General features: G+C 40.5%; 1 protein-coding gene across 2 annotated transcripts; it reads left to right on the top strand.

Moving 5' to 3' along the window:
* Nucleotides 1–31,839: 31,839 nt before the first annotated feature.
* On the top strand, nt 31,840–55,803 carry nap1l1 (nucleosome assembly protein 1-like 1). Of its 2 annotated transcripts, none has more exons than XM_062443722.1 (15): nt 31,840–31,933; nt 36,604–36,642; nt 37,443–37,531; nt 40,136–40,238; nt 43,366–43,507; nt 45,333–45,413; nt 45,687–45,815; nt 45,980–46,051; nt 46,149–46,288; nt 47,497–47,642; nt 47,745–47,764; nt 48,361–48,483; nt 48,711–48,743; nt 49,239–49,289; nt 53,846–55,803. In XM_062443722.1, the coding sequence occupies exons 2-15, from the start codon at nt 36,626–36,628 to the stop codon at nt 53,882–53,884; spliced, it is 1,185 nt and encodes a 394-aa protein (XP_062299706.1). In that variant the 5' UTR covers nt 31,840–31,933; nt 36,604–36,625; the 3' UTR covers nt 53,885–55,803. The 2 variants fall into 2 exon arrangements, with proteins under 2 accessions (XP_062299706.1, XP_062299705.1); XM_062443721.1 differs by having other exon boundaries at nt 45,333–45,425.
* Nucleotides 55,804–72,089: the final 16,286 nt, after the last annotated feature.

Here is a 72,089-nt window from a genome sequence, read left to right as displayed (position 1 = left end):
GAACTTTTTTCTTTCTGTGATAGATATAAAGATGGCACATTGTTCTAATGAATGATAGGGACTTCTTTTTTAATCTAATGCATCATTGATGAGTACACTTAAAAGGTCTTCATCCCTTTGCCTTCCTCACATTTTTGGAATCATGAATTTGTGATTACTGACTATGAAGGGTTAGTTTCCAAAGGACATAGGAAAAAACAAAGTGAACTTCAATATGTGCATGTAGTGTTTAATTTTTAAAATGAACACTGTGTGATTAACATGTGATCCAGTACTATACTAAGTCAACTCATATCAGCTGATTGGTATTATCCTCCCCTTCCACTCCCCCCTATCACAGTGTCTACTCTTCTCCTGCTCCTTCTCTTCATCCGAAACATTTAATTTGGTTCATCCTGATACCGAATGGGGCGGGATGTCACTGTTGCTAGGATACAACATCCTGACGACTGGCTAGCTTTGCTTCAAGGCTAGAGAGGAACGAGGGAGGAGGGAATGAGGAAGGATGCAGGGAGGGGCAGACGGATGGTGTTAAGCAGAAGGAGAGAAAAGGAAGATAAAGCTACAGGACAGGAAAAAGAGGAATGGAAAGAAAGTAGGGTAGAAGTAGATAGAGGGATGGCAAGGAGGAAAAAAACGAGAGAAGGGAGGCAGGTATGGAAACAGAAGGGGAATGAATGAAAACAGGGAGAGGGGAAAGAAAGGAGGGCACAGGGGAGGAAGGAAACAACAAAAAGAGGCATGAAGGGAGAGAGGGGAGGAAGAAGGCAGAGGACAAAATGATGAAGAGCAAATAGTAAAGCGTAAAGGAAAGAAGGAAGTAGGTAAGGATAGGAGATGGTCACACTGGAGGATAAGGCAACACCTCATGTTTTCATTAGGCTATATAATCTACTTTCCCCTGTGTGTTCATCCCTCCTTCTCAGGCTTCTGCACAGACTCCACCCCGTTGGCATCGTCCTGGCAACCGGCTGTCAGACTGATGTTGCCGGGCGTGACTCGACGGTAATGCTTTGCATCAGTGGACATGGAGCGCTGTGTTACACTGTATAAAAGGGGTCAGACAAAAATGCTGGCGTGGTACTTTTAGATAAGCATATGCTGTCTCTGATCAGTGGCTGTAACACACACACACACACACACACACACACACTTTTGTTCCATATGACTAAGTTGAGGATTTTTTCACCCAAGGGTTTTATTTATTTAATAGATAAGGCTTATTAATAATTACAGCAGTTGTACTGTAGTTTCTAGAAGTGCATGAACTGTTTTCAACGCCAAAATCCTAACAGGATTTAAAAAATAGATGTTACTAGGGTGGTAAAGAAGGTAAAGTACTCAAATTATATACTTTTAATTAATATTTTACATTAAGAACTCTATATATAGTGTGAAGAAAGCACAGTCAATCAATGATGGAGTGTTCGAGACATAAATAATAGACATGACATATAGTAGAAATGTATTTTGAGTGGGTGGTCCTGGAGAGTTTGACTTGATGTATTGAGTATATACTAGATGCATACTGGATTTATTGTAGGACTTTTTGTATTTCAGCACCACAGAGCTACCATATTTCTAATGTTTCAATGCACCTGGATTATCTTTTTGGGATTATTATTATTATTATTATTATTATTACAGTTACATTATTACAGTTTTTAGTACTAGTCTTCTACAATAGCTCTACATAAAATTGAACTAGCAACTAGTGAGAGGTCCAGTTAGTAGTGAATGGTTAAAGTGGACACCAGTACCAATAACCTGTTTCCATTAAGCTAATTAGCATCATAATTAACTGAAAAATGCTATTTCAAGCTAGTTTTAATGCTAACATGCGAGCTATTAATAATGCTAGTGGGTGGCTAAGTAAAGTCGGGGTATTACAAATTAGTTGTGTTAACAAGACTGTGATAGCTAGCAAGCAGACCACTTGCTAACTAACTATCAAGCTAAACAAGCAATAGATGTTAAACAGAAGCTAATTAGCATAATACATTAAATAAGCTGCAAAATACTATTTCAAGATAGTTTTAATGCTAACATGCTAGCTATTAAAAAAAGCTAGTCACTGGCTAAATTAAGTCAGGGTATTGCTAATTAGATGTGTTAACAAGACTGTCATAGCTGGCACATCACTTGCTAACTTTCAGTCAAAATATACAAGCAACAGATGTTTAACAAAAGCTAATTAGCTATTAGCATCATAGATTAAAAACTAAAAATGCTATTTCAAGCAAGTTTTATATAGTTGCTAATATTTTAGCTATTAATAATGCTAGTTGCTGGATAAATGTGTTGTGTGGTAAATGTGTTAACAAGACTGTGATAGGTAGCTAGCAGACCACTTGCTAACTAACTAGCAAGCTAAGCAAGTAACATGGACAGTTATATGATAATTGAGCAAAAACTGTTCAAAACTTAATTTATAGATTAAGTTTGGTAGTAAAACAGCTTTACCCTGAACAAGGTCACAGTTTTACAAAATGAAAGGTAGTAGCTACAAAAGTTGGTTTGTGTGTCATATAATGAGTAACTTTAATTTGGTGGAATATCACTATTATTAAAAGACTATTTATCAAAGCTCATAATTCAACAACCATTTTTCTGTCAAAAGTCAACAATGAAATCAACTATGCCTTTTTTTCAAACCTTTAGACAGTTTGAAAGCCTGTCCTCTACTTGAGAGGAGGACCCCCATTATGGCCGCCAGAGGGTGCGTTACGTCACCTGAAAGCCCTCTGCCTACTTTTGGCTGCCGTAGTGGTCGGTAGGCTTAAATGGGTTAACTGACATAAAATGAGGTAATCCGCAGTGCTTGCAGTGCAGTGGGGATGGTGAGGGTGCGCTGGGTGCTGGCTCAGCGTTGTGTTTATCCCCCTGTGGAATCGACAGAGCATAAAAGAACTGCTGCAGCGAGCCGCTCTCATTCACAGCCGGATTAGTGGAGCATTTAGTCGCCTTTTTTATTATGATTTTCTTTTTTTCTCTTTTTTCCCCTGCCTGCCTCTGTTAACGCAGACATGAACACACTATCGAGCGACCTAGCTGACACTCAGGGCAGCGCTGTCCGTATAACCAGCTCTTCTCTTCTGCTTCCTTACATCTGGGTCATAGATGAGAGAAGTGTGATGTGTAATTTAGGCAGTCCATAGTACCATCACCATCTTGCTCTGTGGATTCTTTGCTCTAGATTATTTTATGAGTTTGCTGTATGTTAGTGAGTTTTTGATCCATCAAATATTGTGGGAGCTTTAGTTCAATTAGGTGACGGTCACGATATTCTAACAAAGCAGGGATAGCTCTTTTCATGTCTGTCTCTCTGTCATCCTCTGCCTTTCATTTGAATGCTTGCCTTGGGTGGCAATGTTTTTTTTCCTCTGGTCCAGGTTGGCAGAGCTGCAGCTATTTTTAGAAAGAGGAATTGCTTTGGGGAACCCCTTAAAGTACAGCTGCCTGCCTCTCTGTCTCTCCCCTCTTTCCGACCACACAAACTCTCATACAAATACATGCACCACTGCTCAGGGTAATTCCTTCCTAGGTTTTATTTCTTGGTTTGTTTCATGCTTATGATATTTTTAAATTTGCAACAAACAGCCAGGATCCTGTGGAAATTTTAATTTTCTCATGAAAAAGCCTGAAAAATAGAATCAAGAATGGCTGCTGACAGCAGGCAACACAGTTAGTACAAGGTGAAGCAAGCAGACTCTGTGTATCTGTTTGGGGAAACGTGGATAGCCCGAGGAACCATCTGTTCACAAGCACAGATGATGTTTATCCTTTAAAAGTGACATTTTGACTTGACATTAGCTGAAACAGCTGATGAGGTAGAGAATCAGTGTGTCGCTCGTACGTTTGCACTTGGCATGAAGTTGCTGATGGACGTCCCGGAGCTGTTGTGCTGTGACATGAATGTCAGCTGCTCCCTCAATTAAGAAATGACTGCAAAATAGCAAGTGATGCAAATGAAATGCATGTAACTTTCATTCACATGCTGGTTTGTTAGAGGATCAAACAAAGATGACCAATGATTGACATACATTAAAATCTGGGAAAGGATGATAGTGTTTCTGCAAATGTGTGATGTAGTATTCATGGGATATTTGTATTTATTTGTTTATTTTTTACCACTAACTGTGTCAAAACTCAACAACCCATGTAGATAAGAAGAATGATCTTGTTCTTTGGCATGTCAGAGATCCCATGAACCCTTTGTGTGAACTTTCATTTGTCCTGTCCAACTATTACATGTCTGTCAACACAAAGTGTTTAAGGGTGTTGTTGGAATATTTGCTTTATCTGATAATTGGCAGCACAGAGAGATGAGTCGTTTTTCTCATTTCGGAATGAGACTACAGTCTATTTATTGGTTTGTTCTGTGTGACCTGACCCTGTAGGTTGTGAACTACATCTGCCAGTCTCCTCCTGATCCAGAAACATGAACAAAGACAAATTCTTCATATACATAGTCCCTCTCTGTTTCATTAATAGACTCCCGGGTCCTGTCTCAGGTTTCCCTCAGTTAGCCTTGCATCGCCATAAAAACAAAAGGCAATCTAACGATGCCGTAATGGGCGAGATCATCAACACAGCACAGTTTGTTCAGATAGAGTTTCACTACTGCAGCGTTTTTTAAATGAGGCCTTCAGGTTCATACGGCAATGTGCTGGACAGCAGGTCTGCATGTCCACAGGCAGGACGCTGTTTGTCTGACTTAATGACCATTGACCTCTGAACAATGACTGAAATGCTTGTAGAGGTGCATCTCTTTTACTGTCTCTCACTGTCTATTGTGTCCAGGTAAGTGCAAAAAAATGTTTTTCTGTGAATCTTCTCTTATGTTTTCTTGCTTTGTCTTCCTCACCTGTCGTCTCCTTGTTTCCATGAATCAGCTGACATAAAAATATTATAGATTGCGTCATGTTGAAGCGAGAGGTTTGTTTTCTGTGAAAGATATTTGCCAGGCCAGGATCCAATTTGAGTTCCCTAAATCAACCACCCTCAGCTCTAGTTGGAACAAAACTTTCCCAAGCTATGGCACCCAAAAATATTCTCAATATTCTCTTAAGAGATCAGGATTACCTGTTGGCGCTTATGAAAATAATTCGGGAAACACTGTATCAGCTACTAGATTTAAAGCATTGAATTAGACAATGGAAGGAAAAAAACGCTGTAAAGTTTTGTTCCTCCACAAGCCTCTAGAACAGTTTCAGCGTCCCTCAAAGTCTTTGGACTCCACTGAATGGATGAATGTGAAGATATCTTATCTTTTTCTTTTGCATCATATCATATCTTTTTATACTGAAATAATCAAGAAAGGTAGATAAAAAGCTATTTTGGATAACCTATGTGAGAATTCATACCAAGCATCCTTTGTAATGTTGATATTTTTCAATTTACTAATAAGCTCTTATGGGGCTGCATTGTTTTGTGTAAGTGATATATGTATTGATATGTCTATTAAAGCCAAGTAGAACCAGCTGACCCAGATAACTGAGATCAAGAAAAGTCTACAGCCACACCAGCATTTTGGAATGCTGTACTTAGGTGCACAAAGGTGCTTGAGCAAATACTAACATGATTGCTCATTGTTAACATGCTAATGTTTAGTAGGTATATATTCATCATCTTTGTTTAGCATGTTAACATGTTCATACTTGATGATAAGAACTAAACACAACATAGCTGAAGCTTTGACAACATTATACAATGACTCTGCAGGTATAAGGTCGTAATACAAAGTATTGGACAAAATGACTTCATAATGGTGCTAGATGTAAAGTCTCACAGAAGGTAGAGGTCATCTTGAGGGGAACATGAATGTGTGTATCAAATTTTATTGCAAGCCATCCGACAGTTATGACATTTCAATAAAACCACAAATGTCAACCTCACAGTGCTTTTAGAAGAAATGTCAGGGAATCAGCAAAGTCATTTAGATTCATCCTCTGGGCACCATGGATATCTGTACCCAATTTCATGACAATCCATCTGATAAAAAAATAAAGAGGAAATTAAAATAAAAACCAAAAATGTCAACTTCATGATGGCACTAACCTAAAAAAGTCAGGGAGTCATCAATATCAGTAGGATTTATATTCTGGGGACCACGAATGACTCCGTCCAGTAGTTGGGATGTTTCATTGGACCATAACCTGGTTGATCATGTTTACATACACTGCCCTTAAAAATTACTGCAGGTAAACAGCCTCTCTTTGTCTCTCTCCATTTATGGCCTGTCTTCTTGTTGGCAATCATCTAGCAGGCTGCATTAGTGGAGCAAGCTGCTATAAATAGAGGAATAACTTCCACATCACTGCAGAGAACTGATTCCTTTGTGTTTGAGTTGTCGACATCTTTTTGTCAGAAGCCTTCAGAGAGCTGTTCTAACTTATGACCTCAGATTTAAAGATCACATACTTGCCATACTTACCTTCCTGCACCTGCCTACACTAATGAACTCTCTGAATTGTCCTTCCTGTCCTCATGGCAGGCCAAAGGTTTCTCCCACTTACCCTCTGTGTAACACTCTTGCCTGACTCTCCTAACAGCTCTATTTGCATGTGCTGTCACTGAGAATGATGGCTGAAACAACAGAGGAGGAGAGGTGCTGGTGGTGCTGGTGGGGAAAGGAAGGGGGGGGGGGCAATCAAAGGAAGCCAGGCGATGACTCAGATATTTTGAAGCGCTGCCTCCTCTGGTTGCCAGCCTGCCTGTCTGTGTGGCCGACAATCTGCTGACTCTTCACCGCCTTATCAGACACCTCTGTTGGTCTCAGCTCGGTTTGGTTACGCTCTGTCCTGACCCAGACAAAGACGTGCTCTGAGGATTGGCAATCTGAACTGAATCTCTAACCGTACAGGAATATACTGTGCATGTGTTATCATACATCGAAAATATACAGCTCAGTCTGTCCTAGAAAAACATCTTAAGCTGGTGCATCTCAAGATGAAGACGGGCTGAAAGGCAAAAAAAGCCCTTGAACCATATACAGTGACAACGTAAAGCTACATTTAAAGGAATAGTAAGATATTTTCAGAAATGTTCTTATTTGTGTTCTTGTTGAGTGTTAGATGAGAAGATTGAAACTACTCATAGGCCTCTGTGTGGAGCTGAAGCCGGTGGGTGGTTAGCTCAGCTTTGCATAAAGGCTGGGAGCAAGAGAAACAGCCATCCAGCAATTCAAGTGATATCTCTCTTTAATCCGTGCACAAACAGAAAAGTAGAAAGACCAATCCGTCTGTGGTGGAGATTCATCTCATTGTTGAATGTCATGCTACGTGTGTATTAATGTTCGTGTTTGTGTAACATAGGAGGACTCATCGGTCTGCAGTTCTTGGCAGCAAGGGAAGTGAGTCCTACACAAAGCATGAAGCATAAATCAGCAGTTGGGCCAGTAACTCCAGCAGGCATGCCAGCTGTCTATTGTTTGATGGTACACTAAGCACTGCTAACACATTTGTAACACAAACTGTCTTAACTGAGTTACTTATCTTTTCCCAGGTGATTTGAGAGCCTGGTAGCTTTTAGACTCAGTTCATACCGCATTGTGATACTGTATTGGCCACCTGCCACTTATTCACAATTTTTCTTGTTACTCATTCTTGTTACTTCTGATGAGATTCTAATTCTTGGTGATATCAATATTCATCTGAATAAGGCTGGTGATCCTCTAAGTAAAGCCTTTCTGGCACTTGATACTTTTGGGTTCACTCAGTTTGTTCATGAGTTGACTCATTGCAATGGTAACACCCTTGATTTGGCTTTATCTAAAGGGTTAGCTGTTGGTGATCTGACTGCCAACCACATCCACTGTGTCAGATCATTTTCTCATCAAATTATAAGCATCATTAACCTGTCCTGTTAATGTTGGTACACATGTATTTAACACTCGTCACAGATGTTTTATGCTTTTCAGCCTCCCAGTAAAGGTTCCCGATTTCAGCCTGAACTGTTCCACATTATGAAATGCACATAATTGGGACAATTTGGCACATGGAACACTTTTATATTTTACATTTCTTCTGCGACTGTGATTATTGCATTTTCTTTTCCGATATAATTAGAAAACACTTTGGGGATTTCAGCATGGTATTGGGTGTGGATATAATGTATAGGCTTCATAACAAAATATTTATGATGTTAGTTCTTGGACTCCTGCAGACCCTGTGTCACCAAATTCATATTATACAAGGATTCACAGATAGTCCCTGTTATTAAAGTTTTTGAAACGTTCTCTCTTGAAACTTTGACTAAGCCTATGTCAGCAACCAACTACTTGTCAACTTGACCCCTATCCAGCAAAGAGCTCTGGCTTTTTCAGTGACCTACAGTGCTAGATTGGTTGTAGAATGTTAATTTATCACTTGCTGCTGGCATTGTACCCAAGTTTGACAATTGTGGTTAAACCTCTACTTAAGAAACTGTATCTTGATGCCCGGTCTCTCAATAACTGTTGACCAGTCTCTAATCTTCAATTCTTTTATGAAGTACGAGAGGGATGTTTCTCAACAGCTTTCAACTCATAAGATAAACTGATCTAATTTTCAATTGGCTTTCAGGGCCTGTCACTTCACTGAAACTACTCTAACCAGAGTGGAAAATGATCTTCTACTTGCTAAGGATTTAGATGTCTCCTCTGTGCTTCTATTACTGGATCTCAGTGCAGCCTTTGACACTATTGATCCCTGCATACTATTTGACAGACTAAATTGTAATTTTGGGTGCCCCTTGCCTAGCCCTCTCTTGGTTTTAAGTCCTACTTATCTGAAAGGACAGTGTGTCTGCTATAATAATATTATATTTAAATGGTCTGATATTGAATATGGAGTACCTCAGGGCTTGGTTCCTGGCACCCTGCTTTTCTCTCTTTATATTTAATTATACGTAGTCATGGAATCAAATTCCATTGCTTCATGGATGACACTCAACAGTATATGCCTATAAGGGCGTCTTCCTGATCTTCGTGCTTCTAGATTCAGATAAAACTGAGATGCTGGTTGTTGGCCATGCTAGACACAGTCACCAGTTTAATCAAGTAACAGTAACATTCATCAACTGTGTGAGTTCACAAAGTATGGCAGCCAAGAGTCTTGGAGCTACTTTTGATCCCAGCCTCTCTTTTGATAAGCACCTTAAAGAAATCACCAAGATTTTTTTCCACTCACATAACATTGTTAAAATTCAATCTTCCCAATCCATGGCTGATACAGAGACTCTAATACATGCATTTGTTACCTCCAGACTTGATTACTGCAATCTTCTGTTTTCAGGTCTGCCATTTGTTAGTACTAAAAGTCTTCAGATGGGTCAAAATGCTGCAGCTATAATCTTAAATAATACAAGAAAATTTGACCATATTACACAAGTTCTAGCCTCCATTCCTTGGCTTCCTATTCATGTTAGATCAGACTTTAAGGTGTTCCTGCTGACCTCAAGGATCCTGTGGTGGCAGGGTGGCAGGACCTTTTTCTATCGTACCCCATTTTTACGGAATAACCTCCCTGCTGACATCAGACAATTTGAGTGTTGACTCCTTTACATCTAAACTTAAATTCCTCTTTTTGCCTTAAACAACAATTAGTTCCCATCATTTGAGTACTTCATGACTTCATACTGTATGGCAAGTTGGTTTCTGTCTCAATTAATTTACAAAGCGCTGTCATGGTGACGAAATCATTGGTTATTTCAACTGTTCTGAAAACTATTATATCTCTTTAACCTTCTGTTTGTTTGTTCCAAAAGCACAGGATAGTCTGAGCTATGTATCCCTCACTCCCCTCTTCCTTTCTCTCCCTATTTTCTCCTCCTGTCATCTCTTGTCTCTCAGGCATCTCTTTCTGGACCAGCACTGATCCAGGAACCGCCCTGCTTCCCTGGCTGTTGGTGCCATTTCCTGAGGTTTTGGATCTGGTTTCCCATCCTGCAGGAGTTCAGCCTCACCTCATGTCTCTCTCTCTCTGAATGATGTCTTTATCCTTTTCTCTCTCCTGTGTGAATAATGTCTTTTCTTGTTTCTTCTCCCGTGTATGTGAATGGTGTGATGTGAGTCTCCCCTGTGTGCATGTGTAGTCTGTCCTCTTGCCAGGTCTCCATGGTGATGAAGGTCACATGGCTCAGGTCCTATTCTGTTCTGGTGGCACCGGGACACTGCTCAGCGTCTTCATCACATTCTTTATATATATTAAAAATCCATTATAATTGTGCTATCCTGTTCAGTGCTATATTCTGTAATTTATGTGTTTATTGCACATCTGTCGGTTCTTGGAGAGGGATCCATCCTCTGTTACTCTTCCTGAGGTTTCTTCCTTTTTTCCCCTGTTAAAGAGGTTTTTGGGATTTATTTTCTTATTCATATCAAGGGTCTACAGACAGAAGATGCTGTATTGGTGCACAGACTGTAAAGCCCCCTGAGGTAAATTTGTGATTTGTGAGCTCCATAAATAAAATTGACTACCTGGAGTCTTCTCATCGTGAGGTTGCCAGATAACTAACAGAGATGTTCAACAGAAGTGGTGAGCAGACGTTCTTCATCAAGAAATAATTACACTATGAATCTTCCTCTAAAACCACAAATTCTCAATTTTACACAGATACATTGTGAAGAGATGTTGGTAGTATTTATGAACTTTGTTCAAAGCTATAGGTCCACATTTAAAGCCAATTGTCAATTACCAGTTTTATAGTATCCATTTAATTTCTACTAGCTACAACTGTAAGATGCTGGTTATGCATTGATGCATCAGTATTACCTATATAGTTACATGATCTATAAACATACATCAATCAGGAATTACTTTTATGCAGAATGAGTACTTTTTCTTTGGATACTTTAAGTATATTTTACTGATAATACTTGTACACTTTTATAAAAGATTGTAGGATGCAGGATGTTTGCATGTAATGGAGTGTTTTTACACCATTGTACTTGTACTTGAACACTTCATCCACCACTGCAGTACATGTAGGAGGCATCTCCCGTGTGTAAATCTCAAGCAGACTGTTGCTGAAGAAGAGAAACGCGCTCAATTAACTTTCCTTTTATTAAAATGTGCACTGCTGTTAGAAGTGACTCAAAATAATCAAAATTTTGCTATCGCACTCTCAGCCATCAGCTTAGTTCTTTGGCATAAATGATCAAAACACTTGAAAAGTGAGAGAAGAAAATAAATGTGAGCTGTACATGTGAGAATAAAAAGACTTTCTAAAAACAGTCCATGATAAAAGCACGAAAAAGAAATCAAAATGACAATGACACAAAGGACAATGAAATCACAGAGATTAAATGAATTTCACATTCACTGATGTGTCACCCCTCTATCTATAGCAGCACTGATGTAGCCTGTCTGCTACTAGACAAAATGACAGGTCATACAGCCGCTATAGAACTAACATATGAGTGAATATGTGTACCCCTCTCTTTTTATACCAAAAATAACTGGATAAAAACAGAAATGTCTTTTATGTCATCGATAGATAAACAGATGTGATGTAAGATGTCAAAGTCTCCATCACTGTCGGAGCCACTCTGTAAACTAACAATCAATGGCGGAATGACTCAGTGAGAGTGGATAAGTCCGTGTGGGAGGAAAGGTTACAAAAAGATGCCACTGACAGCTTTTGGACCGGGGAAGCTTTTCATTACTGAACCTCCAGATGCTTCTGTGGTCCTGTAGAGCACAGTGGACAGATACAGCAGTGCCAATGTCAGGATTAAAGGAACTGAAGATTATTTCGATTGAATTTTGCCTTTTTTAGACAGCTGATGGTGGAGAGTATCAGGAAATATAAGTAGATAGAGAGGTTCCAGATTGCACTAAAATGCAGGAAATTGGCACCTCATGAAAGAAGTGATTAAAGGAAAGGTCAGCTTCCCCTTAGACGAGCACATGGACCCTAAAACCATCAATGTCTTTCCATTTGATGGTTGGTTCTCCTTCTACATTCAACACAGCATCTATGTTGGGTTGGCTATTTATCTTAAAGGTGGGAGAAAAGGCAGCAGCAGCTCTTCGCGAAATGGATATAAAATAACATTGTTTTGGAATAGCAGGGGCTATTTTTAATACAGTGGGCGATGTGTGCACGGCTAAAAATCTCTGCATGGCACATAAATGCGTGGGTAATCAGCTGAAAGAGTTCTGGAAACCTGGATATTTCCATGATATTGATTTAATGATGTTCTTAAATTGTACAGCCAATGTGCATGTACAGAAGATATTCCACTACAAACAGATTTTGAATGCTAAAATATGTGATTTAAAGTCATATGCACTATATGTTATGTGTATGCATAATGTATGATTTTAGCCCATTTCCTCCAAAAAGAAGGTTTTTAGGCTAATTTCATACAGTAGTTAGTTACAGTTGCAATAACAAAGCCAGTTGATTGAATTTTCTCTCATTTGCAGCCAGAGTTGCAAATGTATGGCAATGTCCGTCGGTTGGTCAAACAGTCTGTTGGTTCACTTATTAGGTCAAGAGTTAAATACCTTGACAACTATTGCATTCATGTTCTGCATGTTCTGAGAAATTGTAATAACATTGGTGACCCTGTCATTTTTTATACAGCAATTTCAATCTGTCCAATATTTGTGATTATGGCCAAATACTTGCTGAACTCATCTTCCATTAGCCTCAGTTGTACATTTGTGTTTAGTACTAATTAGCATTATAGCAAGTGTTAGCATGATAACGCGCCAAACTAAGAGAGAAAATAGTAGCCTAAATGTTATCTGCTACTGTGCGTGTATGAACATTGTCATTGTGCGCATGTTAGCATAACAAACACTACCATATCACACACAGCCATTTTTATACGTACTTTAATGCACAAAAACAAACTTTGAAGCCTAATTTTTATCCATCTTACAGTTTGGTTTTCCTAACCAGACATGAAGCTGGCTAGTAGTTTTTCTGGGTCGAGGAGTGATGGACGATAGGGCTGTGTATCGGTACTCGATACCTTTAAGGTATTGACCAAAGTAAATTGATAGCCTACCAAGTAGTATCTAAATATCTCCCATCAAACGATACCTGCAATTGATCCTTTTTGCACTAAGAGTTAGAAAATATGACTATTTGTATGGACTTGCTCACAGCCAATCAACGCAAGCGTTCTTCGATTTAATGCAACATGTGGTTGGCCCACTGCCACAGCAGCTACAACCCTTTTATTCACATGATGGGTATTGAATGAAGTACTCAATTGGTATCAGTATCAGTTGGTACTTGGATTGGTACTGGTATCATAATTTTTTTAACAATCCCCAGCCCCAATGGACAGGACATCGTGAGTATTTCTGTGCTGCTATTTATTCTTTGCATATGAACAGAATGTAGGTACCGATCACTCTCACCACTGTCAGCTCAGATATTACACACTATAAAAGATCACCAAGTTATTTTAACGCTAGATTGCTTGTGAGTGCACTATTTCAAGTTATAAGAGCAGTTTAGTTACAGGAGAAGTTAAACCCTGAGTCACCGTAAGCCTGTTAAACGACTCTAGTGTTTTCATAAATTTGCACTTTTTTTGAAGTGTACACGTCAGTCAGTGCACATAGTGTTGCCTCATTAAACCCTTAATATCTTCCTGTTCATACCAATCATCACAGTGATGAATGTCCTCTCAGGTGTTATTAGTGGTGAGCAGCTGTGTGAAGGCAGTGACTCATTTTTCCCACTTTGACACTAGACTGAGATCTACATCACCGCTCGTTTTACATAACTTTTTTGTACATTATGCGTTTTTGTCAGTTTTTACTGATTCAAAAACTACCTGCACTCTTCTATTTGATGTTTTAGGCAGTTTCATGTACTATGCCCAGCTTGATGAACTATCAGACTGTCTGCAGGTTTGCAGTATTCAGCAGAGAGACTGTCTGTAGCGTGAGAGTGCTCGGAAGGCCAGCGCCAGCCAAATGCGTGTCTGCCACCAGCCACTGACAATGACCTCGCTTGGCCCAAACCAGCCGATGTAGCGCTTTTCATTGAACCTAAGGATTAGAAGCCAGTTGTCCCTCTCAGAGGCCTTCTCAGAGGCCCATCCTGCTCTCCCTGTGGGTTATGACTCACAAAACGACATTCACACAATCAATGGAAAAGTCAGACACAGGTACAATATTGCATGCTCAGTTAATTTGAGTTCAGCGCCATACTGTAATTGTCCTGTGGGAAAAGTTTTAACAAGACTTAGAGTCTACAGCCGTACTAGCTGCTCTGTGAGGCTATAGGCCACTTTCACCTTCATACTGTTAAGAATCTAATTACATGCTGCTGAATGGGAAAACCGTTTGTTAGTGTCCAAGCTGTGATTCCAAGTCATAGGTACTGGGAGTTTCTGATGTTGACAATATCTTCCACCTGGTGAACAGAACTTGTCTCAACAAACTTCTAGCAAACTATTAAAACTAACAAAATTCAGCTACCGTAATTTAAAAGGAGCTGTGTACTGTTTGTTGAACCGACTCCTCAAAATATGTAACGCCACAATTCTAATGCAGGCTAGTTAAATGATGTGACTACAAGACAAACAGATGGCTAACCATTTTGGAATGATGTGTGAACAATCCCAAACTGTAGATTTTCCTGTTCTTCTAATATACTCACATGCTGATGTTAAGCAAGTATAATGTTGGTTATGATTAGCAGCTAGCTTAATGTTTGCCATGTTTGCCACGCCTTTGTGTCAGATATTTGTATGTTTCTCATATTATCATCAACCATATTGTATTAGTCACTTGGTGAACAGAACTTTAAGTGTCAACAAAATCATTTTGATCTTGTTCTTCCCTGTTTGTGCTAAATGCTACTTCAGTATGCTAATATGTTTATGTTTAGCAGCAAAGTATAACATCTATCATGTTCACCAAATTAGCAACTTAGTATGCGGATATTAGCTAATTAGCACTAAACACAAAGTACAGCTGGGGCTATTGGAAATGTCATTAGCTTCTCAGGTATTTAATCATAAACCAAGGTTTTGGACAAATTAACATTTTGACTTTATGATGCTGCTAGTGGAAAAAATTAAGGGATTTCCTAAATTATTTGGATTCATCCTCATGCATCATCATGATCATCATCGGTTGGATTCATCATCCTCTATGGACAGGCCAACCAATGTAGCCTGTCATTTTCCAAGCTTTCTGTCAGATTTTTGAATGCTTCCTCATCAACCCTATGATGACATAATCCATGTATTAGCCATATCCTACTTAAAAAGCCCTGTTGTTGTAGTCATTGTCTAACAGGTTATGAAGGGATTCATGTGCTTGTGAAGCTGCTTATAGATGAGCCTTGGCACTCCACCGTTCACGGCTAATGGATTCACGAGTGGCTCGGTAAATAGGCCATGGCACACGAGCGGGCCGATGGCGGCAGCCAGTCTATGAATAATTCATGAGGTAAATTCAAAAATGACTTCTGGCTTTAAAGAGGCTTCACTGAAACTCTGCTTTTGGAGAAACTCAGAAGCAGACCCTTCAAGGTTTTTACAAAAGCTGAAATATTTTTGTTCAGCATGTTCTTCAAAGCACTTCTGTCCTTAAAGCAGGTTGTGAAAATTGCCTCCCTGCTTTGTGTCGTCAACAAATTATTCTTGGCTTAATTTAACTCTTGTTCTTTATTTACACTGATGCATGCTTTAGGGACTGACAGTCATCTAGAGACTGAACCTCTAGAGCTTTTTTAATCCTCTCTGAACATTTGTGACTCAACAGTTCTTTCCATTTTGTGCATCACATTTAATTACATTTATTTATAGATGCCTTGTCATTTTTAGTGATCTGAAGTAGTTGTGTAATATTTTCATCATGTCCTGTAGGCTGTGTTTACACTGCAGATGCAAATATCTCATCTCTGATTATATGCCCCCACATGTGACACAGATCTGATGTCTGGACAACAAACAGCTGCACACATGTTCAATTCCTAATTTTCAACTTCTTAATAGCAACTCTTTTTCTTTTGGCTGCTCCCATTACAGTAGGGTTGGCCACAGTGGATTATCAGTTTCCATGTCTTCTTGTCCTCTGCATCTTCCTTTTTCTCCTTCTTTGCCATATCCATAAACCTCATCTTTGGCCTTCCTTTTCCCCTCTTGCTTTGCAGCTCCATCTTCAGCATCCTTCTCCCAATATAACCAGCATCTCTCCTCTCGCACACTTCCAAACCATCTCAATCTCACCTCTCTCGCCTTGTCTTCAACTTGAGCTCTCCCTCTGATACACTCATTCCTAATCCCGCTCGTCCTCGTCACTCCCAACGAAAATCTCTGCATCTTCAACTCCGCCACCTCCAGCTCCTACTCCCGCCTTTTCGTCAATGCCGCAACCTCCAAACCATACAACACTACCCTCTTGTAAACATTTCAAATACTAACTCTCTAAACAGCTTTTTAATATTTTCATCCTCCCCAACACAGATTAGTGTCAGCGGAGTAGGGAGTGATGCTGGGTAAAGTGCGAGAGGGGGCCAGTTATTCGGCTGCCCGGCGAGTGTGGCGACACATTGCAGTGACAGTGGTGAATAGGATTACAGAGCAGCTTGACGGCACAAACCGGAGCTCTGGAAGAGAGGTTTTTTTATTTCACTGTAGAGCTATTTTTAAGCACTGTAAAAAACCTGCCTGCAGAGAGATAGAGAGAGAATGAGAGAGAGAAAGAGGAGAGATTTTTAATGTTAATAGAAACGCCGTCATTTTTGTAGTGATGTCGGTAACAGATTGTACCCCCTGTTTTTTTTCTCTTACTTAGTCCTTTTCCTGTCCATTGCCAGTATGTGATGTCTCTGTGTGCATCATAAGCCTGTCTGTCCTTCTCAGTAAGTCAAATAATGCCTGTGTTCATCCCTCCAAAGCTTTGCTAATGTAGCCATGTTCCTATGGCGTCCTGGAACACAGCAGCTACATCAATTTTAGGAGAAAAAAAACAGATCTGATGTTCGATAGCATTTAAAACACAAAACAGAAAATCTGATCAGTGTCAATTTTGTTAGCGGAGAACTTACAATGTTATCCTTTAATGACATTTTAACATGTGATTAAGGTTACAATTTGTATTGTATTGGATAGGGTTTTTTTTAACATTTTTTTTGAAAGTGACACCAATGACAGAAGTTTCCAATCATGTTTAATTAATTAATTTTTAATTAATTGATTTTTCATGTTGTGGAGGCACTGTTACGAGCTGTAAACATTCACATATCACCTGACATTAATATGAGTATTGTTAAGATGTTCTTTATTTTGGGTACTACAGTAACTGGGACCTGACTACGGTATTTCATTCTCTTTCATCTATCTACACGGATGGAATGACAATAAATCCTTGAATAATTTGCCTACTTACACATCCAGCAGATATGGAGCAACATTGGCCATCGTGTCTCAGAAATCTGATGATTGTAAGTCTGATATTCATTCACATTTTAGCTCTGGTTTAGTTTTCAACATTAGCCACAGCTGGCCATGGCTCAGGAGGTAGAGCGGTCATCCACTAATCGGAAGATTGTTGAATAGAGTCCCAGCTACTCCAGCTACTCAATGTATCGATGTGTCCTTGGGGAAGGTACTTAACCCCCAATTGCTCCCGATGGATGTGAATGAATGTGCATGAATGTTAGTCTCCTCTTGATGAGAAGGTATGCACCCTGCGTGGTAACTCCTGCCATCAGGGTGTGAATCAGTGAATGTGACATGTAGTGTAAAAGCGCTTTGAGTGGTCAAAAAGACAAAAAAAAACGCTGTATAAGCTAATATGCTCTGTGAGCTGTAAAACTAGGTGATAATTTACTGTGAGTTCATCACAACCTGCAACACTTTCAACATCACACATATTCATTTTCATCCATTGATGGAAAATTGTTGCTTTAAGATCCACTTACAATCTTTTCCCAGACCTTTAAACTGCATCTCATTGTCTTTATTTATGGATGGAGTTTGCTCAGTTCATTTTTGACGATTACAGACCACAATACTTTATATCTACCATGTTTTATTCTTTTGTCAATAAGTCACACATTATTCTACAGTTACTTCAGTAAAATGAATAGTGTAGGAAAATAATGCAGGAAGCTGTCAAATGCAGAAATAAAGGCATTTATTTACTGTAGTCATCCCTCATGCCCCTTGATGACTTGCAAAACATATATTTTTTAATAACCGCTGCCTCCCAGCCTCCCAGTGTTGTCATTACAGTATCTATCCACCAAAACGTCACTGTAATTTGTCTCTCTTGGGCCACCATATCTTTCAAATATGTTCAATTATGACATTCTTTCAAATATATGAATCTTTATTTCATCACTTTTTATCACACTCTGATTTCTTGTATAAACCTCCAATTCTGGTGCAGCTTTCATTTAGCGAGAAGGACTATTTTTCCTCTGTGGTGTCATTATCGAGGCGAATTCGATGTGATGTGAGGTTTCCGTCTGACAGCTATAATGTGTGTCCTGCTAGAGAGGACTGGATGTGCAAGTGCCACATCATCCAGGACGAACACGAGGCTGTGACGCAACATCAAAATAACATCCAGAAGATCATCACTGGAGGAAGAAGATTTGGTGGAGGAGTTTAACAGTCACTGTAACCCCCCCCCCCCACCCCACCCCCGTCTCCGGATACCATTACCCCTTCTTCTTCCCCTCTGACCTGCACCCTGCTGTCAGCCTCCCAAGCCTTATTCACTGCTTGTTACACAACAGGGGTTTGTGCCATGTGCTACCAGGCTAGTTAAGTATTTATCAAGCCTCTTGTGTAAGCCTGGGATGGCAGGCGGCTGCCAGTTGCCTCTCCCTCTTCCCTCTTTCTCTCCTGCCAAGCTTGATCTATTTTTCCTCCTATTTAGTGTGTGTGTGCTCATGGGATACCCAAATCCATCCTTCCACTCCAGCAGTTGTCTACCCCCGTGTGTGTATACGTGTGTGTGTATGCGCTTCAAATGTAATATTTTGCGATAATGCTCAGTTCTGATGCAGCATCATAACCTGCTGTTCTCCCCTGAGTGATGTAGCAATCTCCTCCTTTTTTTTTTTTTTTTTTTGGAAAAAGAGAACAGGGATGCAAACCCAGCTGTGCATCACACTGGGACAAACAGGGCCCGAGACAGAAAATCAAACATCCAGTGACTGAGCTCCTCCACCGCCACATGTCACCGTCTCGCGCTTTTCAGTGGTGGTTTGTCACCAAAATCCGGTCTGGCAGATCAAACTGAAAATCCCCATTGTGCTTTGTGGTGGCAGACAGAGAGAGCGCGGGACAGGATCCAGTCTGTCAGGAGACCGGCGGATTACACCCATCACAGTCTTGTCAGCAGGGCCATTTGCAGGAGGGCAGAGCAAGTGAGTGAAAAGGTGCGGCTCGAGAATTCTCCAGTACGAGCTGTCGGGATGTGAGAGGACAAATATTGTCTTGGAGGACAAATTCTGGAAGGAAATAATTATATTCTGAAGATGTTGGTTACAGTGAAGAGTCCTGGTATCCCTCGTCAGCTAATGATGCATACAAATACATGTAAAATCCAAGGTCGGACTTTGACCTGGACCCTCTATAAACTATTTAATGAAGCAGAACACAACACCATAAAATGTGCTCAAACACACTTATACAGATGTTTTTTGCTCATTTCACTCACTGTAAAATCATTTAGCTTCAATAAAGAATTAGAGAAGGCTGATTGATCTACAGAATATTAGATGTAACTTTTAGAGGTGAATGTGTAGTCCTTCCCTTTGCATTCTCATTAGGTCGGGTTCATGCCCCGTCACTTGTCGCTCATCTTAACGAGCTGGAATCATTTCGCAACGTGAGTCCACAAAGCAGAAACTACCTCTGTGTTACTTTTCAAACCCTTGCTGTCACTGTACATGAATTATGCAGCAAGCATATTAAACTAACTGCTAATTCATAGAACGATGCATGAAATAGAAATCCATAACACAATATTATATAATTATAATGTGTATTTATATAATTTTGTATTCTTATTTACACTGTGACAGATCAGAAGCTATGGTAACTGTGCTTTGAAATAGTCAAGTGGAAAAATTACAGTCTGAAAAATACCATGACATACTGTACTCAGAAACTACTGTTTAACTAAATTGATACACAACCAACTAAAATAGTATCAACAAAATATTAATGCTAAATAACTGGTATTTACTGCGGTTCAATTTGCAGTGTATTACGTTGTACAGGTATTAGTATTTTTAATGTTACGCTCTTTCCGCTGATTACATTAATGTGATATTAGAATTCCAACTGGACAGTATAGCAGTAAATACAGCATCAAGCTTACTTTAATTTTAGTGTATCCTGTGAATCCTACTATAATAAAGTTGTGTGACAAAATACTTTAAAAGGGCAGTACATAGAATTTAGTGGCATCTAGCAGAACAGACTTCATGGAAATGGGATATGATATTCATAAGTATATTTGAATTAGTGTATAATCACCTGAAAGTATTAATTGTTGTGTTTTTGTTACTTTAGAATGAGCTCTTTATATTTATTTAGGGAGTGGGTCCTCTTCCACGGAACCCGCCATGTTGCACCACCATGTTTCTACAGTAGCCCAGAACGGACAAACAAAACACTGGTTCTAGAGAGGGACTTTCGTGGTTTTCACGAGTTCTGTGGCCACTGTAGGTTCTCCTACACGCTTGGAAGGGAAGATGGTGGAGGGTACTCAGTAAATTGCAATCTGCAACCTCACAGCTAGATGCCACTAAATCCTACAAACTGCACCTTTAAGTACTTTATTTAGTTAGCAGATTACAATTTTGAATGAATTCAGACCAGAAAACAAAGCTAAATAACACTATCCTGCTAACGAAACCTAGCCTCTAGCTCTTTTCACTGGACTGTGACCCTCCTCTCTGGCTGTTGTGCTACATGCAGAACTATTTGAATAATTTGGATGCTTCTATTTTTTTGTACTTTGATTTTTTCTTTGAGCTTCCCCCCCTTCCCCTTTAAATCTTTAGTTGTTATTTATGTAAAGAGAAATATTCAGAATTGAATGTTGAACACACTGACACACACTGATCATTGATGTATAATATACCCTATTTATATTTTTCAGGATGATTGCATGTCATTGCACCTTTAATCAAATGGTACCTCTGTGTTCATAGATCAGTAAGTTAACAGATGATTTCTCCAGTAACGAAAGACGCCTTCTTTTTTCTGTTCTTTTTGAGGTCGTTTGTCTTCTTTTTAAAGCATTCCTTAACTACAGGGATGCTGCTACCATTGATGGTAAAAACTGACTCAGTGAGACAAGACATCACTCTCCCTCCTCATCACCTCCTGCTGTGCTCACTCAGCCAGCGGAGGTTTGCCGTCACCCTTGTAATAATCAATTTTTTCCGGGGGAAGGAGAGGAGGGAGAGCGCCATGGAGCTTTCATTTAATCGTCCACGGAAGGGTTAAAGGAAGCTGCCATTAATATTTAAATTTGGCACCTCTGTTGGCCATCTCTCCTTACAGCTGCTAAGAAGATGTCGAGTCACATCTTTGCAGTTGATGACAGTGTTGTCATCAGTTTCATCCTGCAGAGCCAAAGAGCAGAACCTACTGAAACTGATAATTATGACCTCAAGATGTTGCTTCTGTAGGTGCAGGAGTGGATTGCATAGTCCTTAGTCATGCTCTTTCACCTTGAAGGTCATATTTCCTCATTCAGTTTCTTACCATGAATAATAATATTTTCTGCTAGAGTTGGAACACTTTTGGTTATATCACAGTGCAGATTTCTATATTTATTTTTATATATTTATATTCTCATGGGTTTAAAGTGGTTTGGCCTTAGTTGGAAAAATGTCATGTTAGCCATGTTTTCTTTAACTATTACATAAAGTACCTTGAAATTTTGTACATCCATGTTCCCCAGAGGATACTCCTACTAACTTTGGCACTCTCTTCACTTTTCCTCTTGGGCCAATTTGAGGTTGACATTTGTGGCTTTGAGTGAAATGTGAACTATTTGATGGATTGCCATTACATTTGGTGCACAAATTCATCTCCCCCTTAGGACGGATTGTACTTTTATGATTCCTTGATTTTCCATTTAGTGCAGTTGTCAAGTCAAAGTTAAATTTGTCCAAAACCTAGTCGTAAAACTAATGACAATCCCATCAGCCAGAATACTTTGTGTTTAGTTAGCATGCTAACATGCTAAACTAAGATGGTGAACACAGTGAACACTCTCTCTTAAACATCAACATGTTAACATTGTCATTGTGAGTATCTTAGCATGTTGACATTGACATTCAGCTTAAAGTACTACTGTGCCTGTAAGTACAGCCTCGCAAAGCTACTAGCATTGCTGTAAACTCTTAGCCAAGTAGAGCATTTAACTCATTAAATAATGCTGAGATTGTGGCTTATTTAGTCATTATGATTTAATGTTATTGAGAACAACTTACGGTATGAAATTATGTTTTCAGGTACTTTAAAAATATACAAACTGCATAATTTGTGCTTCGTAGAGAGGATGAAGGATGAATATTGTCTCAGGTAAGGGAAATCAGATCTGAATCTGTTAACAGATTGTAAACAGATGGTGCAATACTGTGTCAAGAATTAGCACAGCTAAATATTACAAATGAGAAACAACACACACATACACACTTGAAGGATGCTAGCTATTGATTGGCCAGCCTGTGAGTCCGGTGTGACAGCAGTGCTTATCAGTGTGCAATAACATCACTCCGTGCTTACCACACTAATAACTCTGCATCCAAGTGTTATGTCTACTCGTGAACGGAAAATTGCCGAGGTGGAATATTCACCCCCACACCCTCTGAAGTTGAATGCCTTGCCTGGGCGCTCAAGAGTCACAACTAAGGTCCCATTTGCATTTGATGGTCTCATTAAACAGCCCATTAGAGAGCCTGGCTTTGCGGACGGGTGGCTCTGTGTGGCAATTTGCAGTTTGATGGCTACGGGATGCGTTTCTGCGTCGCTCTGCCAGGTGTCCTTGAGAAGTGTGTGGCATTTCTCAACCTAATACAGGCTCCGCAGTTAGTTTTTGGAAACATTATTTGATCTCAGGTGCATTATTCTTATTATTAGTCTTGACACAATGGCAAATTCCTGCTCTGATAATGATGCGTTTCAATGATGATGAATGATGCAGATACACAACTGTCTTAACCCAGGCTCTGGATTATTTACTATAATATGTTGATGCTGAGAAAGAGAAATTAGCTTCTTGATTACCACTTCTATGGAGGTCAGAAGTTGAGGTTAGCCAAATCAAACCAATAGATACAGGCGGGTGATTGATACTTGCAATGCTTGCTTACTGAGATACAGGTGAATGGATTTATGAGTAAGAAAATGATATGAATTATTTGCTTTGGCATTCAAAGTCACCATATCTCAAACCAAATGAACACCTATGGGAGGGTTTGGAGTGATGTGTTAATCAGTGTTTCCTTCTCCATCATTAAAGCAGCAAGTGAGGAAATATCCTGTTTTGGTGGCTCATGGTGGTGTTGAATTTGTCACTGATTTGTACATGTATTATTGCCACACTACAGTATGTCAGCACTAATGAGTCAAACTCAAATAGGTCCCATATTAAAGTCATGTTCCAGCTAATGAAAGAAAGGTGGGCTGTGACTCTCTTTTAACAGATAACAATACAGTATGAAATGTGGGCTCATAGGACTTGGTTTTACAATCTTGTATTGTAATTGGCAATCATTACTCGAGTGGGAAGTAGAGGTAAACACTTCATCACTTCTGTAGACATCCTCCTTCCTGGGTGTTTCGTTGATAGGCCTACACAGTAACAGAACAAGATCAAGAGGATAAGTCAAGTCTGGGTTTCCTCTCTCAGTGATTCAGTTTTGTTTATGAGGACTGTAAATGATAACCAACAGCAACAGAACTTCAGGAGGATCAATCTATCCCTCAATATCTCCATGGCTTAGAGCGGATATCGCCTGCTGCACTGCAACAGATGGGTTCCACGTTCTGCCTTCTGCTACTCTTGGAGCTCCCGCCAACATTGTGGCATCCCAAGTGTCTGTCAGTGTCATGTCCAGCCTTTTGTTCCCATTTGGTTTCTTCGGTAAGGCTAGTTATAGACAGTTCCAGAACCACATTCCTATAAAAGCCAATATTGCTATGGCATCTTGATGTATGTACTCTCTACCTTCTTGACTTTGGTGATGGAAACCCCATAGATCATCAGAGGCCACATCAGTCGGTTAGCAATCCAAACTGCAGACAAAACAAAGTTTCAACTTACCTAGAGATATTCCTTTTATGACTTCTCCATTCTATTGCTTACTCTGGGCTGAGTCCTTAATGTTTACATTTGTACCACCATCCTAAACTCTTGACTGGCATCTCTGATACCATTAGTGTTCTGTCAATGTGGAATCGCTGGTCTGTGGGCTTTCCTTTGATAATATAGATGGTCCTTGACTTGCTGGGCTTTTTTCCCCAGGACTCACTGCAATGGATGTGTTCAGAGTGGTCATGTCATCCACAGAGGGATGTATGAGAGGTAATCATTGTCCAGACTGCAGGCGTTCTCCTCCTACCACCCATTTGGATCCTCTGAAGATCAGTTTCATGGCCATGGTGAAGGTTAGTGGGAAGATGGTGCATCTTGCCATTGTTCCTATTACCAGGTATTGCCAAGATGTGGTGTACACTGATGTCGTGAGGCAAAACTGCAGATCTTGAACTGGACAGTTTTGTGATGGTCACTGGAGCACAGACCAACTCATGAGGAGAAGGCTGTCATGAGGATAATACACGGGTTCAATTGCAACATGATGAGATTGGTGTTTTATTCTTCCTTGGGTGCCTTGCTCCAAACCTTTCTACCCTGTGTTAATAAATCAGGTTGATCACCCTCCTCCAGCTTCTTTTCTACTATTCCTTGAACTAACTTGATGAGACCTGCATCAACTGTCTCCACTCTTTTGCTGCAGGACACTGGTCACTTAACATGTGGCCTGTATCCTGTACATCTTCTTCTTTATTACATGGAGAAGAAATCACAAAGGTGACATTATGAAATAAAACTTGACATGAAATAAAAGTGCGAAAGGGGAAGATACCAAACTCTGTTACAATGAAAATAAAGGTGATGAAAGGGCATTTTATAAGAATGGGTTAAGTTGTGATAATTTTACAAACTACTTCACAAATTATTGGTTCCTTTATATATTTTGCATAATCTATTCCTTTGTTTATTTATGTGAATATATACTATATATTTTAAATTAATTTAATATTGACCTTTTTGGGTTCCATAGTGATCTGTTTGGGTGAATTTCGACTGCAATAGATTTCTATGATGACTCATTTACATTGCTGAAAAAAATATAAAGACACAAAAATAGAGACTTCATAAAGCACTCAGTAATCAACATCATATATAACTGTATTATTGGTATATTCCAACAAATTTCATTTGTGTGCTCCTCCAAAGATGAGGCTTATTATTACCATTATTTAATCATCGAATATCCAATCTTTGCATATTTTTGCGCATCTCATAACATAATGTTTATGTGAATTTTTTTTCCAATAACACAGGCTCAGGCTTTTTCATCTGTAAAATGTTCTATATTTCAGAGTCTGACACAAAGGGTGGATACTATCTGCGTCATCTATGCAGAGGCAGAGAAATAGCTAATGTATGCAATGCTTGTAACACAATGCTTTTAACAAGCTTGTAAATACTGTAAGAAACATGAAACATAATGAATGCCGTTGTGTAAAATTAATGAACATAGTGCCACAAACTCATCACGTGTTACTGTGGTGTATGTGCAGAACACCAGTGAGATGGGGGGAGGTGTGAGAAAATGCATTCAGACTTAGAGAGACTTTTCCAGTGTGTGTCATCATGTCAGATACCCTGCATTCAATGAGGAGATCTTGTCTGATAACAAAGTGGCACCCCCCTTTTTCTGGGTCAGCGCTTTCCACTAGAGTCGAGAGCTGCTGATTCATCGGCAGGGGGGCAAAGTTCAAAAAAGAGTCAAAGTGCACATCACAGACAGATTTTTTTAAGGCTAAATAAATACTCTTTCCCTCAGACCTAATGAACAAAACATAAAGAATTTCAGCGATGTTTCTGAATCCCAAAAGTCATTATACCCTGCTTACTAGAGAATAACATCACTATTTGTTCACGCTGTCAACACTGTATTCTTTATTTGATGCATAATTAGCTACAAAAGCTTGCAGGCGTGTCTCCCCTCGGTTGCTGAGTGTCCCTCCTCTGTTAATAATGCAGAGGGATGGTGAAACTTTAATTTTCAACTTGAATGCATTTGCAGTAGCTATCTGGTGTGCATTTCCCCTCCTCACACAGTCAGGTCACTGTCACTGTGTGCAAACAAAGCGGTACTATTTATACACTTAAAACTTGATAGCGCTTGTGAATCACCATGAACAATGTGATAGTGGATCCTAGACTGAGAAGCTCCAACTGAAATACTATGCTCAGGGAGGGCTGTGACATTTCAGATAACATTTAGAGTCCTGCCTGCTTAATATGAGCAAGGGTGTGTTTCCAAACCCAGTCCACTTAGCAAATTCAAATTTATATCCCAATTACATCAAAACAAATGCTCTCTTAATATGCCTGACTTGCTCTTTTGTCAGCTAACTCACTGCTTTGCTTTCCAGCATGGCTCCTGTCAGACATTTAGGCCCACACAGTCACCTTGAAGTTAAAAATGCTGCTTGGTTACTATGGACTCTGGTTTGATGCATCACGTTGTAGGTCCACAGAGAGCAGCTCAGTTCTGTTTTTATAGATATTCTGTTGGTGTTGCCCTGTTTTTTCATGACATTTTGTTGAATTGCCTGGCATGATCATTGTCCCCAACGGACCGTATATATTAGAGTTTTGCAGTGCTAGCAACATGGCTGTAGGGATTTTAATGTCAGTTGTTTGATCAGTTAATCCGCCACGTTGGTCCACACTAAAATTTTGGATGGATTGGACTTTTCATCAGATCAAAAATCTTTAATTGTATAATATTTACTTTTATGTACTGTACAAATCCCTACAAAACTAATGACATTCACATCAGCCTCAGCTGTACACTACTCACGTGTCAACTTAGTCGTGTTTAAAACCGCAGTGGCTGATAGGAATAGTGTCTTTTGTTATGACAATTCATCGTCAGGGAGACATGAATATATACACCAGATTTCATGGCAGTCCATTCATTTGTTGTTGAGACATTTCATTAAAAACCACAAATGTGAACCTCATTGTGCTAGAGAAAATCAGTAGGGTTCATCCTTTGGGGACCAATAGCTGCTGAGATATTTCAGTCTGGACCACAGTGGTGGATCCACTAACAGAACAACATTACCATCCCCAAACCATGAGGGCTAAAAATATTTATTTTATATCATAAATGTGTTATGCCAGTATAATTTTAACTTTCCAAAGTACTCAAACATGACTAAAAAGCCACCCGCTAAAGAAAAAAAGAAGAGGCAGCAGCCATCTGTGGACAAAAACATTTCAGTTCACATTAACTCAGCAATTAGAGCAGCACTTTAAGGGCCTTGCAGAACAAGGCAGCATCTCACACAGCACACTCAAACCACTGCAAATGTGTTTTTTTTATGTCTATGGAAAAAAGCTTGGATCCAAAAATAATGCAAGTTTTTCAGTTGACTTCCAGATCCTGTAATATCACTGTAAAATCTATATCTGGAATCTATTCTCAACATGTGCCAGTCTCTTGTAATGTAATTTTACAGTGTTTATCTCTGCACCTAAATCAAATCACTTATACTTTGGCGTGAGGCCAATTTGTCTGGGAGATATTATGAGAAATTCATTGTGGGTTTCTCTTATACCCTGCTAGGAATGACACAAAACCTCTGACAGAAGTAAAATCATATATAATACATAAACAGGTTTTGCTGCAGGTGTGTTGGCCACTAACACCTGTAGCACTCACTTAACTACTATGCTCACTGACAGCAGTGTTCAGCCTGAGGAGAAGGTTTCTCATTTACTGTTTTCCAGCTGGGGAATTCAGACCAAGGAAAAGTTTTCAACAGCAGCACAGAACACAAACCCGGCTTGACATTTCAAGGGTAGCGTGTACCGCGCCTCTGCATGCACCCCGCTTCTCATTCCAGACTCTTTTGTCTCTTATCTTCTGACACTGACCCGCCCGTCTTCTGTTTGGGGCACACGTTACATCAACTATACGAAATGCTCTCAGGATCCGGTTCAATTTAAAAATTCCTGCCGACTGACATGCTGAGCTGCCCGGGCTCCATTAATGCAAAGTCAGTGGTGAGGATTTTGTTCAGAGTGGGAGCTCGCCGTTATTTGAAACGCCGGACTCCAAAATGAGTCCACAACTTGAAAAATGAACTGACACATGCTCTCACAAAATGATTGCTGGTGTAAAAACAAAGGGAATAAGAGGATACTGCAAAAAGTTACGCTTTTGCTCACAAAATACATTTTTGTTACATTATCTTCTGCTTTACATTCAACAATTTTCTCATCCTCATTTTCTCAGTTTTCTCATATAGAATTCATTATGGCCAGAAATGTATATAGAAACGGTTCCTTTGCTTGCTAAAAATGTGAGTAAAGAAAGACTTAACTTTTTTGCAACTTTTTTTAATGCAAAAAAGTTTTTTTTTAGGGTAAAGAAGTTAAAATGTAATATTTGAAATTATTCATCAACATAAAGTAAAAAGGAACATTTTCTATAATAAGTGGTTGTAAATTTCAGGTCTGTTAATGTGCACCTATATGTAACCGCACCCAGCAGGGATGCCACAGTGTACAGATATACACCCTGCACTACACTCCTGCTTCACTGCAGTAAAGCGAGAAGTTAAACCACTGGAGGTCAGCAGATGTAGAGTTACTACTCTGTAATTCCGAGAGATTATCTGCAACTAAAACAATGTCCACATTATTGTGACATATTTTTGCTTTCTATTTTAAATTGACAATATAAAGAGTGCTGCTTTTTCTGTACTTCTATGATGGCTGTCACTGCTCATTCTGACTATCCTCTATAGTACAGTATTTGTCTCATAGCCAACTATTGACTGTGTACATCATCCAGTGGAAAATATTTCTTGAGACAACTGCAGGTGATTTATAGCAGCAATTGTTCTCAACCCATATATGACTCTAAAAGAAAAGAAATACCCCCTTAAAACTCACTAAAAAAATACCTTGGAATAGGAAATCCAAAGAGATATCTTTTCTTCCTCTGATGGTTGAGATGTTGGGAATATCATAAAGTGATATTATCCATCTTCAGTAAAAGACATTGTGAAAAAAATCATCATTTTATGCTGTATTGACATGACATCCAATTTTTCTGTTTCTTATTACTATTCAATGTAAATGTATTTTTGAAGCAAAATTAGTTCATGTTAGCCAACTTGACCTTGACCAGTCTTCCCAGTGAAGTTGCTCACCAGCCACCACTTTCACACTGTGGTTATACTGTACTGTATCTGACAGCTCTCAGGCTGAACTGCATGGTGTGACACATCGTGGGTCTAGAAAAAAAACCCATCCCTGAACATCTCCAGTCATCTTTTCCTACTGTCTACTCCTGCGCTACTGGCTGGCATGACTCAGGGAAATTTTCACTTATGAGTTTCTGACATGGACAGCAACACGTGGGAAGGCTTCCTCTTTTGGGATATAGCGTTGGATGACAGTTCTGACCTTTGGGCCAGTGCCAGATATCTCTCAGAGAGAGTTGACGCCGAGCAGTGTGTCTGGTGTTAGTAACGCTCAGGCTGGTGCTGCCTGATGTATGAATCACACTAAAATCCACAGTTTTGGCCTCTGGCATCCTGAGCAAAAAGAGTGTGTATGAGTCTATCTGTGTTTTGAGATACCACATCGCTGAGAGTTTTATCTACCATGTATGTGATGGAGTTTTCTACATTTAATTACAAATGCCTGGGGAATTTTTCTGTCATATAATCTTGGTGGGATGCTGAACACAGAACATAGTCCTACTGATCAAGAGTAATAGTCTAAGGGTGCGATCACAACCGAGCATGTTCACAGCAGTCCATTCACTCTCTGGAACATTTACTTCTTTAGATTTCTTAGCTTTGACAGGTGTGAAAAATGCTATTTTAACTCCGGTGGGACCGAGCGACGGCTGCGACTCAGCTGAAAATGATATTTTGGAGAGGATTTCATTTTCGACAACTGCAGGTCATGACTGCAAAAAACACAAGTGTTCATGGGTGTCAGGAGAAGGATGTTGATGACTGATAGCCAGCAGGTTCTCATGCTGTGAAATAAAGACTGACACTCTAACACCATAGAGGGTACAATAAATCCCAAAGTGCAGACATGCCTATATTTCTAAAATTATAGGGCTCCATCGCCATAAAATTACTTCTGTAATGAGGCTACTTGTGATTTTGATATATAAAAGTCTCAGTTCTGATGTAATTGGGCCAAACAACTAGAACAAATGAAAGAAGACAGTGAGCTGTAGGTGTGATCACGCCCAAGTAAACCACCAGGTAGGCTGTCAACAGGTGGCACAGCATTAAAGCAAGTGGCAATTCAATAATTCTTGTGTCGTGTCTATCATCAGCATGAGAGGTAGAGCAGCTTCTCTCATCCCTGCTTGCCATGCAATATAGAGAGTGCAGAATATACCCTGGATGACCTTTAACTTCTTAAATCCCATGGTCTGCTCTTACAATCTCTCATGTTGCATAAACAAGCGAGCGCTGTTCATTACGATGAATGTCATCCAGGGAAATGAAATCCAATGTTGCACAAAGATATCTTGAGATTTTTATGTGCAGTTGTGCAGCTACAAAAATTTGAATATTTCATTTATTGTCATTGTTATATCCGTCTGCAGATGAAGGCGACACGATGTGACTGAAAGCTCTGAAAAATTAATGGATGTTGTGCTATTTTTGTTCAAACTGCTGTTTCCCAGCGTCAGTGTCTGTGATAATGCTTCACACACAGTATACTGTAAGTGGACACAGTGATTCACAGTATTCACATTTTGGAAGTAAATGCTGCATCTGATTTCCAAGTTACTTAACCTGAAGTTTAAAGGGAGTTGCTTCTAATGACCAAAGATGATGATGACGACATTGATAATGATTATGAAGATGTTCATGATGAATTTCTGATGAATATTGTGAAGATTGTGGTGTAAATGACACGGCTCTTGCAGATGAATGTGAGGATGAGGATGATGGCTATACCCAGGAGGGTCACAGTGCTGATGAAGAGGATAATGATGATCTCCTGTTCCAGCTGTTGATGATGAAGAAGATGTATAACACTATATGCTACTGCTTGAGGGAGATTCTGCTGGTGTTGTAGTTGCAATGGTGAGAGAATCATGATGAATATGATGCTGAGGAAGATAGTTGTGAATGAAAATGGAGAGGAAGAGGCTGATGAAGAAAAAATATGATGATAAGGGGGTTGGAGGAAGAGGTAGAACATGATACACATAAGAAACAGCTTTGATTTATCATCTTAACTCTTATTATGATTATTTTCTTAATGTGATTTATACTGTAACACTTTTAGTATAAATTACATGTATTATTATTATATTATTATTAAGTAGGAATGAGGTGGTGAAGAGGAGTGCCACACAGATGTGAAGGAGAAGATGAAGATGATGGGTGATGATGAGGATAATCCCTCATCCCCTGCTCCCCCTAGGGGGACCCTCTCCGCCGCCCCTCCCATAAGCAGCGTTGCCCCGGTGACTGCCGGTTTACGTGATGACGTCGGATGTATATGAGCGCAGGCGGCGGGATCTCTCTCCCTTTTACCGCCATCGGAGCGGAGTCTCTTTCTTCCCCAGGACCGCGACACTGCGCAGCGCCGCCTAACACAGTCCAGCCTCCGGCCAGAGAGCGAAGGTAAGAGACGGAGGGGGGGAAGAGGACATGGCATGGGAACGGCTTTGTCGGCGCCGGCGCCCCCCGAACTTGCTTGTCGTTTACCGAAGTTAAATAGATATTCTACAGCTGTGTTAAACCGTGGCAGAAGGAGACGGCTCTGCTTTGCTAATGCTAGTCAAGTCAGACAGCGGCAGCAGCCATTGAGAAGGGCTCCACCATGATGTGTGTGTGTGTGTGTTAACGTTAAACGAGATAAGAAATAAATAACAAAACAGCGGTTATATATGTGTTCCCGTTTGCCTCGCTGTGCTGTGACAACCACTGCATTCACAGAAACGACAAACCACCGGATAATTCATGTAATTGTCGGCGTTTTTCGACATTTGTTGACACGTGTCTTGTATCTTGTATTTTTTTGGACTTGACCTTATTTTTTTTGGAGGATGTTACAAGGGTGGGGAACTGTGGACGTAACAGTAGAAGGATACAGCACACGGTGGTCGGGTTAACCGGATAGCCGGCGGTATTGTGTGATGGAGCCTGCTTTTAAACGTGGTACCGGAGCGTTGGCACTCACTTCCTATCCGGCCCACATTTTGTACCCACGGCCCCGTGTCTGCTGCTGGAGCTGTTCCTCCCACTCTGCTCAGCCCAAGTAGTGCGCACGAAGCTAGCAACACATAAGCTAGTGCACTGACAAGACCGGGCAAGGCCGGCTAAAGTTAGCCTGTTTAGTAGCAGAGAGGGGAGTCAGACTGTTTTGTGAAGGATGCGGCCCGGTTATCCTTTCAACAGGTTGGCCGGCTCGCTTGGCCCACATGAAGTTGAAAAATGTGCTTGAGGGTGAGAGCCGGCAGACGCGGCTTTTTTTCTTATGTGAGTCATTGATGGTCTGCTACACTTGAGCATGCAACACGTGGTCGCAGGGCAGGATTAGGATGGAGGAAGAAAAAAAGCTTGTTCACAGGAAGGACTTTGGTCAGTGTGCTTGACCACTTCTTACATTGATGCTGTGAGATAGCTGACATTTTTTTTTGACATTTGAGGTTTTTGTCACATACTCTTAATTGCTCTAACAGCCTATTGTGTGTGCACATGGCTGCTACATTCCTTACTCTGTATGACCCATGAATGCTGTTGTGGTTTGCCAAATGTCTCATATCGTGAGTCATCACTTGGAACAGATCAGAGGTGGATATTTTCCTCAGGAGAAGATGATGCTTAAGATTGCTATTGTTTTAAATACAATTCATTGGACACATATATGGATATAAATGGTGTTAAAATAGACATACTGTGTTCACATCCTAAGGTAAGGATGTGGGATTGACAATAATAAATGATGGCATAGTTGCTTAAATATGTAAAGGCGTCCCCACACTAATGCATGTCTAACTGCTCTACAGGCATCAGTGACATACACTGGTAATGCTTGTCCACATGGCATTGTCCACCTGCAACTATTTCTGTCCATTAGAAAGAAACTACTGAGCCTGACTTGAACTGCCCTGTCATCATATGTACCGCTGCTAAGAGCTTTTCCACTGTACTCTGCCATCAATAATTTGGTATTAAAGGGAATGCAAGATGTCTGGGGTGTTGGGTGTCATCTTACCTTACATATGTAAAGACATATTGATAGAAGACATGTGCTATTATTAATCCTTCCAGCTTGTGCAACTTATTCAATGAAGCCATTGTTAAGAAGATAAAGGCATTAGAAGCCGTCGCCTCATTAACAGGGACAGAAGTTAACAATCACCACACAGACTGGTGTCCTCATCCATCATCACCCAATATGAAGGAGGACATGATTTGATGTGTCACATGTTTTTTCTGAGCTCAGTGGCTGCATTAAGTGTAGTTGAAGCTGTATTAGCTGAATGTAGGCCAGCTAATGTATAGAGTCAAGTCACTCTTTATCTTAAACAACCTCAAGGACGCCTCACGGTTTAGATACAAGCTATTATCCCTCTGATTTTTTTTCTTCTTCCAATCATCTGAGACCTTGAGCCGCCGTCGCCGTCGAATAATAAGGGACTGATTTACTCCTGTGATGGCAGGTGAATGCAGTTAACAACTTGACATGGTGGAAAGGCAGCAGGAGGGTGGCAGTCAAACACCAGGATTAGCCACTTTAGCCTCAGTCTGTACATTCAGATATTTATGCTGGCAATTGTGGACAGACCAGACTTTCAGGTAGTGCCAGGTTTCAGGCGACCTAAGGGGGAGGGGAAGGAAAAAAGAAAGTAAAACGGTCTTAAGACACATATGTTATGACAACATCCAATTCCCATTTGTGTTCCTTTCAGATACCATAGTATGTCTTGACATAGGCTGTCAGTTGGTAGCTTGGATTGTCTAATAGTGGCTAATTGTCCCATCCGCCTATAAAACACATGAAAAGCTATAGCACTTTCAAACAAAAAAGGTGGCAAGTCAAAAATGTAAATTCAAATAAGCTTTATTGGCATTGCAGCTCAAAACTCTATATTGCCAAAACAGTACAGAAGATCATTAATATTGACAGATGATTATAAATAAATATACAGTATGCAAATATCAACAAACATTTCATAAATGCTGACATGCACTTGCCAGTACATCATGGGCGAGGTGGTGTTATTTCTTGGTAGTAGGCAATATGAGCTTAAGGAATGTCTGATTGTGCTGCTGCCTGCAGGAGGTCAAATGGGTACAGAGGGACAGATGCTCCTTCAGCACAGCTTCGTCTTCTTCATGGACACTGCCGTCATGGTTCGCCTTGTTCTCAGTCCAGGGCTTGGTTTTAGTTTTTTGGTTGGCGCTCTGTTGCTGGGCCAATGTGGAGAGGGCGCTTCACAGGCGGGGTTTGCTGAGGCAGCGAGAAGACCAAAACACTTTCTTTTTTTAAATTAGGATGACCCTGTGCATAAGTTCAGCATCGATCGCCTGGCGTTTGACGGAAGCTGCTGATATTTTTAAAATAGGGTCGTCTTATAGCCATAACTTTCACAGATCCTCAGTGGGTCTTGTCCTGATGCAGCAGCACCAGCATTAAAAATCTCCTCCACCTTAAATGAACTGCACACATGTCTCTTACATATGACAAGCAGACCCCCCCCCCCCCCCCCCCGTAATACACCACCAACACTAGACTTCGGGTCTCGAGTTACAGCCTCCTTTAAGCGATTGTGAATTTTGACACCGGCGTCACTTCCAGGTCATGATCCATCATATGGATACCGACCATGGATGCAGGTCTTGCGGCAATCCATCTTTCTCAAGGGGGTAGAGAGAGGGGTGGGTGGCCTCCAAATCCTTGCGTGATTGTTTTCATAAAAAAATGCAGGAAGTAGTTTCAAAGCATGTTAAACTGAAGTTACCACAATACACAAAACCTAATAAATCATTCAGAATACACCTTTTTATTTTATTTTTGGGGGAGTTATTAGAGCGTGGAGTTTAAAAGAGCTGAATCAAAAACTAAACATCACGTGTTGTGGAGAGACCTGATGTGATTCCGCTCTGCCACACGGAGCTTAATCTCAGTTTTTGGCAAGCGATGTCAGCCAGAACGTCACTTTTCGGGTCACCTGCAAAGGATTGGCAAACAGCTCAAAACACTTACCCACTTCTTCTTCGTTGTGAAATGCCTAATCTCACAGAGCTTTCCTCAAAAGGAGGGAAAAAAGGGAACAATGACACTGAACTATTTTCTGCTGTATCACCATTATTCACAAAGATAATAGTGAAATATATATAAAGTGAAAAATGATTGTTCAGGCCTGAATCGTTCAGTGAGGGGACATGTCTGCATGGTAACTGAGTTGGGCTTTGTTGTAGCAAAACTAAACTCATGCTGCTATTTTATAGCTAGTAGCAACTTTTAGTGTAGTAGTACTATTAGATACTTTCGTGGCAGGTAAACAGGTGCAGCATATGTAAAAATAAGAGCTTAAAAATTAAATGACGTGCTAATATTTGTCAGTATAACAGCACCGTGTGTCGCAACAATCTCCAAGTATCTTGTATAGCTGTGAGTTGGGGCTTTAAAAAAAAAAGAAAAGGTTCAGCTTTGATCTTTCATTGGATTCAAGATGTCAGTGAAGTGTTGTGTTGACTGGTGCGTAGCAGGGCTCCTTTTTTTTAATATGTATTTTTTTATGCATTTCCTCTAAGATGGGTATTGAGGGGGGTTGGGGTAGTGCACACACAGCAGTATTTTGCAGGACTGGGATTACCTGTAACGCTTTTTTTAATTTTATTCCCATCAAAACAGTTGGGGGGGACAAGGGAGCTTCTTCTTTTTAAGCCTATGTAAAAATCTAGGTTACGTAATGGAAATCATGTAAAGTATCTGTTTGTTTTGGTAAAATCAGAGGATTTGCCGGCACAGAACGAAGGCGGGGTGGGGAGATGGATCAGCTCATATCAAAATGTAAATTAAAGTCTACTACAATCAGCTGCTGTAAGAGGCTACAGGCTACAGCACTGGCTGGTTTTTAACTGATGTTTTATTATACGTCGCTAATGGTAACATCATCCCTGTAGTGCTCTTTAAGTAGCTCGAAATTAACATCAAGAGTTAGTCGCTAATGTTGTTTTGACCCAGATCTAATGACACTCAAATGTTAGTTAAAAAATGAATGAGTTTGTGTCCTCCAGTGTTTCTAAACTGACTATTTCTGCTCTCTCTTTTTTCTTAGCATCACTTGAGACTCAGCTAAGATGGCAGACATTGACAAGTAAGTATACCCTCTAACAGTTACTACCTAACCACTTTCTCCTCTTTTGGTCTTATGTTGTGGTCCCTGAAGCTCTTTGATGGTTAAAAGGCAGACACATGCTATGACATCACTGTTCCGGGGCGTGTCCAGAGGTACCACATGATTTAAAAAAGTTGAAGTCAAAGCAGCAGATGCTCCTCAATGAGCCTTCATGGGAACAAAAAGTTGTTTACAACGTCCAGAGCTGTCTGGGATGCCACGCCCAAGGCTCAGGTTGCAACATCAGGCTGATCAAACACACACATCCTTAAAACATCAGATCCAATGATAGCTGTGTTCTAGCACTGGTCACATCACACACACACACACACACATATTCTCCCACTGTTAACCATTGATTTGCCGCAGACTGACAGGAGAAAGAGACACTGTGCTGGTGAAGCCGTGTTGTTTTCAGCACCGCATCTTAAAGCCAGGGTGTCATGTTTCAGTGCTTAGAACAACATCACGGGGCAAGAAAGACTCCTGTTTTTATAGCTCCATTTGCATCCCTTGGTTTAAGCAGTAGAGAATTCTATTATATCATCCGGGAGCTAAATGCCTCATACCCTCAGTTTTACCATCAAATGTGCTCTCGGGCAAGCCGCTGCCGTCACTTGTTTTTCATTATCGTGCCGACAGATGCAACTTCACATTATGTAACTTAAGGTGTCAGAGCTTTCCATAAGCGCCAAACAGCTGCCTACTCATTTAAATCCAGGCAGCTACTCTATTATATTAATTTCGGATTTCTAATAACGTCCGTCCCCCTCCTGCAGCAAGGACCAGGCTGAGATGGACCCGGCAGATATGGAGGACGTGGAGGAAGTGGAAGAAGAGGAGACGGGAGAAGACGAAAACAGCAAAGGTATGCCACAGATCATACAAGTAAAGTTTTAGTTTATTTTAGTAGTATAACAGTCGGAACTCGTTGTGCCTCTGCTTGTTTTGTTTTTTTAGTTATTTGCATGATTTTTGACTTGTAGTTAAGGGCTGGCGGGCACTAATCCATTTTATATTTGGGATGTCGATGCTGTTTATGCGTCCGTTTTGACGCTCGGTAAATGATTCAGACAACTTCCTCATGTATTAGTCTCCTCCAGGCTCATTGTGGATGGATATAGACGGCTGTTTGGACGGCTGTTTTCTATTTATAGCAAGTTTGATCAGACTTCTTTGAAAGGCAGACTTAATAGAAGGCTCATTCAGAGATGAAACGATTCAGACTCATTCAAGACTAAAAACAAAGCTCATAACTAAGAGGTGCTGTGAAAAGTCTGACACCAACCAGAAACGATTAATTCTTTATATTAACAGAAAATGTGCTGTGTCATGATATGTAATGTTATCTGGATATGAAATTACCTGTATCAATATTATAGACTTATCACACAGCTCATATCACAGAGTGGGTGCACACTCAGCTGTTTTTGTCTCAGCCACACGTCTTGTTTCATTGCAGCTAATGTAAGGCTAACTATCAGAGGCTATTAACCTAGTTCTCTATACTGTATTATGACTGGCAGCTGCTGAAGCCACAGGATGGCAAAGTCATATATTCTTGAACCCCCGTAGTGTATGTAAACATGTCTGCTGTGTCCGATGGATGCAGAAACATAGCAGTAAACACTTCCACAGCAACAACAGCTCCAGCCAGGCAGAGCGGCTCGGCCCTTTTCAAAAGCAGGAGCAATAAATACATAATGTACAGTGTCACATCAGCTCTCCTCTCTGACTGCAGAGCATTACCCTAAACCGGTCAGGCCTCCAGAGGGACTGGCTGTACACACAAACTGCCAGTGGATCAAGGGGAATGAGAGAGAGAGAGGGGAAAAAAGCACTGCGAGCTTAATGCAAAAGTAGCTCAGGAGAAATGCCACCGTGACCTTTCAGAGGCTCTGTGTTTTGTGTGTTAACATGATTACTCTGTCATGGTGATACTGAAGTCTCGCTCTATGCAGCCAACAAAAAAAGTTGAGCTGCAGTGGCTTGTGTACATCAGGTGCATGAATAAAGGGATATTCCACCTAAAATGTGGACCTTCTGTGTGTCTGTAAGCTTAAAGGTCACTGACATAAAGTTTGATGTGTAATAGCAGGAAGATCACAGGTGGAAGTCAGAACATTAACAGCGGTTCTGTTGCATTCAAGTGTCTGGGGTTTCTGTTGGTGAATTGCAACACCATTGAACCAACAGGCTTATGTAGCAAGTGTGCAGTTAAGAGAGAGCAAGTTAGCAGTTACATTGTAGCAGTGCAGTGTGCATTTTTACATTTTAGGCTATTTTTCAGTGACTAAATAAATGCTACAACTACTCAAGACCCAAGCTATGTTTCTCTTCTTGTCACCCAGCTAAAGTAGAGAGGGTTAGTCCTCAAGTTAGTGACAACTTTGGTCCAGGCTCACTCAACGTGGACCAGCTGCTCTCATTTTAGTGACAAGCTGCTCCTCCGATGATTTTGCTGCGTTTGGGACGTTTCATTGCGTCAACCCTTCAGCCGGTGGGTGTGTAACCTACAGCCAATAACAGCGAGCAGAATGTGAGGTCAGGACTCTGCTCCTATCTGCTCTCTGTCTCTTTGTCATGAATGTACAAAGAGCAGCAGGTCTGTGTGTCTGTCTGATAGAGGGCACAGGATGAAGCTGTGCATTGAGACACAATCCAGCACCTTCTTGCAGGGTTGTAGCGGAGGTGTGGGCCTGTTCATTTGCGCTTTAGAAATTAACGGCCATGGAACAATCAGAAAATAAGGTTTTATTTATTTAATTCATGGCTTTGTTCTTACCGGCACTGCTTGTTCTCTCTCTCTGCTCTCAGCTCGCTCTGGTCGAGCCAGGCAGGAGGGACCAACTTTAAAAATGCTTTGTGTTTACAATCACTCGCTGACAAATCCTGCACAGTACACCTTTTTTAGTCATTCTCATATGTAGTTTGGATAAGGTGAAAGATGGTGTCATAGTCAGCAGGTACAAAATGGCTTAATCTGACTAGACTCCATTAATTCACTCACCAAAACGAAGCATTCTGTATCAAAGCAAGCAGCACCTGGCCTGTGTTCTGTGAATTAAGACGAGCACCGGTGTATTTATTTGACTGGATGCTGAGTCTTGGACAGCTGATCTATTTTAGCTGGTAACACATTACAAGCTAAAAAAGCCCCCAATGTGCCAACAGAGAAAAGTGACTCCCAATCTCTTTAATCTTCTCACCTGCCAGCAGTGATCTGACTGAGCTCTGATAGGCGCAAGCTATGTGTCGGACACTGGGATTGTACCATCTGTCACCTGTCTGGTTGCACTAAAGCACAGTGCAACCATGAAAAAAGGTTATACAGTTGGTGATTACTGTCACAAACATGAATCGTTTACTTAAGCTTTAATTTTAGGGTCAATTCTCATCAAAAAATGAGCCAAAAAAGAAAATCCCTCTGATGCTCCTGACTTGACTTCATTGTTTGTGTGTTTGTCTTCAGCTCGTCAGCTGACGGTGCAGATGATGCAGAACCCACAGATCCTGGCTGCGCTGCAAGAGAGGCTCGACGGTCTCAACGGCTCTCCGTCAGGGTACATGGAGAGGTGAGAGATGTCATAACTTCATCTTAAAAACATGAATTCTGCTCCATGTACCCAGCTTACAGATTTTCAACGTCTTGCTGATGGACAGTAAAGCAGGAAAGATGCTTTTATAGTAGTGGACTTGCTGCATCTTTTAAAAAAAGAAACATAATATACAGAAACAAACAAAACATAAGTGTACATAAGGGAAAAAAGAAATAAAGGAAGGCTTGCTGTATTTTGCTTTAACTTTATTTGAATAGCACATTTCATGCCTGTTAATGTAACAAAGTGCTTTACATAGTAAAACCAAAAAATTACCAAAAAAAACGGAAAGTAAGTAAACACCAGAGGTAGGATAAAAATGTAAAAATTCAGAATACCCAAATAAAGTAAAAGATTAATAAAATGTAAAAGAAATAAAGTCACTCTAAAATAAAGTGGATAAAATCAGAAATGAGAGGAGGGCTATTAAAAGGGGCAAGAAAGTAATTTGTTTTTTGATGAGTTTTCCATTAAAAAATGTAGTAACAATGATATCTAATCAGATGTAGGGTCAATAATAAAGATAATTGATACGTTTATAGTATAAAATGTGCTCAGCAACATTTTCAAAACAACACTGTCGATGCAGCTGTTGCGTACTTGCATGCAAATGAGTTTTCAAAGCGGTGACTCCCTCTTCAATTGTGATGCCTTTATGTAAATCAAGTTCACATGAAGGTTAGTGACGCTTCACTTCAGCAGCAGTAAAACTCAAACCATGTGAAGCTGGAATCTGGAGGTGAGGGTACAACAAATGAAGCCTCACACAGTCGTCTGCTGTCACCATTCACTCACAACACCGCCTGTTCACATGAGAATAATGTCAAGTGTCAGCCAACGCCAGGTTAATAATTAACCATCTCAAAGAGGAAGAACTGGCGCAGCTTCACAGGCATCACTTTGATACACAGCCATTATCGAGCTCAAATTTGATAGGCTCCCATTGACTATTAATACTCATAGGATAAGAAGCAAGTGATCCTTAATGTCTTCATAACTGCAGCAGACTGGATCACAAAGACATCTGCCAAAAACTTGTTGAGCAATTATAAATACTAGTTTAAAATAACAACTAATTGCTTCTGCAAAGTGTTAAACTGACCTCAAAGCGGAGGTGCACTGAATTGCTGCAAGTGTAGTAGAGTGTCTTGGCCGCAGGCTCGCACCACCCACCGCTCCTCCTCTCCTCAGCAAAAAACCATCAGCAAGCAGTTCTTTGATCAGCTCGTCAAGCGTCTGGCAGCCAACAAAACTCGCCACTTTACAGCATCCAAGTGCTGAGGGGACCAAACATGTATTCCCCTGCCAGGATAGTGCAGGCGTGCTTTTTTTGATTTATTTTTTGATTTTTATTTACCACACTGCAGAGATAGTCGACACTGTGCAGCCCCTCTCTGCAGCTCTCTGTTGCCGGGGATCTCAAAAATGACTGCTGGAGAATTAGTCGGTCAATGTTCAAGGATTCAACCTCACCAAGACAGTCTGATTTATAAATATCTGCAGAAAATGTGCAGTGTTGAAACTGGTGGTTTGTTTAAAACTCAATTATAGCAAGAAACCAACAAAAATATCTCATGTAATTCATTTAACCTTTATTAACTCTATTTAGCATGTGTGCTCTGTGTGGATTGGACCATAGAAAGACATTCAGTTTAACTCCAACCAAGATAGAAGTGACACTAAAAACATTGAAAGCAGCAGCTAAATGAACAGATTATGGTTGAAGGGTTAAAGACATTAGAACAGTAATAAGTGAATAGAAGTTAATACATAGGTATTTGAAAAATATATGAAGAATAGTATCCTATGGAGGACTTCAAAGACAGCAAAATAAATCCCAGTTTCTGATCTATTGTGTATTGGTTCCAAGTTTTATGTAGAGAAATAGGATGCATTTTCCTCCCAAGCATTTTCTAAAATTAGGATTGTTTTAAACACAATCTCATGAATCAGTTTGTGAAGCATTCCGTTGTAAGATAATGTTTATAGCTTAATGCTTGCATAATATGTGTTAGGGTTATGTGCTATGACAGTGGGTGGGTGTTTGTGTGTTTTTATATATATATGAGTAGACTTTTTTTCTATTTTTGTCATCATGAAAATAACAGTTTACAGCAATATTTAGGGTCTATCTTTTACGTAGATTACACTGATAAATTACTCTTTTTGGCTTTCTACTCACAAAACTTCTATTACACTTACAGCAGTGTAATGAGTTAAGTTGTCAGTAACTCTTAAGCTCTGCCTGTTCTGTGAAAGAGCAGAGAAGACAGAAGCAGCAAAATGGCGACTATAAATGACAGCAACACACAGCAGACACTCTTTATTTATGTTATGTTATTTTTTATTGTTTGCCAATTTGATGTGCTCTCGTTTAATTTCAGCTCCGTGTGAGAGCACCAACTATCTTTTGTAATGGAGTTAAAATGTGCTACATCAGGATATGAAATGATGTGTGTTGAGATGAGATTTTGGACATGTCACCCAGCACTCTTTACTAACTGATGCCTACATTCTGCTCATTAATGCATCACAAATCAGAGCTTAGATACCTGCATGTATATGATGCTGCCATAGACTGACACGGCTGTTTAATGAGATAATTGTCCTTTTTTTAGGTGGGTGGGTGCAGTAGGTTTAGCTCTTATTTTAGGAATGTATTTCAAAATGACAAAATGTCTGACATGGCATTTTTTGAGTGATGTGTTTATGCAGCCGCTGCATCACTCATAACAGCAACCAGCAGGCAGGCCATGAATCACTCCAGCACATAAACCCTGTGTACAAATAAAGCCCCATTTCTTCCCTCCGCTGTTTTAAATAAGCAGATCTCAATAAAAAGCTGTTCTCGGCATACTTAGAGTTAGTTGGAAGTGTGCAGTTAGAAGTTTGAAGGCCACCCTGACTTACAGGGGATCCTCTGGGGAGAGTACGACTCTCTCTGCTACCATTTTCACTCCAGTAAGTGCAGGAGGTCCTGTGTATGTGGGAGGCAGAAAGAAACAATTAGATGTTAAGAGAATTATCTATGCTTGAATGACATTGTATGAAAAGTCAGCGCATGTAACTGCAACATCTCGTCTCTCTCATTTGTTTGTCACAGTTTACCAAAGGTTGTAAAGAGACGTGTGAACGCCCTGAAGAACCTGCAGGTGAAATGCGCCCACATCGAGGCCAAATTCTACGAAGAAGTACACGAACTGGAGAGAAAGTACGCCGCCCTCTACCAGCCCCTCTTCGACAAAGTACGTCATTTAATTACACACGTTGTTTATTGTGTCTTAGAGTACTGATGGGTGTATTCCTGCAGCTTTGCTCTACTTTACTTTAATGGAAGCACATTTCTGTATTACAGACTGGAGTCGGGTTCTGTGTACATTTTGCACACGTTTTTTTTTTGTTTTTTTTTTAAACAAATCTTACAGAAAAACATGTCAAAAGAATTCTAAACTGTTATGATAGATACATATTTTGATTAGTAGCATCATCTGTCAGCAGTAGGAAAACTGTGGCCTGTGGGCCCAAATCTGGCCCTCCCAACAAAAAATGTCCCTTTCTTCTTAGATTGCATCAAATCTTTTCCACGACTCATCATAAATCTACAGTAGATAGTAATATAAACACTAAGACTAAATCTACTAACACTAATAATGTACTACTTATCTAAATTAATATTTACACTTTTACAGGTATAACATCATTTTTCCTTTCTGACCAGATCAGATTTTTGTCAATGACAATACTTTGATTGGTGGTTTTTGGTTTGGTGTGTGTGATTTTATTATTGGGAAGCTACAACATCTGCCCTCACATACAACCTTAAAACAGTTTAATACAAATGCATATTAATACATTTTTTCACTGAGCCTCTACAGCGTCAGCCCCCATATAAACAGTATAGAAAAAAATCTGGCCCCTTGTTGAGGTAAATTGCTGCCCCGTTATCTATGTTCAGAGTTGGGAGGAGTGTGTCCATGTGAGGAGCAGCTGGACAAGGAAACATGATGCAGATGATTAATGTACTGTCAGATATGTGAGGTGGTTGACGCATTCAGCCATCTAACCCTCAGCATCTGTAGCCATGAGGAGGCTGCTGGGTTTATGCTGAAGTATGCTGCTGTTTTGTCCAGTCACACTCACACACACACCAATACTGTCTTTTGATCCTGATCTTTAAAAGCAGACTCAGGATTTAAGGCACTGTGATCCAGTTTAAAACTAAAAAAAAACTGCAGATTTTTATGGCTGTTAAATGTCAAGATAAATGCTGCCAGCACTTTTAAATCTTATTCATACATGAATGTAGAAATCTTTTGATTCTTTAATAGGAATCTTCTCCTTACATGTTGTTTTCCCCCTGTGATATCAATGCTAACTCCAGAGAGGCTTTTAGCCAGACTGATGCGAGGGATTCCACTAGCATTAATAGTGAAGGATGGTTATCAATGTATAAAATGACACTAATGAACACAAATTATGCTTAAATATTTTCAGTGTCCTAATTAGAGGGGTAGTGAGTGATTCCTTTTTTTTTTTTTTTTAGGAACGTCCTCTGAAGGTTACACCAATAGATCCACTGAATTTAGATAGTCTTAACCCAGAGGCCTCTTTTAATAATACTCAGTGAAGCAGCTGGTCATTGATCCTGATTAGAATCAAACAGCCTCTGAATTATAACACATGATAAAAGCTGATAGCTGGTAGGACCACTTTCACACTCATGACGCAGCAGAATGGAGCACGTTAACCTGGCTTTTAATCTCCGGCCAGTTTTGTCGCGTGGAGTCAAATTTACCGGCTGTTGTACATCAGCAGTCGTCCCCCGCATGTTTCCCCGGGTCACTAATGCAGCATTAAATCCTCCTATTGTTTGCATGTAAACAGCTTTACCATAAATAGCCAACGTTTCCCACTTTATGCCCTTTCAGTGAAAATCAGCGGGCAGAAACATTAAAACAACTCACACTTGATTTAACAAATTAGTGTTTAACAGCGTGGGTTTAATTGTCTTTTTATTACACTGGATCCAAAGGTGTAAACTCCTTTTTTTTCCCCTTCTGTCGTTCACAGAGAAGCGACATAGTGAAAGCAGCTTACGAGCCCACAGACGAGGAATGTGAATGGAAGGCAGATGAGGAGGAAGAGCTGACAGTAAGTAAGCAGGTACAGGTGACGTTATACACCTGCATGCCTCCCCGTCTTTACCATTTTTTCAGTTCTCTTCTGCTTTTATTTATTTAGTTTTACGCATGTAGCTTTATGTCCTGGAAAAAAAGAAGTTGCAGTTCCCAAAATGGCAACGCTGCATGTAAGCTTAAAATCAAGAGCGAAGGATTAAAGTTTGTCATTGCTACCACTGATTTCAGATGGAAAACACCAGATGGAATCAGTGTAGTGATCTAAAGCAAATGTCTGTCTCCCCAGGACGAAATGAAGGAGAAGGCCAAGTTAGAGGAGGAGAAGAAGGACGAGGAGAAGGAGGACCCCAAAGGCATCCCTGAGTTCTGGTTAACGGTTTTCAAAAACGTGGACCTGCTCAGCGACATGCTGCAGGTACGTTCATCCACACACAGAAAATAGGTCACAGACTGAAGAAGATCCCAGCGATTAATAATCAGACTTTGGCTCCACCTGCTGGCTGAGTTATGTAAAGACACAGATTTGTTTTGTACCTTCAGAAAGAATTTAATCACACTGTTTCTGTTTCTTCTCCTCAGGAACACGATGAACCCATCCTTAAACATTTACAAGATATCAAAGTGAAATTCTCAGATCCAGGACAGCCAATGGTGAGTCAGCATGAGACCGGTGTTTATATGGTAGAAACCTGTGTTATTTAAAAAAAAAATGTATAATCATCTTCTATTTTTGGTGTGTCGTCTCCAGAGCTTCACGTTAGAGTTCCACTTTGAGCCCAACGACTTCTTCACAAACACAGTGTTGACGAAAACCTACAAGATGAGGTCAGAGCCCGACGACACCGACCCCTTCTCCTTCGACGGACCAGAGATCATGTGCTGCACAGGGTGAGTCCAGCACCTCATGATTAGAAATGAATAGCAGTGGTACAACTTGTCAGGATGTCTGGAAGGGATGAAGTGAGATCTAGATTTAAAGCTTTGTAGTTCAAATCCTTTGTGGTTTCATACTACTAAGTACAGTATTTTGGGGCCTTAAAGTGTGTAAGAAAGATGTCTGTCAATAATTAGCAGAATAATTCCCCTTAAATACTGAAAACTGATCCACTTAAAGCAGAAAATGACAGTTCCAGTTAGTGTGAACCACCTTGATAAATACATAAGGTTTCCTGTGGCTTAATCACTATAAAAGCCATCCTGGTGTTGGGTTAGCACCAACAGTAACTTAATTGAGTCTTAAGATGTAAAGACAGCAAACAGTGAGGCTGTTATCTACAAGATGAAATTAAGCTGGATTACATGCTGCATCGTTTCCTGCCAGTCACTTTGTGCGTTTGAGTGTGAAGGCAGTTTGAATGCAGAGCAGGAATGGCTAACAATGCAAACTAACTATATACACACATCATTACTGAATGTAAATACATGAAGGGACTGTTAAAGGAAAAACTGGCAAGTGTAAAAACGAATCAAAAGATTTCTAAAGATTTTCATGAAAGCAAAACTTGTTAAATTCAGTCTCATTTTCACTGATTTGCTTTCCATTGGTTCCAATTAATATCTAAAAAGAAGAGAATATTCAGGTGCATTCAGTGTTTGTGTGGAAGGGCGTGTGACTGATGTACATGCTGAGACTCATGCAGTTTAGAGGGGGAGAGTGTAACCCATGTTTTTATGTAGCTAAAATGTACAGATATCCTCTAAACGCCTCACATGCAAACTTTTGGTAGGCGCTACAATTTACAAGTTTTTCTTTAAACATCCCACAATACAGACTATCAGTAGATGCTACAATTTACTGATATTCTTTAAATGCCTCACATGTGGACTATGGGGAGACGCTATAATTTACTGATGCCTCACATGTAAAGTAATGTTAGATGCTATAACTTACCAATTTTCTTTTTAAGCCCCCTTACATGCAGACTGTTGGTAGATGCTACAATTTACTTATATTCTTTAAACGCCTCACATGCAGACTACTGGTATATCCTACAATTTAAGTAGAGCGTGTGTATGAGAAACACTGTCATTGTTCATTTAGTGTCCAGGATCCACACTGTCATTAAGATTTTGACATTTGAAATGTTTCACCACAGCTGCCCGATCGAATGGACGAAGGGCAAGAACGTCACGTTGAAAACAATCAAGAAGAAACAGAAGCACAAGGGCCGCGGCACAGTCAGGACGGTCACCAAAACAGTCCCCAACGACTCCTTCTTCAATTTCTTCACACCACCAGAGGGTGAGGACACAAGTGAAAGTTCAGTTTAACGCAGCCTGTTGTTTCCATTTAAATAAGTGATGAAATAAATGATTCAACTGTCTATTCTTCTCCCCTCTACAGTCCCAGAAAATGGAGAGCTGGTGAGTCACTGTTCTTGACATTTTGTGTGTTCGTTTGTTGTCTTTATCAACTGATGAGTCAGCGAAATCATCACATCTGTTGAGCATGATTTGTTCTATATTTTGTGTCTCTGTCTTCATGTTGGGACCAAAGGATAAAAGCTCAGGCTATAAAGTTTTTATTCGTCTAATTTGAAATCAAACAAGCTGTGTCATAACTTTTTAGTGCTCTGTCTCTGTGGGAATCTTAAGTGTCCATTTTCCAAAGCAGCCAACCACATTTTCCCCCACTGTGTGAGAAGCAACCTGCAGAGAATGGAAACATGGTGGAGATTTGGTGTCGTTTATGTTACTGTTTGCATAACTGCATTAAAAAAGCAACAAAAAATATATATAACTGCTTAACCTTCATAATCCAACTCTTTAAACTAAATGGAATAAAGTAATATAAATGAGAATACTAAGCTACACTTTAATAACAGACTGAATTCCCTGTAGTTAATGTATGAAATCACAGCTAAAGTTGCCATAGAAACCTGATAACTTGCAGCTTTATTAGACCATTAAAACTTGCATGAATAAACTGACTGTCCTGGACTGTTTCTGTCCCTCTTCAGGATGAGGACTCGGAGGCGGTCCTGGCTGCCGACTTTGAAATCGGCCACTTCATCCGCGAGCGTATCGTACCTCGGGCTGTGCTCTACTTCACAGGAGAGGCCATCGAGGACGACGACGACGACGTGAGTAACAAACATCTCAACTCATCTCTTATACATCAGCATGGACGTGTAAACTTTTTTCTAGTTGACACACTTGTGTTACTATAGTACAAACTGGCTTTTTTATAAAGACATGAAACCATTTATTTTGAAGTCACATATTTTTAACTTGAAATGTTTGACGGCTTTAAATCTATTTTTGGTTGACCTCTGTCCTCCTGTCTAATGCTCACGTTTGTGTTTTGCAGTACGATGAAGAGGGAGAGGAGGCAGATGATGAGGTAAGACTGTCGGGGCCACACACACACACACACACACCATGTTAAGAAGCAGATGTTAACCACCATTTTTAAAAGAAGCTTGGGTTATTGTGCTGTGATTTAGATCAGGACTGTCCAAACTATTCCATAAAGGGTTCATGTGGCTGCAGGTTTTCATTCCAACCAATCGGGAGCACACCAGGCTCGACTCATTTAATCAGCTGATGTCAGTCGTCAGACAATGGATTGGTCGAATCGTGTGCTCTTAATTGGTTGGAGCAAAAACCTGCACCATTGTGGAATAGTTTGGATTTGCCTGGATTAGAGCCAATATTATCAGTGAGCTGATATTAAAAATGTGTGTTTATGTATAAGATTATTTTTTACTCTTTTTTTTTTTAATGTCAGTATTGGCTCTAAAAATCCAGTATCAGGGCTCCAGCTGTGATCTATGATATCATGAAGGTAGTTGAGGAAACTGTATAGGCTGAAGTTTGCTGTGTGCTGTGTGTTCAGGAAGGTGAGGAGGAGGCTGACGAGGAAAACGACCCCGACTACGATCCCAAGGTGAGATCACCCCTCCCAACAACACATACTCTCTCTCACACACACACACACACACACACACACACACACACACACACACACACACACACACACACCCACACCCTCCCCTCTGTAAAGATCTCTGGTGTCCTAAGATAGGCCTTGCTCAGCAGTTCTCAACTTTGTTGGCTCAATACTGCTAAAGGTCCAGCAGCTTTCACAGGAGGCTGCTGTCAATAGTCAGCTCTCACCCTTCATACTGCTGGTTTTAATCTATCACACAGAACATTTACTTTAAACCTCACCAGAAGCGTCCTGAGCTTGCAGGTGGAGAACTGCTGTCCCCTCCAATGATCTGTCAAGATTTCAACATACAGAATACATACTGTCAAATGCATCTCATGATTTTACACCAGCTTTTTTGGTTTTGCTTCAGCTTTTTTCTTTCATTTTATTGTTGTTGCGATCTTGATTTGGCTTCCAGACTAAAACAGACACACACACACACTCTCTTTTTCTTCTTCTCTCCAGTATCTTACCTCACACCAATCAGTACAGTAAAATCTGACTGCTGCATGTTGTGACTAAAAACCTGAACATTAACCTCAAAGCATTACAGATACACCAGGATGAGGACACCAGTGAAATGTAGATGTTGATACTTGGTCTTCATTCAGATGCATTAATGAGTGAAAGGATAAAAGTATAGTTCAAATTAGGGATGTACCGATATATCGGCCAAATATCAGTATTGGCTGATACTCTCCTTGTTGACTAACATCGGCCTATCAGTGAATAAGATGCAATTAGCTGATGTCAGTGGCCAATGTTCTGGTTATTTGCGGTCAGACAGTAGTAGCTACGGAAGTACAAGTACGGAAAACTCTTCTTATTAAGTAGGTTATTGTATAACAGGCTTAATACATTTTGAAGCAGTTTTTCAAAAAGAAAAAAGAATTTCTTGTGAAAGTTAAAGACAGTAAATTGAACGTCTTAAAACTTTCAACTATTAAATCCCATTTTCTCACTATTTAACTTCGATTATTAACAGAAAATCTAAATCATTAGTCTCAGCCTTTACTAGAATTCCACAGAGACAAAGGCACAACAGAACCTACAGGAGAGAGGAGTTCTAGGCTCACCTCTCTACTTCACTGCCTTCCTGATAGGGGTAATGTGGCTGAAGAAAGTTAAAGTGCATTAAAGTCAACATAGGCGGACATACATTTACATCATATTTTAAATGCACACACACACACTCACACATTTTCCGCTACTTGATGAATTTGACAGTAGCAGCTTTTTGTTTTTTCTCCTAGCAGACTGGAGCAGCTTGTAAATGTGACACAACAGCATGACCTCTGCTTCTTCTTTGCTGAACCAAAAAACAAAACCAAACGTCTTTGACATTCTGTATTCTGCTAGTTTTGCTTTATTTTTGTTTGTTTGTTTTTTCTCCTATTCATTAATGTTTCTTCATCTCGAGTCACTTTTTTGGGCATCTTTTGTCAGCTACTCTTTAAATTTTTCCTCACTAGGTTTAAGTGGTGACAGTAGAAAAATAACCCTATCCTGGTACGTACAGCTTGTGAGTTGTCAGCTTACTACCATCACACCGCCACCCCCCTCTACCCGTTCATTTTTTGGCTTTCCCCTCCCATCCTCCATCCGTCTCTCTGCAACCCCTCCTCCCTCACCCCACCCCTCTCCTCTCTGCCGCCGTGCTGCACCCTCCCCGACTTTTTTTTCTCCTAACTAACCCCACTTGGTTTGTCGTTGGTTTTTTTTAACTTTAACCCATAGTGAGCTCTGCATTCGCACATGTATCATTTCTGTATGTTGAAGCCAAGTCCAGCCCTCCCTTCTTTTTTTTTTTTCTCCTTTTCTTTTGTCTCCACCACGTTGGAGCTAGTTTTTGAGTTTGATGTCACGATGAGGATTTGTCTGCCATAAATGTTGAGTTCTGTGTTTGTTTATGGATGTTTATTATTTTAATACCCATTTAAACATCATTGGTCCATCCGTCCATGGTTTTTCTCCTCCTTCCTGTTCACATTAGTTCTGTTCAGCTGCCTTTTTTTCTCTAGGGATGCACGATAATGTCAGCACATCATCAGTATTGGCCGACAAAGGCTTTAAAAATTGAAACATCATCGCCCTAGAAAGACATTTTCTCCCAATTTATCACCTGCTGCTCTGCCGCCTGGCCGTGCTTCTCCTGGTGGACCGTTTCACCCTGACGGTCCCGGTCCTTGGCTCTGCTGGTCTCACAGCTAGCCGCAGCACTCCATGTGGATCCAACTGGAGCAGCGACCCTGTCTGTCAGGCAGCTGAGTGAAGTGGAGCCTGTGGAGGAAACACCAGAACCGTCAGGGTGAAACAGTCCATAGAGGAGTTGCTGTGTTCAGCAGCACAGATAGGAAACACCTCGGCTGACAGGATGTACCACTTTGTTAGAAAAATCTACTACTACTTCTTCTTCTATTGGTTTATTACAGCAGTAATAGGTGTTTTAGGTGTATACTGCCACCTTCTGCTTCGGAGTGTGAATCAAAGATTAAATCCCACCTTTTAATTTTATTATTTATTTATTTGATCATGTTAAAATAAAAGATATAGGTAGGAAAACATAACAAAATAGAAATGACAGCAAACTTTAGATATAAGAACAAAGTAATAATCATTCAACGTTTGACGAGGGTGCAGGATGAAGTAAGGTTCTAGTCTAACCTCCTTACAAACAAGTCAAAAAGAACACACTGTACTAAATCATATTATTCCAGTCCACCTCTTTGTTCATAGTGGAATAATGATTTGGTACAGTGTCTTTTTGTCTTGTGTTGTCTTCATTCAGGAAATTTACTCTTGTGTTAATCCTGTCTGTGATAAAACCCAAAAAACTTTACTGCTCGACCCGCATTAAAGTTTTAATGCTGAGTCAGTCTTAAGCTCTTCCTTCATATATTGTCTTTCTCGATCATACTTGGTATGGTCTATGACTGCATGTGTAATAGTCTTCTCAGCCAGGTGAAAAGAATAGGTGCATATTTCGGCGTCGGCCAAATTAAGTTAGAAAATATTGGATATCTGCAAAAAAATATATCCATTATCATGCATCCCTTCTTTTTTCTATAGATGTGCTTTTAAAGCTGGGATAATGATCTGTTTGAAAAAAGGCCCAAATGATAGTTGGCAGATTTTCAAAAAAACTAGAAATGCCAACAAAGTCTCAACTCTTTATGAGGGTGCCATCATTGTCAGCAATAACAGCCTGTTTTCTGCTGTTTGCATTTAAAACTTGATTACTCACAGCTGACAAAACAAGAAAACTGTAGACGTCTAGCTTTTGTTCAACTATGCAGTAGAAGCAGAGCTGTTATTTCTGACATTTTGGTGAAAAGTTTCTCAAGCTTCTACACTAAGAAAGAAAACAAAATAGTTTCTGACTTTGAAAAGTTCAGCAGCAGTCAAACGTATCTCACGATGGCAGTAATGACCTTGGTCTGAGTGAGATGGCAACGGGCCACAGCAGCCTGAACAGCTGCAGGGTGCCATCACCTCTATAAGTGCCTGCTGGAAGGATGCCCTTAATTATCTCTCTGTGCATTTTCAGCTCTTATTTACTCAAGTGTTTCCTTCCTATTTGGCAGCTAATTGATTCAAACCGAGTGGCCTGAGGTTCAGTCCAAAGTGTTCACGTTCATTATTCTGTAGCAGCCAATCAGAAATATTTAGCCCTCATGTTTAAAAGCCCTTTAGCAAATATGTAGGTTTACAATACAATGCAATTAATTCAGCACTTAAAACCCTATTTCTATATCAGTATGTTTCTCTATAAATTAACTAAAAAAGTTTGGATTTCAGTTTCTCCCAGTTAGCCAATAAGTAGTTTGTATCTTAGAGAATATTAGATTGTATGAACTTCAAATTATTGCCATCAGCCCCCAAAATTCAGAATTGGAGTAGGCTTATAGATGACTGAGCACCTGAGTGTTAATGCTGCTGGTGCCCCTTAAAACTTCAAACCACTTTCCTTCACTGAGGCAGGTCTTGTGATGTCTGTGTTATTTCACCAAAGTTCCCACTAGCTTCATCCCACTACATTTGACTGCTTAAAGGAATATGTCAACATTTCAGAAACAAATAGCTTTTTGGTATATCAGTTTAGTTTAGTATAGCTTTCCAACTGTAACGAAATCTGCCTACCTGCGCCTCTAAAGATAATTGTTAAACACTTCCCATCTTATTTCATCTGTAGAAAAACTGAAGTGTAAAGCACAATTTGGCTTGACAAACCACTTTTTAATCATCATTCATAAGGATGCTGCTATGACAAACCATAGATACCCTAATGTGTCATAGTCACCACATTCATATCAATGACTGTTTAAATGTGTTAAAATAATGAGGAGGTGAGAAACCTATTCGGGCTGTACTTGTTCAGTGTTTGGGTTTTGTTGAGGTGGCTTGGCTGTGTGTAGGTATGATTTAGCTGTGTGTGTGTGTGTGTGAGAGAGATTTAGAGACATGTCCATCTTAACCTTCCCCCCCCCCCCCCACCCTGTGATTTCTTACAGAAGGAGGCAGCCCCCCCAGCTGAGTGCAAGCAGCAGTGAAGCCTGGCCCGGCTGCCTTGAGGATCAACTGCACTGTTAACAGCTTCTAAATTTGAAAAACAAAACAAAAATGAAGAAAATATAAAAATTTAAAAAAACAATTAAAAAAATAGTTACTTACCGCCTTATAATGTTTTGTATTTTTCTTGGTAGAGAATTTGAAGAAAAAAAAGGTTTCAAGATTTTTGTTACAAAAAACTCATGGTAATATACTGGGAGCTGTGTGGCTCAATATACATAGTATTTTACTAGACCTGTTTTTCCTTCTCTTCCTCCTTCTCTGTACAATAGATAGAATACAAAAAAAACCTCCCTCAAAAGCATGAATCTGTTTCTTCACTGCTAAACTAGTTTTGGGTTCTTGTGAAGTCTTTTGTTGTTATTTGCTCTTAGACAACAGCTGTGGTTTAGACTGCATTGCGGCGGCGTCAATTAATAATACTCCCTTCGCCCCATTTCCTTCCTCTTCATCCTACCAAAGTTACAGGTTGGTCAGTTCTGGTTGTCCGAGGTGAATCTTTTTTTTTAATTCTTAGTGGGGCCTTTAGCACTTGTAAAAGCACTGTAGCATTTCCAGCTCTAGCGACGGAGGACAGACGGGCCAACTGCAGCCGGGTGTCCATTCCAGTTTATCTAATCTTGCTGAGCGTGGGATCCGGAGTCGGTGTTTTTGGCCACTTCCTGCACCACTTGTGCTCAACTACTTTCCACTCTTGATACATTCCAGTAAGCAGACTGGCTGGCACCATGGGCAAAACTTCTCATAAGGGAATCCGCCGCGCTTTTAACTGGACACGCGTCTAAATCGAACGCAGGTTCGCTCCTGAACCTCGGCGCGGCCCGGTCGAGTCTCTTGAACATTCCAGAGAATTCCTTTTTAGATGAGGAAAAGGGGGGGTGAGATAGTTTGGCGGGAGGGCCGGTTCAGGGTCCATCTCGTGCTTTAGGCTCCTAGTAGGCTGGCAGTGGCGTGGCTGTCGTCTTTTCTATAGCACTTTGTACTACTGTGTGGTGTACCAGTGGCGTCCTGTCATCGGTTAGCTGTCTGAGTATTCCTTGTGAGCAGCACTTAGTTTGACGCCCCCCCACCCCAACCCCCCCTTTGCCTAAAAGGGGTATGGGGGTGGTACTGTAACCCTGCTCTGTGGAGAGTTCAACTTGTGCGATCTGGGTTTTTTTTAAGTGCATTACTTATTTCTTACCGGGGGAGGCAACTTGGCCTGTTCAGAGAGGCTTTGTAGGGACAGGGTTGGGCAGAGCGTAACACAGCAGATGATGAAGAACAAGGAGTCCAAGCCAGGTTTAGAAGTGTTTGGTTCAGGTTTAACAAGACCACCAACCCCCCCGTTCATTTCCCCCTCCCTCATCAGTTGACATTTTACCTCTTGTGTCACCAATTCGTGACTCGTCAAGTGACTGGCGTGGACCTCAGCCTCTTACCGCTGAAGTCTCGATTCAGTATTATCACTGTGAAAGAAGGAGGGGAAGCGTGATAAGGCCATCGTGTGGCCAATGACCCACCACCCTCCCAAACCCCCCCACCAAACCTCCCTATGTACCCAGAAGGCCACAGAGAAGCATGTCAGAGCAATACTTAAAAAGCCAGGAAGGGGACCGAGAAGAAAACGTAGCTTGCCTCCCCTCTCAGTCCATTCTTAGAGCCTTTTCATTATTTTTTAAAAAGTCGTGAAAACAGCCAAGTGTTGGTTGTGTTGGGCAGTATGGTGTCCACTGTGGAGAGCCAGGGTACTTCTCATTCTGCAGGTAGTGTTCAGATCATGTTCATCGGAGAGGGACGTGACAGGGTTTCTGTTGGGTCCTTTTGAGCAGCTGTTGTCAAGGCAAAAATGCTATGCTACAAAATACTAATGTACTCAATAACTGTATGTGTATGTTCATGAATAAATTGGTTAAACATGTCTCATATTGAGTCATTTTTTTCTATACCAAGTTTGTGTTCATAGTTACTAAGTTGACTACTAAACATTGTCAACATTCCTGAATTACAACTGCAAAAGTCTCCATTTGTCCAAAAGCTCTACAAGTTTTCACTTATTGAATCAGTTTTAGACACTCATTCGCCAGCAGAGGGCGCCATTGCCGTGAGATTGTACACTGACTTGCATACAGAATACAGTATGTAATATTAGAAATGACAACATTAAATACCACACCACTGCCAGAGTTATTAGATAGGCTAAAATCTAGAAATGGCGCTAGTGGTGATATAAATAAATGGTCTGGCTTTATTAGTTACATTGAGGATCACATTTAAACCCTCAGTCATAAAAGACTTGATTGGTTTGACTAGGTATTTTCACACATTAGCTACAGTAACAACAAGGCTGTTGACACATGCAGGAGGAAGCCAAAATAAAAACGTTGGATAGTACAGTGTAATCTGATAGGATGGTGAGGGATGAGGTATAGAGATCCTAAAGTGAAAATAGCCATACTAGATAGTAAAAGTTCTGCTTTACAGGAAAATAAGTGATTTTTTTTTTTGTCTTGGCAGATTGTTTTATGTGAAGGATTCTTAGAGGTCTGACTCTAGGAATATTGAGACCAGTGAGATTCATCTCAAAGCCCCCTTGGTGGGTACCAACCCCCCCATTTTGGGAACCATAATACCTCTAATGAACGAAGTCTAGAAAAGTGAACAAAATCTGTATTTGTAATGACACTTTTTGCAGTTATTGTATTGGTTAGCATTACTGTCAGCTATTACCTTGCTACACTATCTGTTTATTTCCTATAATGCATGAATGAACCACATTCTGGAGCTATAGTGCAATATTATATCCATCACTTATTTGGATATATGGTATAGATTTGTGTCTGAAGGTATTTAGATGTAATATGACAAAAGAGGCCATATACCCAAGTGTTGATGCATTCATCACTAATACAGCACAGACTCTACATAATACTGTGAGTAGCTGAAATATTGTTAAGGGGACTGTTCTATTGAGGATTATAGTAATATGTTTTCTCTATAAAAATCCAAAATTCAAAAAACTTTTTTATTAATGAAAAAAGATGGAGTTATTAGTAGTCTGTAATTGTTTCAGTGTCTCAGGAGGCTGGGTGCCACTCAAGGGGGCGGTGCACCTCTACAGACCCCTCCCGCCTCCAAACCCCCTCTCACACACATTCACACACACTCTCACACACACACACTGTGACCAGCAGCCTCCTCACACTACAACCAACACCACACACATACACACACACAGCCGCAGTCACAGCAGCATCCCATGCCTTCACCTGCTCCGGGATAGACAGCCGTCCATCCACCCGTTCCTCCATCAGTCCAGTCAGCCGGCCAGCAAGGTGGAAGCCTCGTCCAGGTGAGGATGCTGGAAAACGGCAGGAAGGTGTTCAAAGAGGGTCTGCTGGAGAAGAGGAGCGATGGTCTGCTGCAGCTGTGGAAGAAGAAGCACTGCGTCCTGACCGAGGACGGCGTGTTACTGCTGCCGCCCAAGCAGCACGACCACCCGCAGCACCACCCGTCGCACCACGGCGGCGGGGACACGGGCAAAGTCAAGGAGCTGCACTTCGCCAACATGAAGACGGTGGACTGCGTGGAGAGGAAGGGCAAGTACGTCTACTTCACGGTGGTCATGATGGAGGGGAAGGAGATCGACTTCAGGTGCCCGCAGGACGAGGGCTGGAACGCGGAGATCACCTTGCAGATGGTCCAGTACAAGAACCGACAGGCGATCCTGGCCGTCAAGTCCACCCGGCAGAAGCAGCAGCTGCTCGTCGTGCAGATGCCCGGCCAGAAGACCATCCGCTGCTCTCCAAACGTTGCGTGACCTGCGGCGAGCCCCGCGGACACTGGTGCGCCATTTGCGGTAAGACAGCTATAACAGAGAGGGAGAAAAACAAGGGGGCTTCCCAGGTCCGGGGACCACCTGGGGAGGGGATCCCCCTTCCAGATTAAGGACCCGTTTGTCGCTTTTTTTTTGTTTTATTCCCTGGATATCAGTACCATGAGTGAGGACGTCTGTCTTCATCATAGGTTACAGTCCTCACCTTCAGATGAAAGCCAGAGCGGGTGTTCAGAAGGGGACCAAATCGAACAAAATGTGGATTTTTGGGCGTAAAGAAAAGTTTGGGAGCCCCTGCTGTAGGGCCTGCCTAGATGAAATCACCCACAGGAAAATGTGCTGGATATACATTCCCAGGCAGGTCTGATATTTCATTCATGGAGGGCATCTCCTTACCCTAAACATACAGCTTTACGCACGGCGATGAGTAGATTTAAATACGCACGCCAAATACTGACTTAAATCAGAGCTGGAAGGAGAGTGATTTGCTTTTTTAAATCCGTTTAAAATAAGAGTTAAGTGACAGAATCAATGTTGAACCTGTCTAAAGGTTCTTACATTAAAAATGAACATATCATAACTGGTTAAATATGCGTCAGATACTCCAAATTAGGCGCACAATTCAGGTGAATTCCCAGTGTTGTTCAGATTATGGACACACATGGTCTTCAAAAGTAACTCTTGACACTGGTGCTGTGCTGCTGTGTGCTCAGCTATAACTGTGCCACACCAGAGGCGCGTGGACAGCAACAGTCCAACCGAACACTCCAGCAGCTCATCTCACTCCTTCATTACAGGCTTAAAGTGTCTTTAGTCAAACAAGCTGCTGTGTTTGTGGTGTTTGGTTGGATAGGAAATTTCCATGCACGCGGCTGTTCCGTGCTGATTTGCTGTCACACTGAGGTTTCAACTCAGCAAAAACATCAGTGGACTTAACATGTGTAGACAAAGTGGTTGCATATGTGATTATTCACTCCTTATGATCAATTCTAGGCATAAGTCACCAAACACAAAGTCAGCAGTGGTCCTGAACGCTCACCCTGACGTCAACTAAAGTGCCACACAGCAACTTTCTATATCCAGTCCCTGCAAAGGTGTTGAATGTAAGAGAGACATGTAACACAACCCGCTCACTGCTTTTAGGGGAGGGGGGGGGGGGGGGGGGGGGGTATTACACTGTTTTTAAAGAAGCAGATTGTTTTGAAGTCTTCCTTGTTCAAAAGTGCTTTTCCTTTTGATCAAAACTAATTTAAGTGAATGAATTTAAAGTCATTTTGACATTAAACTAACCTGCCATGACAGATACTTGAATCATATATATATATAATACAAATATATATATTGTCCCCGAGATCAGGGCTTTAGTTTAGTGGAGTCTTACTGTGCAGCAGGACTATAGCTACCACTGAGGAGACTGAGGTCATGTCTTCTGTATTTTTCCAGTCAACAGTGTTAACATTTAATAATTAAAATAATAATAAAACATGGTGGGTATTGTGTTGCTGATTACAGTATTTTATGGATCTATTTTTTTAATTAGACTATTTTTAGCTCAGAAGACAAATCAGTTAAATGAATAAATAAAGGATTAAGTCTCTGCTCACTAAAAGTGTATTCCTTACAGTGTAGAGGAGGCTTCCAAAATGATTTAATTTGCATAAAACATAGCTGAATATATAAAATATGACCAAACCAAATAATTAAAACATTTCAGACTATTTTCTGAGTCTAGTAACTTCAGTAGTTTTAAAATCTTGGCTACAGCCTTTACTCTCTAAAGGAAAAAATACAAATGGAAGAAAAAGTCAAAGTTGTAGATAAAGTGAGTGAAAACAGCTTTTCTATAACACCAGGGTGATAAAACATCCAGACTGTTGAAATGAAGTGAGCAGCCTCAGGTTTACTTGTATTGAGTCCATGTATCAAGTGACTTTAGATTTCCTTTGCCTCTCAGGTCAGGCACCATCAGTCTGCAGTCTGTCTAATTGATTGCATCCGCAGGTTAATTGGACACTCAGCTGGAGGATGAATATCGACCCGGGCTGCATTTCCCCCTGCCGCTTCTCCGCCAAACTGAATTCTCCAGGAGGACCCCTTCTTCCATGTCGTGGTTTCCACAGACCTTCTCCCCCCCGTCCCCCTTTTCAATACAGAGACTTCTTTCACTAAAGACTGATGGACAAAAAGCATGTGAGAAAACAACTGTATTCTACCGTGCGATGGGTTTATCCCTTATTTATTAGATGTGTATATATATTTTCTATAAAAAAAAAAAAGTTATGTTGTTGATGAATGTTCAGTGCGGTTGTTGCTAGAGTAGAACAGGAAATACTTGTCTGGAGGTTCATAGCCTACATGTTACACAGGAACTCCATTAGGAATAAGAGTTTCTATGTAGTTAGGATGGTTGCTGTATGTTAATCAGATCATTAATGAAAAAATGTGTCATTGTTCATATTTTCATTTTTCAACTGAACCAAAGACACATAGATTTCCCACTCTTGTGCAGTGTTGAAGCTCAGAATATACTAGAGATATGATGAGATACCTGCTTCACCTATACCCCAATTTGTTTGATTGTTTCATTTATTTATAGCTACAGTACATCTTAGTATTTTCATTGTGGTCATCAACCATTTTCCAATCTACAGTCATTTTATTTGGCTGCAATCAGATACAATTGATGTCTGTTGCTTGCCAGCGAGTCTTAAATCTGAGTATTGCCCTCAGTTGGTTTTCAGTGGTAACAGAAAGGAGCTAATATAATATGTAACATGCACTGTGGAGTTTTTAGTATATTGACAGTTTTCAGAAGCTGAACAGTTAAATGAAATCTCAGTAGGTGGAGATGAAGACCTACAGTTTTACAAACTTAATAACATTTGAGTCGAACACAGGAGTCCGGAAACCTAAAGTGGTATACATTCATATCTAAAAGCAAAAAAGGCAAAGTAGTGAGTGGTACCGTAACATTTTAAAAACATTTCCATAAATTCAACTATACTTTCAGCATGTTTAAGGTTCTTGGTCAGCTCTACATAGCCTATAGGCTAGGTTAGTTGGGAAATTTTGTGTCAAAATTAATTAATTGAATTCACTTGCTGGGTTATGTAGTTCTGTACATATCTGTTGAGTTCAACTTTGGTGAATTTTGGCAGAAATTTTCCAGAACAGGAGAAGCTATCATAGCATATTAGCTGTTTTGCACCATCTTCTGTGTGTACTTATTGTCCTGTTAGCGACAAAGTCAATTGCTAACTAACGGATACTAAGCTAGCTAGGTAGTGTTACTGACAGTGCTAGCTTGTTTCTAGATGGCTCGTGTTAGCATTTTTTGCCAGCTAGCCTCGTGAGTAATCAGTCAAGCTTCTAGAACTGCATATTTTTCGAAGGCTTCCACTTTCTTGTGTGACGGAGTCCTTAATAGAGCTGAACAGTATGGTCCCCTAGTATTAGCCCACTTGCCATTCATTCTAGAAAGTTTCCCACTGGGGGAATACGCTGAAAATATTGTACTAACTTCAGCAATTTTTGACAGTTCTCTTGCCATAGACAATGCCATAGAGAATTCTCATCCTTGTCTGGCTTCTTGTTTTTTTGTTTAAGGGAAAAAGTCTTTTTGGGCAATTGGGCTTCATTTCGATCCCAGTCGCTACTTTGCAAATCAAGCTTGTTATTTGAGCTAAAATGGACTCTTTAGCGCCACCTACTGATGTTTACCATGAACAACATGGGACAGTTCTGCCTCAGATAAATAACATTACAGCTCTGACCTGCAAGTTATTTACTGCTAGAACTTTCATAACAAAGAAGTACAGACTAAATAGTGAGGTTGGGCAGTGATAAGTGGAACATGACAGGTATGTTTTTTATGATACAATGATCTCTTGCTGTGAGTTCACACTGGCCCATGTTGTTTCCTGTCTACTGGGAGTGTTTGCCACTACTTCTCTTGCCAGTATATCACCCCCGAACCAACACATGCCTCTGTGTTGTTGTCATCTCCCACACAGGGTAATAGCCGTGCCCTTTATCTAATGCGACCGGTGCGATGCTTCTCTGACATGCCTTCCTGTTGCCATCATTACACACACAGTTATAGCTGTGCCCTTTGTAGCCACTGTCCGATTTCTTATTTCCACGTGAGATCTATTTTCATACCTCGAAAAGATACATTCCATTAAAAAAAAACAAAAAAACCTGAAATCAACACAGTGTCTCGTGTGGTTTCTTTTCCTCTTCTAACAGATGAATGTCGGGGGGGGCCCCTGCGGTTCAGCGGGGTCGTCGGTACGACCTGTTTAACTAGCTGCTGCTCTGTCGGCCTCTAGCCTTTCATGCTTTACAACCGCTGAACCTTTCACCCCCTGTTTCCTGGTCTAAAAGTAGAAGCCGTGTGGAGAATTGGGTTTCACTGCCAGTTGTTGCCGCTCAGATAAACTGCCAGCACGTAATGTGAAATGCACACGTGGCTCCGGCTACTCTCCTGTCTAAAGCCGAGCTAATTCAATTAAACGTGGTGCCCATGACAGCATCCTTTCTGACACATGGAAGGGTTTGCTGCCGCTGGAGAGGAGCAACACTCTGTGAGGAAGCACGTTGTCTCTCTTAATATTAAAGAGTTAATCTTAAAGAGTCAACTGCTACCCCCCGTTATGGCATTCCTGTACTTCAGAGAGATTGAAAAGTAAGAAGAATAGTCACACTGGTGCCATCAGGAACCATAATGGAAATTCGATTGCAGGCATTTAGAGGATACCCTAATCTAGAGCGACAATTAAAAACTTAATCACCATCATTATAAAAAAATAAATGTTATTTTTAGTGCTTATTTTTGGCCAGTTTAGTAGCATCTAAGAATTCAGTTTCCTATAATAAACTCACAAAGACCACATCAATGTAGATATGAGTTTAAAGATTTATTGCAACAATAGCAGAAGGGTTAGTGGTGGAGGAGTGAAGGGATGAAGGATGAGGGTGTAGGGTAAGGGATGAAGGAATGAGGTCAGAATCAGGATGCCAGTTGGATGGATGGAGGCGTGGGATGCTTTTACCAATTTTGTGGTGGGTATGGAGAAGGAACCTGTGTGGGGTGAGACTCTGGGTGGGGGGGCCGTCCCTTCTTCCTGTCCTGGATGAAGCTATGGTGGTATGAGGCGTGGTCTTTATTACCGAACTTGGTTATAAAACTTCATTAAATATTTACTTGGGATTAAATTGAACTGTACTTTTAACGCCATTCTAGACTAAGCAAAAGTCTCAGAACTCTGTTTCTATTTTCTGCTTAATTAGTACCACATACACACCACACACACATCTTTCTGGGAAACTTTTAGGAAATAATTAGGATATAATTGCCTCTTAAAAATAGTGTTACCCAATGCTTTCCCTCTTCAACATAACAAAGGAGATGGTTCATTTCTATGTGGTTGTACTGGGTCCAAAATTGTCCTACGAAGTGGGGGGAAAGAGCAGCATAAGACGTTATAAAGTGACACTCTTTGCCGTTGTTGACATCGCCGAGACGTCTCCCTTTGAATCCGCCGGCAGCAGCTGCTCCCCAGACTTCACACAACAAGCCTCTGTAGCTCCGTCTTGGCATGCAGGCTGACCGCCAACTTATCCCCTCATCATCGCCATCTCTCTGTGACCTGCGAGAAGAGAAGATGTTGAAGCTTGTGACACCAGGTGCATGTGGTCTGTAAATGAATGATTAGGACACGCTTCTAATTAAGGTTTGTGTAAATCCTCACCACCTTTGTTTCACGCCAAAGTCTCATGTTAAATCACCTCCCGAAATATCTCCAATCTGACCTGCTGATCTTTGATTTTTAAAGATGATTTCTCTTTAAAATAAGATTCCTGCATTCAAAGGAGTTTCACTGAAGGCATAAATTGCATTGAGTATGTTAAGATGCTCACGATAGTATCTCAACTGAGTTTTTGGAGCATCCAGGTGATGTTAACATCATATCCCACCAGGACTTTCTCTGTTTGAGTTTGGATTCTTAGTTTAGTTCCTGTTTTATTTTGAAGTATTTTCTCCTTGTGTTTCTGTCATCTTAACTTGGTTGATTACCCCATGTGTTTCACCTTAGTCTTGTTTCACTCACCTGTGTCCCGTTAGTAATAATCCCTTTAGGTTCAGTTTTCTGTTCAGTCTTAGCAGAGTCTTGTCTGTTTAGATTTCGTCGTCCTTGTGTTTCAGCACTTTATCTTTCATCCTTTTTTGTCTGCACATCACAAATAAAGTTTTTTTTTTTGCCAGTCCTGCTTTTGCTCTGCATTTGGGTCCACCTGCTCCACTCTCCATTGTGACAGGTAAAAACATATCCTAGTTTCAGACACTGGTATCAGCTCTTATTTTGTCTGATTATCTGTAGCACTATGATACATTATACTAACACAGATGAGCAGAAACCTGGATAGTGTTAGTATCATGTATAGATGGATATGAATAATCAGATTTGTCTATGATTCATGTAAACGTAAAATCAGGATATGCCTCAAAACTGTGATACAAACATGTACACATGATAAAAAGCATTCTTGGGGAGTTGGTGCCCCAAGCGAAGGAGTTTCTTGGGGTCTTATTCATGAATGAGGGTAAGCTGGAGCGTGAGATTGACGGGCAAATCGATGCAGCATTAGCAGTTGCACCGGACAGTTGGGGTGAAGACAGAACTGAGCGCTCAATTTACAAGTCAGTCTACATTGCAGCCCTCACCTATGGTCACAAGCTTTGGGTAATGACCCAAAGAATAAGATAACAAGCGGCCGAAATGAGTTTCTTCCAGAGAGTGTCTTGGCTCAGAAATCCGGGGGAGGCTAGGAGTAAAGCTGCTGCTGCTCCTTCACATTGAAAGGAGCTAGCTGAGGTGGTATGGGCACCTGGTTAGGATGCCTCCCTTTAAATGTGTTCTGGGCACGTCCAACTGGGAAGAGACCCCGGGCCAGACCCACAACACCCTGGAGGGATTACATATATCTCCTGGTCTGGGAATCCCCCAGGAGGAGCTAATGAGCGTGAGAAGGATGTCTGGGTTTCATTGCTCAGCCTAATGCCACCGTGACCCGGCCACGGATAAGCGGCAGAAAATTGATGGATGGGTGGAAAAAGTCATCTATCAAAATAACAAACATTATCTCCTCGTGAACTTATCTCAAAATGGGTTACTAGTCTAAAGAAATCTGCATCAAAAACTACTCAACACATCAATTAATATGTAAAGTATTGCACATTTTATATTCCATTTTATGTCTAAAATTAAATGAATCCAAAGTACAACTAAGTATTCCTTAGATTACATTTAGACTTTTGACCAAACTATGAGAGATGATTTATTTATTGGACACTCAAAACTGGAGAGCGGCAGTGGTTAAGGACTGGTTGGGGTTTTGGGGTGCCATCGTGTTACAGTGGTCTCTGTTGGCTGGATTCAATTTTAAGGACCATGTACTTCTAAATGCTGCCTGATGCATTTTAGGTGGCAAGATGTTTTCATTATTGAAACACAGTCATTTTAAATGGAGCAAAATCCATTAAATATTAAATTGAGTCTTAAGCTGGAGCAGCTTTAGGCAGATTTTTGGGACAGATGGAAGTTAAAGGCCATGTTGACCATATTGGCTTGATAGCAGCCTTTCTGGGTGGATTGATAGCAGACACTGAGCTGCTTACGTCATTTGGTAGCTGTTACCAGACATGATGGACTTATGTTAACAGACAGGATCTCCTTTTTCCTTTGTTAACCTCACATAGACAGTGGTTGGTGGTACAAACTCCTCCATGTGTCCCTCCCTTATTGTCTAAATAGTCAGATGAGTAACTGTTGTGATCTCTGAATAGACTGAATCTTCAACTCAAGAATGACATTCAGTAGTACAGTTGCATCTTTGATTTTCTACTGTGTCACATCACTGCTATCATGTTTCCAATCATCATTCGTATCATTCCCTTCAAGACTTCAGTGTGTCAATACAGAGCGGTGACAGACTCTCCTACTGCACACAGGGGATATTTGTCCTGAATACTTGGCTCCGTGGAGAGAAAACCCAGTCCAGCCCTTAAACAGGCCATTTGTATGTATGCCATAATGCTGACTGTCAAACAGCACATGAACGTTGTCATGCCTCGTTGATTTTATAGTCCTACGTTCATGTGTTTATAAATCCCAGGATATTCCTAGTAATCAATACCCTCCCAAGGACCCATTGTATCTGGTTAAGCTGAATGACATTATGAGCACCACAATACAAGAGTGCCTCAGAGAGTTATTGATCCATACACTGCATATCACTAAAAGCTGGGAAGTGTTTTCAAGAAATCGCAATATTCAATTTAGCAACCCTAACCCTAACCCTAACCCTAACCCTAACCCTAACCCTAACCCTAACCCTAACCCTAACCCTAAATTACTGTACCCTTTCTGCATGAAATTACCAAATTTGGACCAATTGTCGCATTTCTGGTTGTGAGATTTTATGCCATTGCAGGGCATAAGGATTCAGGCATTAATGGTTTTATTTTAATGGCATTATTGACTGATTTTATTTGGTTATGAATGGAATTCGAGTACAGTCTTTTCTCTTTTATATAACTTTGAGCCCATGGTTCTCATGTTCAGAATATAAATACATTGAAATATAGTTCTGTGATATGCGGTATGCTTTTCATCAAAGGAGGTGATTATATATGACTTTTTATTGTTGGTAGTTTAAAAAAATTGCTTTATTTTCCTTTGCTTTCAATTTTTCCCAATTCCCGTAATTTTACCTCAAGTTGGCAAACTGACTGTATAGCAATTGTACAGAAAAGCAGCAGCACAATCAAGCATTTTTGGTTGAAATAATTACAAAAACCTTGAATGGGACTGATTACGGTGATTTAAATACTACGAATGAATGATTTCAGAGCCCTGCAGTTGCGTTTTTATTGGCTGAGTGGGTTCAGGTACTTTCAGTACACTTCACGACAACCACATGGCTTGTTCACAGCTCTGCAGCCAGTGACATCCAATCATATTCACGCAGGTAGGTGTACAGTGCGAACATTGTAACCTGATGCATTAGTTGGGTTGATGTTCACGTTCCCACCAACACCTTCATTGGCGTGATACAGTTTGTGTCTACTGTTTACCCGTTGTCGGCTTGTCGTCAAACAGCTGTCGGTTCTGAAGCCTGGACAAAAGCCACGTTTTCCAGTGTTTGTTGCTGTAGAGGCTGTGACTACTCATTCAGAGGCCTGGTCACTGGATTTCATACTGGGGTCTAAGCTAAGTAGACTAAATGCTGCTGTGCTGTTACTGTTCACATTCAAAGAGTGAATTATTGGCATAATGGCTGCTGGCTGCTGAGTTTATGCTGTTGAATCTCTGTGTATTCATTTGAAGTTTATGTGTACTTATTTGTGTTGTATTTATCAAAAATTACAAGTACAAGTACATGTAACAGTTGAGCTAATTTAATTGTTGTGGTGTCTGGCAATGCTTGTCTAAGTGTTATTCTAATGTCCAAGTGATAAATGTGAACATTCTGGACTGAATGGACCATTTTCAGATTGGACAATTTTACAGGAGAAGCACAGGTGTAAATAATTACACTAACAATGGCTAATTGTCCCATAAGCCGAGTGAGTGAGCACGCACAATATCACAGCACTGCTTTGACAAGTTAAAATGTATGCTGTGATAAGAGTCTGTGGTTGAGGCATATTTTCCTCTGTTGGTCTGGAGTTGTCTTGCAGGTTTTCTATTAGCATTTACATGTGTTTAATTTAGAGCACTAGAGAACACTTTACTCCACTTAATTAATGGTTGTTTATATCATAATAAAATATATGAGTGTACTCCTGCTTGTTTGGTTGAAACTTTAAAAGAGGAGAGCAGACCTGGCTTGCATAAGAGCGTTTTTCTCTACAGTTAAGGTTAGGCTTGTCTTGATAACTACTTCAAGAGCTTTCAGCCGATCTGCCCCCCCCCCCCCCCCCCCGCGCCTTTGGAACTCTCTCCCACCTGACATTCGCACTTCTGACACCGTGTCCACCTTTAAATCCGGCCTGAAAACGCACTTATTCCGAGTGGCATACTCTGTCCCACGCTAACTATGTAATCACGTTCTTGTTTATTTATTGTACTATTGCACTATGTAGTCATAGTCATATTTATTTATTTATCCTTCCACATCAATGTTACCAGATTTATATTGTTTGTGTCTTCTAAGGTGTCCTAGAGTGCTTTGAAAGGTGCCTTTTAAATAAAATGCAATATTATTATTACTTTTATTGGACAATATATTGTCTCAAAAATAATCGCGATAAACGATATTATTGTCATTTGAAGATCATTTTATAACACTGATATAATGATAATACAAAATCATAATAATGCAAGGGAGGCGGGAGGTGGGATTGGAGAGTGGGAGCTACACTTGGTTGGGGACAGAGTTATTTACCTTTAATTCCATATAAGCAGCACTGCTCGCTTCTGCAGTCTCTACTAAAGACGTGCACAGGGAGGAATGGACAATGTGACATGAATAGCCTCTTAGCTGCTAATCTGAAGTGTGCTGCATGATGATGTCTTAGTCAAGGTACATGTTGTGGAATATTTCCCTTGTATCAAGATATTATGAATATATTGCGGAAGGTTAGTTAACAGACATGTAGAGATTTGGTTACTAGCTAATCCATACATAGAAACAAGGACATTATTCAAATTCAGTTTCCATTATGTTTAAATGCTAGCAATCATTCTGCTATGTTCACCAGCTATTCGCTTACTTTGTCTGGCTGCTGTTTGGTGCTTGGCAGATTGTGTACAGTGTGTATATTAGAGCTTTGTGCTGAGAACAGCTGCCTGCTGCTGCTGCTGCTGAGAACAATACTGGTAAAAGTGAACCACACAGTAATGTTGAGGGTGTAATAAAGACGGGATAAAACTCTGAGGGGAAAATGAAGATAATCCTCTGTAGGTTCACTACGAGCGAAACCTTTCTTATTATGCATAATTGTCTGACCCATTGTTAATAATAAAATCAAATAGAGCAGCTTTAATGATGCACGAAACATTAAGGGTTATTATTATGCTATACATAACACGCTTAAGTGAAATGAGGATTTTGTATTAGGCTGACTAACTGCTCCGTTGTTGCTTTTCTATTTGCCATTTGTCTAATAGATGGCTTGATTTAGCCATAAAGCATTTTGATCAGGAGTGGACTACAGTGCTCTAAAGCAGGAGCCAAATTAACCTGTTAAGGGGTTCTGGAGCAAAAAATGAGCTGTTTCCTCCAAGTTCCCATCAACCACAGAGCACACAGGCACTTATTAAAGTTGCCACAGAGACCAAACAGTACTCTGCTGGAAAAATACTACCTGGCCTCAGCTTCTCTGTTAGTTTGTGGTAAGGCTAATTGTTGTGGCGCCCCGAGGCAGTTGCCTGTGTAGTAATCCAGGCTTGATTAAAGCCTTTGCACTGTACACACACTGTTCACTAATGTTTTGACATGATGCATGAAACCCATCAGTGTATCGAAGTATAAGTCTCATCTATTTAACATAGATCATGTAGCAGGATTCATGTTGGAGTATGATGCACTGTCCATAATCAATGAGCTGAAAGTCAACATGATGTGTGTTATGTATACTGTCAAGTGTCATTTAGTAAAATGAAAAACGTTCTATACATAAAGTATATTATTATGAGTTAATATAAAGGCACACTTCAGTACATTGTGTTTAAGTGTTTGCCTGCTCCATGAAATTGGGACATTTATTTATTTGTTGTTTTCTGTACTTTTCATACATGTAATCATCCCAAATAAACAGTCTGATGGTCATAGATGCCCTCCAGCAATGTCTCTTTCAGCGTGCTTGATTGGTTGCCATGCCAACCTTTGCAGGAAACGAGTGGCTATTACCCTGCTTTGTCATGGTTTTATTCATTATGCGCTATTTGTTCTGTTTTGGAACACTTTTCAGCCGCCACACAAGTGCTGTTAACTCCTACATTTATATAAAAGCCATAATCATCCTCAGGATATTCATTACTGGGATTATAGGGAATCAGTTGCCACCCCTTATCAAGCCACATTACACCGTCGTATCCATAATCACAGATCATTCAAAGATGTGGATGTAGCAGGTTTACCCCCCCCCCTCCTTCCTTCAGATCGCTTCGTTATTCAAAGTGGCTGTAAAAAGAGATAAACAGGTAGAGAAAGAAAGGCCCACTATTCTGGGACATCTGGCGTCAGCCCCGACTCCATGGGTTTCGTCAGACTGTGAAACAGCTCATCAGCACAGAGAACGGAGAGCAGATTGCTCACACACACATATGCGCTTTTTTCCCTTTTCTCCCAACTGTGTGGGCGGAAGATAGATAGGTGTGAGATTGTTTTATGGTGCTTTATTCAGGCTTTGCGTCAGAATCAGAGCCAGCTTGTTTCTCCCTTTGTGTAGATTGCTGATAAAGTTTGAATAGCAGTGAAAGCTCCCCTATTCTAAGTTTCATCGCTCTGCAGTAGAGGATAATGTAGGACATAAAATTAATAATCCCATACTTCATATCTTTATTCTAACTATTCAGCATTATTAAACCATTATACTTAAAGTAATTAGCCATTAGCAAGCTGTGTATGTAGTGTGGTAATGTGGGCAAAAAAAAAATCCAGGAATACTTAACCATCTGCTCAGTAGCACATACACTTGTGTTTTATATTCTAAATGACCCAAACAGTAAGGAAAAAATGGAACCGGTGAGCAAGGCAAGCTGTCTTTTTGAGACAGTAGAAAGCAGTTTTCATATGTGTGTGTGTGAGTGTGTGTGGTTGCAGACTATATTTTGAGTTACGCACACACACACATCTCAGAGGCAAAGCTGCACTGGTGTACAAGGTCATCGTCAGCCATCTCTGTGAGTCACAGTGGTTTATGTTGGACTCAGATGGATGTGTATCAGATAAAATCTCATTGGTTACAGTTTTTTTTCTTTTTCTGGCCAGACAATGTCAAACTGAGTCCTGTGAAAAAAAGTGAGATGCAGGAGAGGAGGAATGTGCCGCCTTTGCTTGCTTGCTTATTGCGCTGGCGATTCATTTAAAGGAGCAGTGTGTATAGGATTTAGTGGCAACTGGTGGTGAGGTTGCAGATTGTAAAATCACCAGTTACATTGTAGAATGTAACTGGTGAAAAATACCGGGTCGAAAGCGCATCACTTAAGCTATTTTTAAAATGTAATTTTTGAAAAATGGAAAAATATAGATTTTTTGTAACGTATCCACAACAATAGTTGATTAAAGCTTTTTTAAAATCATGTAGTTTATTCGTGCATGTGTCCTCCCAGAACTCTGCTTTCATTTAAAAAATCACATCTGCTTACACTGCAGTCGTTGAAATGGATCTGGAAGAGTTGAGAATTTTTTTGTATCAGATGTAGTAGACTGATTTCGATTAGGGTGAGGGTCAGGTTTCAGTTCTATTTTGGTCGGGTCAGGTATGGAATTTAATTAGTGATGCTATTTGATAATGGGTCCGGTGCGGGTTTACAAAACGGGACCCGTGCAGGGCTCTGATCTACGGTTGCTGCAAAACTTGCGATAAACTTTAAAGGTCCTCTCTAGATCCAGTGTTTGGTTTTTTCCCTTCTGGGCTACTGTAGAAACATGGTGGTCTCTGTGAAAGAGGACCCGCTCCCTATGTAGATATAAAGAGCTCATTCTAAGGTAACGAAAACATGACATTTCTCATTTTCAGGTGATTATACACTAATTAAAACATACTTATGAATATTATATTACATTTCTGCCAAGTCTGTTCTGCTAGATTCCACGATATTCTACACACTGTACCTTTTAATAGTTGGCAACTAATAGGTTAATTCACAAATCTTTGCAGCTCTAGTGCGTGTGTGTTATCTTGATGGTGTAAAAGCATATTAACACAAGTATTAGTAAGCATAAATCTTCCATGACATTGTTTATGTGACTTATTCGCATTTGTTGATTTTAAAGATAATCTTTTCCAATAATTTGATCTTGCCAGTTAACACACCCTCCGAAAGTGTTTGTATAACTCAAACTAGAGTTTAGTGTGTGTGAGTGTGTGTGAGAGAGAGAGATAGACTGAGAGCGTGTGTTTGTGGACTGTCTGTAGATTTGGCTCTCCTACATCCTTCTGCCCTTTGACCCCTCTCTGTGTTTGCTGGCTTTAGTCCTAGACCACCTCCCTTTCTCTCTTTCTTTCTACACACACTCACACACACACTCCAGCACCTGTTTCCAAACCACCCAGCAGAGGCAAGCGCTGGTTAGCTGGTCACCTCAGCCTCTCTGTGTGACTGGGGCAAGAAGTTTGTGATAAGAGCAGAAGAGTC

This window comes from Scomber scombrus, chromosome 22, assembly GCF_963691925.1.
Source record: "Scomber scombrus chromosome 22, fScoSco1.1, whole genome shotgun sequence".
Classification (NCBI taxonomy): Eukaryota; Metazoa; Chordata; class Actinopteri; order Scombriformes; family Scombridae; genus Scomber; species Scomber scombrus.
Note: the sequence above shows the minus strand (reverse complement) of the source record. Positions and strands in the feature narration are given on the sequence as shown.

Coding starts and splice junctions, on each gene's coding strand:
- nap1l1 (XM_062443721.1), top strand. Junction 40,239..43,365: donor CCGTCAGGGTACATGGAGAG/GTGAGAGATGTC, acceptor TGTTTGTCACAG/TTTACCAAAGGTTGTAAAGA. Junction 43,508..45,332: donor ACCAGCCCCTCTTCGACAAA/GTACGTCATTTA, acceptor TGTCGTTCACAG/AGAAGCGACATAGTGAAAGC.